The 72089-nt window shown below is 36.1% G+C and overlaps 2 protein-coding genes and 2 long non-coding RNA genes across 4 annotated transcripts in view; 3 read left to right on the forward strand and 1 right to left on the reverse strand.

The window, feature by feature from the left end:
• Positions 1-6990: 6990 nt before the first annotated feature.
• Positions 6991-9624, forward strand: LOC140145038 (uncharacterized). Its single transcript, XR_011857972.1, has 3 exons — positions 6991-7071; positions 8561-8647; positions 9535-9624. It is a non-coding gene; the product is annotated as an uncharacterized lncRNA (long non-coding RNA).
• A 314-nt stretch (positions 9625-9938) lies between these two features.
• Positions 9939-11342, forward strand: LOC140145039 (uncharacterized). The gene is made up of 3 exons (XR_011857973.1): positions 9939-10024; positions 10304-10390; positions 11255-11342. It is a non-coding gene; the product is annotated as an uncharacterized lncRNA (long non-coding RNA).
• A 1875-nt stretch (positions 11343-13217) lies between these two features.
• LOC140145036 (uncharacterized) lies at positions 13218-23539 on the forward strand. The gene is made up of 9 exons (XM_072166827.1): positions 13218-13320; positions 14006-14119; positions 14799-14912; positions 15393-15399; positions 17030-17143; positions 17787-17855; positions 18394-18483; positions 20086-20157; positions 21086-23539. The coding sequence occupies exons 1-9, from the start codon at positions 13270-13272 to the stop codon at positions 21166-21168; spliced, it is 714 nt and encodes a 237-aa protein (XP_072022928.1). The 5' UTR covers positions 13218-13269; the 3' UTR covers positions 21169-23539.
• Positions 23540-41245: 17706 nt separating this feature from the next.
• Positions 41246-72089, reverse strand: part of LOC140145035 (uncharacterized) — a 63521-nt gene continuing 32677 nt past the window's right edge. Inside the window, exons 5-11 of the mRNA XM_072166826.1 lie at positions 70312-70497; positions 67860-67930; positions 64368-64545; positions 61635-61760; positions 61087-61288; positions 58789-58930; positions 41246-47362 (exon numbers count right to left, since the gene is read on the reverse strand). Of these exons, the coding sequence (XP_072022927.1) occupies positions 46994-47362; positions 58789-58930; positions 61087-61288; positions 61635-61760; positions 64368-64545; positions 67860-67930; positions 70312-70497 (1274 nt within the window). The 3' untranslated portion in view covers positions 41246-46993. The remainder of the gene's footprint in view (positions 47363-58788; positions 58931-61086; positions 61289-61634; positions 61761-64367; positions 64546-67859; positions 67931-70311; positions 70498-72089) is intronic.

Below are 72089 nucleotides of genomic sequence, written 5' to 3' on the forward strand. Positions count from 1 at the left end.
ATAACTACTGTTTGTTCAATTAGCTTAGATTATTGTTTTAATTCAATATTTGACAAAGAAGCTATCAATGTGAAAAAAATCATAAAATGTTGCTAAATATGTTCAGACCCAACAAGTTTTTAAGTTCCACTACACAAATTTGATGATAAACACTCAATTCTTTACAAATGTGGGTGTTTCCCGCCAAAATATCTGAAGAACGTCGGGTACCATAAACTGTTCCGATGAACCCTGGGTTGAACCTTTAGATCAATAGACATGATAATCATTGTTCCACTTTATCATCGGATATAATGCGCTGTGGCGATGTTAATATTATTCAGCCAACCATATAGGGGCAAAATAATAATTTAGGTGCAAGTGATGTGAGACATGATATAATTATTTATTCATGTATTTATTTATTTTATTTGATAAATGTATCAATTAATTAATTAATTAATTTTAATGTATTTATTTATTCAGTTTAACAGAGCAAACAACTTGTTTTCTTTGTTTTCTCTCTTTATTCCTTCCTTCTTTCTTTCCCGTCGCCAAAAAACCCGTTGCTAGGTTGGGGTTAGGTGGCCACTTTCGAAACTCAATATAGGCTAAATTAAGCCTAACACTCCTGAGTACTACAAAATACTATATGTGCTGTTTAATGTGTGTGCATCCCATGTGGTGTGATGACGTAATTAATCGCCCTAAGCGATATAGGGACAGTTTCCAAGGCCATTGAATCCCAAGACACATGGAAAAGTGTTACCGACCCAGTGCTTGGCATGCGCGGGGTCTTGAATCCCACCATAGCAAACAACTTCTTTCTTTGTTTTCTCTCTTTTTCCTTCCTTCTTTCCCTTTCCGTCGTTAACATGAGTTAATAGAAAAAACAGTAATACATTGAACTATTTTTACCTCTTTTGAAATCACCAAAAGTATTGTATCGATCCCTGCAACTGAAAAGTTTCATGTGATTGTCATTCTAAAACTTGCATGCCTAATAAAACATATTCAAACTTGTTTTCCTATACAGGACCTCAATGCCATGGGCCATCAATGACGCCGCCACCCCAGGAGAGATCGAGAACATAATAATGATGGGGTATGAAGGAGCGAAGGAGGCAAATTGTAATGCTGTGTTTTCAGCCAGGTCTTTGCCAATTATCACGTTCAACAACGGTGTCCTTGAAAAAATGTTGGACACAAGCAGGTAAAGAGACATTAAGAGTGATTCATACAAGTAACTTTAAGGATGTCAGGAGGTTGGATTGCTATTTAATACTTGATTTTAAATGACTAAAGGGGGATGGCCCAATATGCCGCCTATACAGTTCATGTTTGTATTGCAATCAGCTTTGATATTTGAGCTGAAAGTGTGGCTGTGACTTTTGAATCCTTATATACAATCATTGACAGTAATGTAACGCCTACGTCCGTTGCTACAGCCCCACAGATGTAGATGACATGAAATATTAGTCGACCAAATGTGTCACTTTTGTAAATTTAGTCATATGCCTGGTGCATGGTGACTATTTTTATTGGACATGTCCAATAAAAATAGTCACCATGGACCAGGCATATGACTAAATTTACAATTTTTATGTACCGCTATAGTTGTCAAATTTCAATTACTTCTAGCTGAAAAAGTATGAACCATAGATAATCACTTTATGCTTTCAGTAACACATGCCTTACTACAACTGTATGGGTCGCCTCCTATCATAATGAGCAGTTTTCAGTTCTTCACTAAGTTTGCTATTTTTTTTTACTTGTTTTGACAAAATTAATGATCCTGCTGTCTTCATTAAATAGCAAGAATTGTTATGCAAGTGATGCATAGTAGACATGTCATTGTATCAATTTTATTTTTATAAATTCTAGTGGACTTTTAGCTTGTTAAATTGTGGATTTGAATATAATGCAAAAATAACAAATGACCCAGGCTTTTGAAGTTATTCTAAGATTTGACATTCACTTGTTGTACAAATACAAAATATCTTTTTCAACTAATTTCAGTGCTCAAGCACTTAACAAATACTTACAAGTGAGCTTTATAACTAACACAAAATGCAAGTTAATAATTAAGCCTTTTAAGTTTTAACATGGATAACATAGTTAATAAAGACAATTTGGCTCACTGTCTGTTTATAAATTATGATATCAAGCTTTCCATTGTTTACATCAATACTGCTAGTGATATGTTCTTTAACTCATATATTGCATGTACGTCTTGAATTGCTTTTGTTTTGTTTTGTTAATAGTTGTTTATCTATGGTTGCTAAAACATTTGAATTTTAGGCAGATGACCAGACTGGTGTTGGTGCCCATGGTGGACGACCTGGGGTCCATGTCGACGGTGGACGAGGGCGAGCTCCGTCAACTACAAGTTCAGGCTTCGTCCAGTGTTGCGGAAATGATCAGACTGGGTGACCATCTTACCAGCGATGCATTTCGGGATGAGGTTCAAGCTAACAGAGAGTCCATCGTGAAAATGTTGCCAGCTCACACCCATCACACCAACGATAGAGTGGCATTGAGTTATGCAATTGACTTGGCATGCTCAAATTTGGTATGTATCAAGGTTCCATCTAATTTGTATACAAAATTTGATGAATGATATATAGCGCAAATCACACCAGTAATATTCATTACACTTCATTTTTAAGATTTTGTCAATGAACAAATGAAGAAGCAATTACATGCATCATAATTACCACTATTGTTATACTATATACATGTACATGGGAGAAGTCTCCCTTATAATTCACCCAATGTTTATTTTTCATTGACTCTGGGAATTTTTAACTGATGGTCAAACAACTTTTAAAGTGAATTGTTCCTAAATGTAGTTTTGCAATCATCTTATGATGTATTGTTCATACGATGGAAGGTGGATGTTAGTTTTAAAAATGGTAATATTTTACATCATAATTTTCACAATAAATTACAGCATGCCGCATGTTAATTTCTTTACCTTTCTCAGTTTCTGAAATATTTGTGCATGGAGGACGTGGACATCCACGCACACATGCATCAAAGCGTCCTGCCGAAGGTGATAGAATACCAGTGCCATCAAAGTGACGCATCACCAGGAGCTGCCATCTTTGATGCCGTTGCATGCCTAACGGAATGGGCCAGAGAGGCCACAAATACGATACCCGAGAAGGTGAGGATATAATACACTGCTAATTTTAGAGAATGTATGGCCATAAACATCTATGAAATGTCTAACTCTAGTATTATAATATATGCACAATGACATTTCTATGCTGTTTGGGACCCTGCTTATGGTGGTGCTGTGACACGTTTTCTTAAACAGATGAAATTACCTAACTTTTTCATAATGAAAATGACTAAATATACAATATTTTCTTATATAGTCAGGTCTACCCTTCAATTTGATGGATACCAAAATGAACTCTAATAAGTTTTATGATCAATTAAGCTATAATTAAAGACAGATAAAAAGAATTTATTGCGTCTAATGTCACTGTCAATTGATCCTTGATTTGTTTACACAGGTTAATAGCGCGTAAAAGAAGACCGATCTATCTGGTGCTGATCGGAGAAAAGGAATAGCAGCAAATGGCAAAAAATTGCGTACTTTTACAAGGCAAAAAGCAGCTTTTCTAGTCATTGTTGACATGGTGTCTTCGCGAAAGAAAGTTTCCTACTATAAAGACCTAATTTTTGAGATGGTTTACATGTTTGAAGATGCAAAATTAACATAAGGCGCCGACAGATGACATCAGACGCGATAAATTCTTTTTATCTCTGTCTTTAATTATAAGTATCAAACTGCAGGAGCTGGCGACATGGAGCCATTTCTTTTTGCTTTCCAGACATGTGTACTTAAAACATACATATAATAACTGGTACATTAAAAGTTATTACAATTTTCTCAAAATTGATGTTTTCATAAATGAAAACAGTATGTCACAGAAGAGGGTCCGAACTTGTGATGCATGGAATACATGAGAATGGTTATTTTTTCTAACAGTTTTTCACCTTCTCAATATTGTATCAAACCTATAAAAACTTTTAATGATTAAATACCATCTCTATTTAATTGTGGGTCTAGGAAATGCACCACATGTCCTCCCACATTTTGCAAACATTTGAAGGTAATATAGTCTCAATCAAGTGCAGATTACTAAATGATCCTCATCATGAAATGTTCAACTTGAGTTGCGCATTAACTTTCTTAAAAAAAAAAAATCCTGTGAGCAATTGCCCAACTCACTCTGCTTCGGGAATATAACACCAATCTATGGCTCCTCCATATCCCCCAAAACCAAAAATGCAGAAAATAAATAAATGTATAGATAAATAAATATCATGATATTAACACATCCAAACTAGTGTTTTAATATAAGATGGTTTAAATATCAAAGACCTTAAAAATCATGTAGAATGTCTATATTAACAAAACCATCATACTGTGTTATAACATCTGTGTTTTCAGAGATATGTCACACATGACAATGTGTGCCTCCATGAGAAGCAGGGGTGCCTAGTGTTTATGATCAATAGCATCCTAACTGAAAAAGGACTGAAAAACAACAGAAACCTGAAGCGAGCACTAAATCAGCAGATACCTTTTGGTCATAAATACCAAACGAAACGAATTGACCAAAAGGTATCGTGGACGCTGTGCGTCAGTGAGGAATTCTTTCCCGAGGATCTAATAGACTCAGTGAAAAAAGGTAAACAACATTCAAAAAGTTCTGTTTCATCACTTAAATTATATCACATACTAGTTCAAAGTTTTATTATGATATAAATGGATGGAATTAAACCAACATCACATAACAAATCCTTGCAAAACATTAAATGCTCAGGAAAAAATAAGTATTCTTCTTGTCTTGATCAAGTTGTACTTCCCAGCACAGCTGATCTGAAACTGAATTTATATTAAGCAAACTAGTGATTCAGTATTGTCTCTAGATTGAACACAAGTCCTCAAGATAATTATTTATATTTGAATGTAAACTTAACTTCCCGAAAAAAGTAGAATGGGTTCATTTGCTTAGTGTGACAGCATGATAATATCAAATAAAACCAATGTCATCAAAAAACATAACGAGACAAAAAACTACCAAGTGTGACGATAAATGTGATTTGGTTGAATCTGTTGACCATTTGGGGGGCAATATGTTACAGCATTTCAGTCATTTTACCATAGGCTACTTAATATGGTTGCTTTGGCAATGTCAATGTAAATTTATCCAATATAAAAGGATATATCATTCTTGTATTTCAGCTCAAGAGGATCGCAACAAAGGTGGAAATGGAACAGCAATACTCAACAAAGGTATAATTGATAAAAACAATAATTATTGAAGTGATTTAAGTGATTATTTTTGTATAAATGAACATTTTTTAATTGTGTTCTTATGTTTCATTTAGGGTAACCATTTTACAATAAAAACGAATGTTTAATTTTATGACAATTTTGTATGTGACAGGTATGCAATCCAAAGATGCCCAAAGGATACCTACAAGTGCTCAGTTGACCAATACTTCTTCTTCAACAACAACAACTGTATTGGCATCAGGTAAATAAAATATAATTTACAAATAAACCCCAGATATTCTTGATGTTTTCATTTCAGGTAAATTCTGCATGATATTGCTGCACAGTGCATGTTGTATACGTGACTTAATGTGTTCTAGAGATATGTTACATAGAATATTGTTCAAAACTACCCTCACAAAGAAAAGTACTTTAAATTGTGATAATATCTGTTTATTTTATACTAGATGACGAAATAGAGACTGAGAATTGTGGAAATGATGATGCAGATATTGTAGAGGGCATATGTGATGATAATAGTGGAGAAATGTCAAAACTTAAAGGTACTTAAAAGGGCATTTTGTGATCCGCAGCCTCATCCCCCCACTTTTTCCAAAAATAGTTGGGATTTTTATACCACTGGAAACTGGAGATGTAAACTATATAAATAGTATATTATACTGAAAAAATGAGGATGCCGACAACAATAAATGCTGACATGATAACAAAATATGATAGAGACCCAATGAATAGTAGCAAATTGTGAAACATGATGGGAAATTACAAATCACTCGGCATATATTTAAGATGTTTTTTCGTATGCTGTTTGTAAGCAGTAACCGAGTGTGCATTTTTCAGAGTTGATGGCAAATTATTCCAAAGTATAATGCACTTTGGATTCTAATGGTGTTATACGCGAGGCACATGTTGGTATGATCAATATGGATATCACCTGCATGATGAGTGTTATAATTATGCACATCACTGTTAATAATAAAGTAATTATGATCAAAAAGGTCGTTGGGAAGGAGACCATATTAAAATTGATACATAAAAATCACAATTTGGAGAATGTACAAATGATGTATTTTTAATGTTTTAAGTGATGGAAAAAAAGTGGGAAAATGTGCTAACCAGAGCAAGTTAGCATGGTTAGTGCAGGTTCTGACAAACTTCTTTTGCAACAGGAGAACAGATTCATGGTGCGAATTGTTGTTATCAGCACAGATATACAGGGTTTGTAATGACTCAGTTGGGAGAAATTGCCCAACTTTCTGATGATGCCATTATATTTAGAGATGATGTTATAAACGTGAGTGGTGTGGGACTTCCAACTTAAATTATCATCAATAATGATCCCCAGAAATTTAGTAGTATTTACTTGACCTAATTGTTTGTTATCAATATTAACTTTGATGTCAATGTTATGATTTTGATTATATTTATTTTAAAATATCATGTAATTAGTTTTACTTACATTTAGAGACTATACTGTTGAGAGTATTGGTACATTTTGAACAACAATTCGATCATGGATTACACATGTTTTATATGGTCAAATTTTAGCTTCAAGCTAGTGAAATTGGATCTTATTACAATTTCCCATTCATTTGTACATGACTTTTTTTTTGTTCAGGCTAACATTAGAAAAGGTTTCTTGACAATAATGTTTTATGTGATACTTTTTGCATCAGGTACCCAATCAACATGTGCTCAAGATGAACCAAGACACATTGAAGCTGAATGTATCAAAGTAAGCGACGATTCCCCAAATGCAACTGTCGTATCTGCAGGTAAATATATTTGGAGATTGTGGAGCTACATTATTTGATCTAGCACATTACATATGTGTGGGATATTTATTATTATTATTCTCTCTTTGAGGAAATCAAAATTGGTATTCTGTTGGAATACATTTTTGGGTGGGTGCGGCGTGCCGCACCCACCCTGTATGCTCTGACTATTGACCTACTTTTTCACATGCCGCAGTGTTGAGAAAATATTCGTGCCGGTTATATCCCAAACACCCACAGAGGTGATAGTTTACGGCGAGTTTTTTAATTATTACTTGATTTTGATATGTAAGTAATACGATAAAGTCGTCATAGGCAGTAATGTGTTTGTATTAAAAGAAATAACAAAAATAATTATTTAAGTAATAGAAATACTATTTGGAAATTGCAGCAAGATTTGAAGATGTTTTTATTTGAACAGTACCAGTTCACCAGTTTTGCTAGTTTTCCTAATCTTTGGGCTAACTTAATAGCATCGTGAAGGTCATATATATCATTTTATACTGACAGCTTCGGCATGTAGAAATACAGCTTGTATGTGCATTGTGTGCAGTGTGTACATAGGCTATTTACTTTTCAAATCTTTGATGCTTGTGTAAGGTATTATAGACAAATTATTAGAATGCATGTGTACCAGTAGAAATGGCCCAGGTTGAATAAAATAAATAAACATATGAATGAATATTTTATTCCCTGGATTATTTTTGTTGGGACAATATAATGATATAGTTTGACGCTTTGAAATACAGTTATGTTAATCATAATAAAGTTACAAAGTTAAAAAATAATATCGAAATATTGTAAAATCAAACATTTCCCTCATAAGTTGCAATACAACATATTGAGGAAATTGATATGACAGATTTTTAAACTTTGATATGGAAAGATACCCCAGCCCTGTTGTCTCACCAGAGAAGAGCAGAAGTCTTTCTATCTGATGATAAAAACCCTCTAGGTATGATTACGAAAATGTTTTAAATAACTATTATCTACAAAAGTTTTATAACCATGTTTTATATAAAATGTTAACATAAAACGTCTTGTGTTATGATGTGAAGGGTTAATATAAAAACAGGGAAAATCTGTTCCAACTGACCAGCAGAGAACAAAGGATAAGCAATAGATCAGATTAAAATCAGGGAAAATATGACACAACCTCCAATGGGGAATAACAAACGTATAAACGTATAAAGTTAAAAACTCTTTTAACTTTGTTTATACGTTTTGTGTTATTCCCCTATTGGAAATCGATGTTGTGTCATATTTTCCTGTTTTAATTGTGAACTTGACTTACTCATTCTTTCATTTCTCTTGACAATTTTTCATTTGCCCACCCTATTCCTTTTAAAGGAATTTTTATTGTATACATGTACATGTTTCATTTTGTTTCAGATTTGGAAATTTTTAATACACAGTCCAATAAATGGGTGGAATAAACATTTGGAATTAAAAATTAATTATCCTTTTCATCTTTTATCTTTTGTTTCAGCTAAACCAAAGAAGACATCAAAAGGAACATCTGTTGACCCTAATTCAGCACTTGACATCTCAGCCAAGATCAAGAACTCAGAGAAAGGTATGAATTTAGATCTAGCACTATATTCAATATTTGCTTGATAGTGCAGGGCAGCAAGTTTCACTGCTTTTGCAGGAATTCCAACTTTTGTTACTCCTAATTTACACACTTTTATTCATTTTCAGCCTGTTTTGTGGCTTTATAGCACTAATTTACACGCTTTTTTAAGCTTTTCCTGCAAAGTAACTTCAGGACACTTGCATCCCTGATAGTGACTGGCGATTGAAATGTCACTTAAACAATCTGAACAAATATTGTTCATATATAGATAAAACATATGATGGAAGTTGTTAATTTTGTCAGGTCTGATTTCAATATCAAATTCACACACTAAGTAGAGCTACCTTGGTTCATTTAAATATGGTTACTTTGGCCTGATGAAAAGTTCTGCAGACTTTTTTTTTTTTTTTTTAAGCCAACGATGTTTAAAGACCGTGTGAATACGATGGAACTTCACAACTATTTGTAACCACTAGCAGCAGGTATAGGCTATGCCAAATCAGTCAATAGTGAAACACCTAATGCACAGCTGTATCAAAGAAATCAAAACCAGTGTCAGATTCAGAGTCCTGCTTCTCCGCCACGTTAACAAGTTTGAAAGAAGGTATGCTTTATTACATGTGATTATTGGCAGTTATGTTATTTGTAGATTATACAAAACTAAGTTTTAAATTTAAATTCAAAGGTACTTTATTGATAGATATTTCTTGACAAGTGGATTGCATGCATGAATAAAATTCTTGCAATGTTCTCCCTCTCCTCTCAGTTCCTCCTTCATTTTGTTTCAGATTTGGAAATTTTTAATACACAGTCCAATAAATGTGGGTGGAATAAACATTTGGAATTAAAAATTAATTATCCTTTTCATCTTTTATCTTTTGTTTCAGCTAAACCAAAGAAGACATCAAAAGGAACATCTGTTGACCCTAATTCAGCACTTGACATCTCAGCCAAGATCAAGAACCCAGAGAAAGGTATGAATACATTATGTATGGCACTTATTGGCTTGATATAGTGGCACACCCCACCCACCCCCACACACAAAAGTCAATCTAAAAGTGAATGCAGTGATATGCATTGCCACTTCTCAGGAAATGTTACTCTCAGGCAATGTGCCGTGATGGTGGCGATAGAAATGTCATTCTGTTGGAATACTTTTTTGTATACATGTACATGTCTCATTTTGTTTCAGATTGGAAATATTTGATACACAGTCCAATAAATGTGGGTGGAATAAACATTTGGCATTAAAAATGAATTATCCTTTTCATCTTTTATCTTTTGTTTCAGATAAACCAAAGAAGACATCAAAAGGAACATCTGTTGACCCTAATTCAGCACTTGGCATCTCAGCCAAGATCAAGAACCCAGAGAAAGGTATGAATACATTATGTATGGCACTTATTGGCTTGATATAGTGGCACACCCCACCCACCCCCACACACAAAAGTCAATCTAAAAGTGAATGCAGTGATATGCATTGCCACTTCTCAGGAAATGTTACTCTCAGGCAATGTGCCGTGATGGTGGCGATAGAAATGTCATTCTGTTGGAATACTTTTTTGTATACATGTACACAGTCCAATAAATGTGGGTGGAATAAACATTTGGAATTAAAAATTAATTATGCTTTTCATCTTTTATATTTTGTTTCAGCTAAACCAAAGAAGACATCAAAAGGAACATCTGTTGACCCTAATTCAGCACTTGACATCTCAGCCAAGATCAAGAACTCAGAGAAAGGTATGAATTTAGATCTAGCACTATATTCAATATTTGCTTGATAGTGCAGGGATGCAAGTTTCCCTGCTTTTGCAGGAATTCCAACTTTTTGTTACTCCTAATTTACACACTTTTATTCATTTTCAGCCTGTTTTGTGGCTTTATAGCACTAATTTACACGCTTTTTTAACCTTTTCCTGCAAAATCACTTCAGGACACTTGCATCCCTGATAGTGACTGGCGATTGAAATGTCACTTAAACAATCTGAACAAATATTGTTCATATATAGATGAAACATATGATGGAAGTTGTTAATTTTGTCAGGTCTGATTTCAATATCAAATTCACACACTAAGTAGAGCTACCTTGGTTCATTTATATATGGTTACTTTGGCCTGATGAAAAGTTCTGCAGACATTTTTTTTGAGTTGCCAAAGCCAACGATGTTTAAAGACCGTGTGAATACGATGGAACTTCACAACTATTTGTAACCACTAGCAGCAGGTATAGGCTATGCCAAATCAGTCAATAGTGAAACACCTAATGCACAGCTGTATCAAAGAAATCAAAACCAGTGTCAGATTCAGAGTCCTGCTTCTCCGCCACGTTAACAAGTTTGAAAGAAGGTATGCTTTATTACATGTGATTATTGGCAGTTATGTTATTTGTAGATTATACACTACTAAGTTTTAAATTTAAATTCAAAGGAACTTTATTGATAGATATTTCTTGACAAGTGGATTGCATGCATGAATAAAATTCTTGCAATGTTCACCCTCTCCTCTCAGTTCCTCCCTGTTCTTTTATCTCCACAGCTTTAGTAACATATTCTTAATATTATATAAAGTGGTAATAAATGATTACTTCTCCATATTATATACTAGATGAAGAAATCGTGGAAGTAGATTGCTGTGATGATGAAGGTGCTGAGTATAATGAAGGTTATAGTGGTGGTGAGGCCTCGCATGATAACCACACATCACTGAATGAAGGTAACATAATTTACTAGAACATACATGTAGGTGCTTTGGTTGTACAATGAGGAGTAAGCAGGCTTATACTGAGTTAGTGCATTTTCAAATAAGTGGTAATAATGACCTTAAAAATCATTGTGATCTGGTTATATGATACAACTTCAGCCCATTTTCATATCAAATGCTTATAGGCATGGCATTAATTGCTAGATGTGCATTGCATGCAAGAGTAAATTTTTACAATGTCTTCCCTTACTTTACAGTTTATGTGTTCTTGTATCTCCACATTATCTCAATTAATTCTCTCTCATTTTTATCTGCAGGATCATGTGCTAGGTTTATCCCTTGGACAGGAAAAGGTATGTACTTAAATAAAATATATTTAGTTGGACAATTTTTTAATTAATTTTTTAATTAATTTTTTAATTAATATTACACAGAGTAATGTTAAACATCAAGCGTGTGGATCGGATTCCAAATGAAACCATCTACAATCTGACCAACACCACTCCACTGGTTGCCAGAGTCAAGATTCATCAACTCAAATTTCTCGGCCATATATTGCGTCTTGAAGACGATGAGCCTGTGAAAGAATATGCCCTTTATATACCACCACATGGGAAGAGGAAACCGGGACAGCCGCGCACACTGTACTTACAGTATGTCCAGCACCTCCTGGGAGATACTGAAGGGATGTTGCAGCCATACAAAATTGTTTCGCTTGCCCAAGATCGCAATAGTTGGAGAAAGCTTGTAGTCGCCTGCTCCGCAGCCGACTGATGATGATGATGATGATGAATATTACACATTACATTTGAAACCAGTTTGTATGTCCATTATCCAGACCAAGTTATTTTAATTTTATTCAAAACAAGTTATTTTAATTTGTCAAAAACAGGAATGTGTTTGTCCATTCAAAAAGTTGAACATGAAATACAGAAAAATGAAGATAGGAATGAGGCAACATCATGATAAAAGTAGACACAGTGAGATTGTATAAGCCAATCTCTCATTTAATTTGAGTGGATTGCTCTGATATTTGGACACATTGATCTTATATAACTTCCTGATTGTAACTAAACAAAACTTGTAGGATTTAATTTTGTAATCAGCGTCAAATACTTTTTTACATCTCAAAAAATGCAGTCTCTGAGAATCAGCAGGAATACATTTTTTTGTTGTGTACGTAGGAATTGCTAGTTGTGTGCATTAATATTGCATGCAAGAGTAACATTCTTTATAATGTCCTCCCTCACCTCATATGTCAGTTCTTGTATCGCCACATTTTCTCAATTAATTCTCTTCCATTTGTATCCGTAGGGTCATGTGCTAGGTTTATTCCTTGGACAGGAAAAGGTATGTACTTTGTACTTGTATCAGTTGAAAAATATTTATTTGAACAACATGTAAATATATTTGTTTAACAAAAAAGTACTGTAATAAATAATGTCGACATGTAATTGAAATTCCATAATTATTTCTTACAATATGATAACAAATTTGTGATGTCCTACATCCAGAGCATGTAGCTTAAATTTGTTGTATTAACCACATAGACCAAGGAGTGTGTTTGCTATAAACACTAGAACCTGAAATACGGGAAATCACAAATAATGCATGGCTGATGAGGCATGTCATGTAGACATGTTTAACATTACATGTTTCTGTCGAGGGGTACACCCCTGCAAACTTGATATATTTCTGCATTAAAACAGTGTTTCGTACACATTACCAATATTTGTATCCATTTTGGTTCTTTTAGAAGGCAAGGTTGGCCACGAATTGTTTTACAATTTTTGTTTTGTTTTTGATTGAGAAAGTAAATGGTAATAAATAGATATTTCTTTAAACATATTACATTGTAGATAGTGAAATCATAGAAGCAGATTATTCTGACGAAGATGGTGCTGAGAATGGTATAAACAATGGAGAAAGTGGTGAGACTTCACATAAGTGTGCATCATGGAATGAAAAAGGTAAATCCTTTCATACATGCATTTTACACATAGATGCGTTTATATTACAATGAGTAAAAAGACCTGATAATAACTGAGCTGGCATGCCATATCAGTGAATGCAATTATTGTCTTCATTTGCATGTAGAAAGGCGATTCAAAACTTGTTTGGGGAATGAATGTTTATAAGTACTAGCATTTGTGTTATTGTGTTATCCTGGTCTGTACAGACATCATCATGCAATAAATAGTAGATGAGTGCTACATGGCAATGTGTGCTATGAGTGAATAACTGTAGAGATGAGATATCTTCAGTAAACAACATAGCATGGATATGTGCTATCTACTGTAGATAGCATTTTCTGTAACTCTGCATTGGTCTATTACATACTTGAACACATGTGCATAACATTGCACATACACACAGAGACAGAATTGAGAGAATCTTTGTTCTAATTCCATGACCGTGAATCTATACTGACTACAGTTACATGTTGGTGTTTATAGTTACTGTGTAATTATTTATAATTATAAAGAAATTTTTCTTTGTTGGAATAAACATGCAATGACTGAACATTATTAACAATCACCAAACTTTTCTACTTAAAACATCTAAATTTATCATACACATCATTGTTTTGTTTGTTTGGTTTTTTTTTCGAGAAATTAAATGTTAATAAATAGATATTTCTCTATTGCACATTAGATAATGAAATCACAGACGCAGATTATGCTGACGAAGATGGTGCTGAGAATGGTATCAGCAATGGAGGAAATGGCGAGACTTCGCATGTTAAGTGTGCATCATGGAATGAACAAGGTAAACTCTCTCATTCATGTATTTTACACATAGACGTGGTAAAGGAGTAAAAAGGCCTGATAATATTTGAGCTGGCATGCCATATCAGTGAATGCAATTATTGTCTTCATTTGCATGTAGAAAGGCGATTCAAAACTTGTTTGGGGAATGAATGTTTATAAGTACTAGCATTTGTGTTATTGTGTTATCCTGGTCTGTACAGACATCATCATGCAATAAATAGTAGATGAGTGCTACATGGCAATGTGTGCTATGAGTGAATAACTGTAGAGATGAGATATCTTCAGTAAACAACATAGCATGGATATGTGCTATCTACTGTAGATAGCATTTTCTGTAACTCTGCATTGGTCTATTACATACTTGAACACATGTGCATAACATTGCACATACACACAGAGACAGAATTGAGAGAATCTTTGTTCTAATTCCATGACCGTGAATATATACTGACTACAGTTACATGTTGGTGTTTATAGTTACTGTGTAATTATTTATAATTATAAAGAAATTTTTCTTTGTTGGAATAAACATGCAATGACTGAACATTATTAACAATCACCAAACTTTTCTACTTAAAACATCTAACTTTATCATACACATCATTGTTTTGTTTGTTTGGTTTTTTTTTTCGAGAAATTAAATGTTAATAAATAGATATTTCTCTATTGCATATTAGATAATGAAATCACAGACGCAGATTATGCTGACGAAGATGGTGCTGAGAATGGTATCAGCAATGGAGGAAATGGCGAGACTTCGCATGTTAAGTGTGCATCATGGAATGAACAAGGTAAACTCTCTCATTCATGTATTTTACACATAGACGTGGTAAAGGAGTAAAAAGGCCTGATAATATTTGTGCTGGCATGCCATATCAGTGAATGCAATTATTGTCTTCATTTGCATGTAGAAAGGCGATTCAAAACTCGTTTGGGGAATGAATGTTTATAAGTACTAGCATTTGTGTTATTGTGGTATCCTGGTCTGTACAGACATCATCATGCAATAAATAGTAGATGAGTGCTACATGGCAATGTGTGCTATGAGTGAATAACTGTAGAGATGAGATATCTTCAGTAAACAACATAGCATGGATATGTGCTATCTACTGTAGATAGCATTTTTCTGTAACTCTGCATTGGTCTATTACATACTTGAACACATGTGCATAACATTGCACATACACACAGAGACAGAATTGAGAGAATCTTTGTTCTAATTCCATGACCGTGAATCTATACTGACTACAGTTACATGTTGGTGTTTATAGTTACTGTGTAATTATTTATAATTATAAAGAAATTCTTCTTTGTTGGAATAAACATGCGATTCTGTCATTAATGCTACGTAAACATTACTTGCTTGCAGACAACAATCACTATACGTTATTAACAATCACCAAACTTTACTATTTAAAACATGTAACTTGATCAAACCCATCATTACACAGCTGTGACATTAGTCATGGCTGTGTCTTTTTTCTTACAGGTTCTTTCTTTCTTCTTCTTTCTTCTGTCGACCATTTCATTTGTTCTAGCATTGACATGCTTACACCGATTTTGACCTAACTTGGTCACAACTATCACTGACCATGCCCCTACATGTCACATGAAACTCATGGTGTCAAATGTCATGTAGGGTCACAGAGGTCAAAAACGTGATTTCAACTCAAAATGCTACTTCTCCCACAAATTTCGCAGGACAGTAACGCTACTTGCACACATGCATTGTTATTACCCAGTGTCTATACACAGATTTGATGTCAAAGGTCATTAAGGGGTCACTTCCGGTAAAAAAACCAAATTCCTTCAAAATGCTACTTCTCCCACAAATTACATAGGACGGTGACGCAACTTGCACACATGCATTGCTATGAATTATGTTAACCTATTGTATATGTGGTATTTTTTTGTTTGAGGTCAAAGGTTATTAAGGGGTCACTTCCGGTATAAAACGAAATACCTTCAAAATGCTACTTCTCCCACAAATTACATAGGACGGTGACGCAACTTGCACACATGCATTGCTATTACCCAGTGTCTATGAATCATACACAAGATTTGAGGTCAAAGGTCATTAAGGGGTCACTTCCGGTGTAAAACCAAATTCCTTCAAAAAAAATTATAAGCTAAGAAAAACATAGGAGAGTGACGGTATGTGCACACATGAATTATGTTTACCTTATGTATATGTGGTATATTTTGTTTGAGGTCAAAGGTCATTAAGGGGTCACTTCTGGTCGGCCCTAATTTGGTAAAACAACCTAACTCGAAGATAGAAGTTTTACCTAATTAAGGCTCTGCTGAAAAATATTTAGACCTGCTTTGGTGAAAACCCCGAATTTTAGGAACACAATAATAAGTTGGACACTTGAAAAAAAGAAATGACATGAAGGCTTTTAAACTTGTTTCAATACAGTCCTAATTAGGCATAAAAGTCTATATCGAGTTAGGTCGTTTTACCAAATTAGGGCCGTGGTATAAAACGAAAAACCTTCAAAAAATTGTATTTGATAAGAAAAACATAGGACAGTAACAATATGTTCACACATGAATTGTGGTTACCCAATTCATATGTGGTATTTTTTTATTTGGGGTCAAATGTCGTTAAGGGGTCACTTCCGATCTGAGACATAAAACCTTCAAAATGCCCCTTAGCTGCCACAAGTAACATAGCAAAGTGCCACGTGCACCCATGCATTGACATTGGCCAATGTCTATGGGCGTTTTCATATATTTTGGGGTCAAAGGTCATTAGGGGTCACAACACGGCTGTGTTCGTGGGTTAGACCATAGCTAAGTCTAGTTGGTGTTTTGGTTTGTTTTTTTTCTGTTTTTTTTTTCTTTCTTTTTTTTTTGAATTTGCAATTAAATGTTAATAAATTGATATTTCTCTATTGTATATTAGATAAAGAAATCACAGACGCAGATTATGCTGACGAAGATGGTGCTGAGAATGGTATCAGCAATGGAGGAAATGGCGAGACTTCGCATGTTAAATGTGCATCATGGAATGAACAAGGTAAATTCTCTCATCCATGTACTTTACCCATAGATGTGTTGATAGTACAAGGTTGAGTAAAAATGCCTGATAGTAACTGTGAGCTGGCATGCCATTTCAGTGAAGGCAAGTGTGTATGGGTGTGTAAATACATCACAGTCTCAGAGGTTTAGTATTGTGTGGCTGGTGCTGCTGAAAATGGAGGTGGCGGTGCAACGGTAGACCTTAACAAAGGTACTCAATGCAAATTGTTTTATGACTAAATGTACATTAGATAAAATAAATTGGTGGAAGCTGTATTTTGTGTATAATTGAGAAAAAATCAAGCTAGTTACGCTTGTATGAAGTCCATTCCTTGGGCTGTATCCCCTGTTAAAGGAGTACTTTGTGATCCTAGCATCATCTTTTTATGACATTTTCTGTAGATATCCACGAAAAATGCTAATACCCAAAATTTCAGTTCACTCCGCTTGTGCGTTTGTGAGTTATGCATGATTATTTGATGATATTTTTGCCAAAAAAATAAAATTAAAACCTATTTGGTGAAAAGTGGGGGGAAGAGGATGTCAATCACAAAATGTCCCTGTTAACAGCTGATATATTGTTTGAATATTACACAATAAAGGGTGCTAATAACTGATCATTTTTGTATATTTTAAAATAGGTGACGAAATCTTACAGTCTGAAGAGGACATGTGCAGTGAAGTTGTTGCTGAAACGCCTATCCTTAAAGGTAGTTATTTATGCATAACACATGCAGAAAGAAAACTTACATGAATGATAAGATTTATTTTGTGCATTGAGCGGGTAATGATCAGACAGAGTCGATGTGTAATTTTGCAGGGTTGAGCAGAGAGTCCACCTTTTTCTCATGTTTGGCGTATTGCAGATGGGTTGAATTTATGTGAGTGTGGTGCAATTTGTTACATATATTTTCTGGTGATTTTTGTCAATCTTGCTACATTTGGTTTCATATGTGGGTGACTGAGGGGTGATAGATGTTTTTGACGAAAAAAATCTTGTTGTCTATGATACTAATCGAAACGTGGAAAGGTCTTAGAAGCGAGCTTGCACTGCTTCTGGTTTTTAATTCATTTTCTTTTTTACATGAACATAAATATTGTGTCCTGTGAATAAATATTATGTTATAATAATCACCACCACATACCGTAGTTCAATTCCCCTTCGAATTCGGAGGGTATTACACCTCATCCAAAAGTAAGAGTGACATTTACGTATATGGCTCATGATTCCCATTTTTACACCTTCAGATCCAAAGAGAGGAGTCAAGAGAAGTTTGGAGATGCCATTTGATGTTTCTGTTGGCCCAAGTAAAATTGATGAAACACTTATGCAGAAGAGTGAGTACTACCAGTTTTGCAATACAGTCACACGCTTAACCCTATTCTATTACCCCACAAAAGTGGTATATTTGAGTGGTGTGGAGGTATCATATTAATAATAATAATAATATGCACATATTTATTAAGCGCTTACAAAATTAATCTCGAAGCGCTGTACAAAGCATTAAAAACATAAAAACAAAGGCAAATATTATAGGCAAAAATATATAGATTAAAAACCTACACAAGAAACATAATAAAAGTATGCAACAAAATATAATAAAGGGCACGACAAGTGGGTGGCTGTGGCAAAACGCACGATGGAAAATTGATATTAACTACTGCATTGCAGTGTTATTGGTTGGGTAAAAACCAATAAGTGGCATACCATTGGCAAGCTTGGACTTTGAGCTTTTAGAAAAACAAGTTTGATATTTAATTATGTAAATATTATGCAAATTAGCTCATGAATAATTAATGAGCTCATAGCCAAATATGATCAAAAAATTATTTTCATTTACAAGTTTGAAGTGTACGAGTACACCAATGTGGCATTTTTATGCAGTTTTAAATACACTGCCGTGTTTCTACATATAATAAAAAGAAATCCGAGTTACTTTGGACCATATTTAAAAAGTTTATGGACATTTTGGGCTATTTTAGGGCAAAATTTGGCCTAAAATGGTCAAAATATGCAGGTTTCCAACATGATGTGTTAATGGTAGTTATATTAGGAAAAAAGGTGTTTTGTTAATAGAGAAGTGATAAATTATCAAAACTTTTCCAAAGATAAGACCTTATGTGTGTAAATATTTTTTTACATGCATATTAAGCCATTTTGTGCCATATGGCACCAAATTGATAGGGGGTAATAGAATAGGTTAATATGCCTAAGGTGATACTACACCCGTGATCAATTTTGTGACTAATTTTGCATTTTTCTCAAAAAATAACAAAACACTGGTAACAAAAGTTATGCCTACTATATGGGCAACGAATGTTAAGAAATGAGGTTCATTCTAACGGCACATATTTACTTATCATAAATAAATAACGGACCACTTGTCTTGAGTGACTGAAAGTCCAGTGAAGTCAATGGATTCCTTGCACCTATAATATACATCACTTTTGTTAGCAGCATGTTATTATTCTTTGAGGAAATTTCAAAAATAGTCACAAATTTATCAAGGGGTGTAGTACCACCTTAAATACTCAAACAGCAATTCACACTGATTCACCTGGTTATTCTTTTCTTGTAACTGACACCTGAAGTTGTGAAATGAATAAAAAGAATATACCATAGTAAGTGACTAACAATATGTATAACTTGAAGATAAATTTGATCATTTCAATTTGTTTGCCTTTTGTTTTCATGTGATATTTTAAAAATGAAAAGTGATTAGTATCAGGTTTGTTGAATGAAAACAAAACTAGACATTTTTAAGATATTAATATGACATCTTAAGTTAAGGCTACAAGAAAGTTCATTACATCTAAACATTCATGAAAAAGCAGAATACTGATTTATATTTTCAGCATGAAGCTCTTGATTCTGATTCTTCAAAGGAACAGCCAAACTGATTATAATTTTAATTTGTTAATTAATTATCTTCTTCCCAGAATCTAAGACAAGAGCCAAGACTACATCATTCACATCAGGACCAGTTCCCATCCCAAATATCAAAGAAATCGGTAAGATATTATCAGTTAACGACAAATGCGTAACTACCATAGAAAATGTGAACAGCAAAAGGAAAACTATCTCTCTGCCTTATATGCGTTTGCACCAGTTAAATATATCAAGAAACATCTAAAACATGCTTGAGATTCATTTATAATAGTCTCACATATGTGACCTGCTCCAACAAAGTGAGTGTAAAGTCCCATTGGTATAAAAGTCCATTATACCCGACTAAAAAAGAAATGTATATTTTAATCAAGACAGTTGTGACATGTTACATATAATTTTAAAGCTTGTGAAAGGGGAGTTCAAATCTAGAATATCTCAGAAAGTGAAATGTGCAGCATCATGCTCATTTTGTAGGAGCTGGTCACATATTTGATAAACAGTGCATGACTTGATCGAAAAAACAAAACAAAACTTGATCTGCACCACAGAACAGTTGCCCTTTTCAATTGAATTCTGCAAAATAGTTCAGGAATTTTGATCAAGTTTCCCAATTCAAAGGCATTCTTTAATTTAATATGTCCAAAATAGAGGTATGGAGAATCAGATGGCATCTCACAAAGGGTCTTAGCTAGAAATTCAGGTTTGCCCTTCATTTGAATAACTTTGCCTGTCATAATTTGACCTTTAACATTTTTAATCAATTTTTACAGCCAATTGGGTGTTCAAAGAGTTCAAATATATGCTGCCATAGCTTTGTTTTGCAAATCTAGTCTGCTAAAAAGGTCAATAGACTTTCTAAACACCTAGAATTATAATATAGCATCTGTCAAAGACATTAGTTTTGCTTGTCCCAGGAGCAAACTCCCCTTCTCAAATGACAGACAGACGGGTGGCTAGATAAGACACTGATCTCACATTTAATAAATTAATATTAGTTATATGTCGACCACTTTTAACTCTAGATAAAATTCATTCATTTCTATGTTTCAGATGATACACCAAGGAGAAGTTACAACCTCCGCCCTTGCGTGATACGACTCCGTGATTTAAACAATAGTTCTGTTAAAAAATGAAAAGCTCAATGTAAGTGATTGAAAGTGTAATTCAACACCTTCTTTGGTTGTAAACATACAGATTCTTAGAAGCAGCTGGTATAGCCGACATATTGAGTATGTTAAACTTGTACAAAATGTAGTACTCAATCTGAATTATGTATTTAACCAAATATTAGTATTTAGGGGTGTGTGGGCCAAGAGAATAAAGAGAATATTTCTATATTGATCTAAATTATGTAAAAGCATGATGAGAAAGTTTTTAGGTGATTCTCAAACCAAGGTTTCATCAATGATGATGGTAGATTTGGCTTGGAGGTGGCAGACATTATACATGTAAAGGCACTTAGTAGAATTGGTTGTGATGATGCATGCCGATGAGATTGATTGTAGGCGTGCATGGATGGTAGTGGTTGCGCATGTTGACAACAGCTCTGCATCACAGGTTCCGGGCTAATTGATGGCTGCATATTATTGCCTAGGCTATGCCATGGTACTGTGCTCTTGAGAAAGCACTGTATCTTATACGCTATGTATTAATGGGTTCCTGCATGTATTGATCCTTAAATGCTGGAAAGGTAAACAGATGCCACTGTGAGTAGTGTCATGCAGGCATGACAATTTTCAGTTTTAAAACTGAATTCAATTCAGTTTTCTTTTTAATCCAAATTTCCACAACTTAATTTAATTTCAGCCTATTTTTGGTAATTGTTGCCAAATTTCACACACATTTTCTGTTTTTTTAGGAACATGCCTGGGTCATGGTGATCGATCGCTGTCATAACATAGAGGACACATAACACTGCAAAATAGATGATCACTAAACCCTGTTATAACAGGTTTGCCCACGTTACAATGTGGATAAAAGTGGGATAAGTTTTTGTGATGGTCCCGAAGAGGTTGATGGTTATGTTGGTAGCATGGAAGGGCCTGGCCCAATCATTAAACTATAGAGATATGTAACTCTCGCCTGTGATTACGGTTTCATCCCCTTTAAAAATGTTCATGATTGTGAAATGTAAAGAAGTTGGCGTGCAAGTTTGTGGGTTTGGTTGTCATTGTGAAGATGAGATTGGTAGTGGCCATGTGGTGTTGGTGGTTGTGGCGATGATGCTGTGCTGATAAATACTAATTCTATGATTGCATATAGAATGAAAGTGCTATATGATGTTGATTATAAATGGACATGTAGAGGTTGATGATGCTGACTGTACAATGACCGTGATGATTTGTTGTGCATTGTTGATGAGATCAGTGCTTGTGATGCATTAGCATTATTCATGATTGTCGCTATGCTGATGACGATGGCAATTAATGGAGACTCTGATGTTGGTGAGAGTTTATAAGTGAACTCTGTTGTAGAGTTGTTGATGATGGAGTGGTGATGATGATGCTGTGGTGATGATATTGAATCTGTTTGCGTAGAATGAAAGTACCGGCTGTAAATGGACATCCCCGGTATGTAGAGGTTGGTGATGATGATGCTGGCTGTACAATGACCATGATGACTTGTTGTGCATGATGAGACCAGTGGTTGTGATGCGTCATTCATGATTGTTGCTATGCTGATGACGATGGCAATTAATGGAGACTGATGTTGGTGAGAGTTTAGAAGTGAGCTCTGTTGTAGAGTTGTTGATGGAGTGGTGATGATGATGCTGTGGTGATGATATCGAATCTGTTTGCATAGAATGAAAGTACCAGCTGTAAATGGACATCCCCGATATGTAGAGGTTGGTGATGATGATGCTGGCTGTACAATGACCGTGATGATTTGTTGTGCATTGTTGATGAGACCAGTGGTTGTGATGCGTCATTCATGATTGTCGCTATGCTGATGATGATGGCAATTAATGGAGACTCTGATGTTGGTGAGAGTTTATAAGTGAACTCTGTTGTAGAGTTGTTGATGGAGTGGTGATGATGATGCTGTGGTGATGATATCGAATCTGTTTGCATAGAATGAAAGTACCAGCTGTAAATGGACATCCCCGATATGTAGAGGTTGGTGATGATGATGCTGGCTGTACAATGACCGTGATGATTTGTTGTGCATTGTTGATGAGATCAGTGGTTGTGATGCGTCATTCATGATTGTCGCTATGCTGATGATGATGGCAATTAATGGAGACTCTGATGTTGGTGAGAGTTTATAAGTGAACTCTGTTGTAGAGTTGTTGATGGAGTGGTGATGATGATGCTGTGGTGATGATATTGAATCTGTTTGCATAGAATGAAAGTGTCGGCTGTAAATTGACATTCCAGATATGTAGAGGTTGGTGACGATGATGCTGGCTGTACAATGACCGTGATGATTTGTTGTGCATTGTTGATTAGACCAGTGGTTGTGATGCATTATTCATGATTGTTGCTATGCTGATGACGATGGCAATTAATGGAGACTCTGATGTTGGTGAGAATTTAGAAGTGAACTCTGTTGTAGAGTTGTTGATGATGGAGTGGTGATGATGATGCTGTGGTGATGATATTGAATCTGTTTGCATAGAATGAAAGTACCGGCTGTAAATGGACATCCCCGATATGTAGAGGTTGGTGATGATGATGCTGGCTGTACAATGACCGTGATGATTTGTTGTGCATTGTTGATTAGACCAGTGGTTGTGATGCATTATTCATGATTGTTGCTATGCTGATGACGATGGCAATTAATGGAGACTCTGATGTTGGTGAGAATTTAGAAGTGAACTCTGTTGTAGAGTTGTTGATGATGGAGTGGTGATGATGATGCTGTGGTGATGATATTGAATCTGTTTGCATAGAATGAAAGTACCGGCTGTAAATGGACATCCCCTATATGTAGAGGTTGGTGATGATGATGCTGGCTGTACAATGACCATGATGACTTGTTGTGCATGATGAGACCAGTGGTTGTGATGCGTCATTCATGATTGTCGCTATGCTGATGACGATGGCAATTAATAGAGACTCTGATGTTGGTGAGAGTTTATAAGTGAACTCTGTTGTAGAGTTGTTGATGGAGTGGTGATGATGATGCTGTGGTGATGATATTGAATCTGTTTGAATAGAATGAAAGTGTCGGCTGTAAATGGACATCCCCGGTATGTAGAGGTTGGTGATGATGATGCTGGCTGTACAATGACCGTGATGATTTGTTGTGCATTGTTGATGAGACCAGTGGTTGTGATGCTTTAATCATGATTGTCGCTATGCTGATGACGATGGCAATTAATGGAGACTCTGATGTTGGTGAGAGTTTATAAGTGAACTCTGTTGTAGAGTTGTTGATGGAAGGTGATGATGATGCTGTGGTGATGATATTGAATCTGTTTGAATAGAATGAAAGTGTCGGCTGTAAATGGACATCCCCGGTATGTAGAGGTTGGTGATGATGATGCTGGCTGTACAATGACCGTGATGATTTGTTGTGCATTGTTGATGAGATCAGTGATTGTGATGCGTCATTCATGATTGTGGCTATGCTGATGATGATGGCAATTAATGGAGACTCTGATGTTGGTGAGAGTTTATAAGTGAACTCTGTTGTAGAGTTGTTGATGGAGTGGTGATGATGATGCTGTGATGATGATATTGAATCTGTTTGCATAGAATGAAAGTGTCGGCTGTAAATGGACATCCCCGATATGTAGAGGTTGGTGATGATGATGCTGGCTGTACAATGACCGTGATGATTTGTTGTGCATTGTTGATTAGACCAGTGATTGTGATGCGTCATTCATGATTGTTGCTATGCTGATGATGATGGCAATTAATGGAGACTCTGATGTTGGTGAGAGTTTATAAGTGAACTCTGTTGTAGAGTTGTTGATGGAGTGGTGATGATGATGCTGTGATGATGATATTGAATCTGTTTGCATAGAATGAAAGTGTCGGCTGTAAATGGACATCCCCGATATGTAGAGGTTGGTGATGATGATGCTGGCTGTACAATGACCATGATGACTTGTTGTGCATGATGAGACCAGTGGTTGTGATGCGTCATTCATGATTGTCGCTATGCTGATGATGATGGCAATTAATAGAGACTCTGATGTTGGTGAGAGTTTATAAGTGAACTCTGTTGTAGAGGTGTTGATGGAGTGGTGATGATGATGCTGTGGTGATGATATTGAATCTGTTTGAATAGAATGAAAGTGTCGGCTGTAAATGGACATCCCCGATATGTAGAGGTTGGTGATGATGATGCTGGCTGTACAATGACCGTGATGATTTGTTGTGCATTGTTGATGAGACCAGTGGTTGTGATGCGTCATTCATGATTGTCGCTATGCTGATGACGATGGCAATTAATGGAGACTCTGATGTTGGTGAGAATTTAGAAGTGAACTCTGTTGTAGAGTTGTTGATGGAGTGGTGATGATGATGCTGTGGTGATGATATTGAATCTGTTTGCATAGAATGAAAGTACCGGCTGTAAATGGACATCCCCGATATGTAGAGGTTGGTGATGATGATGCTGGCTGTACAATGACCGTGATGATTTGTTGTGCATTGTTGATGAGATCAGTGGTTGTGATGCGTCATTCATGATTGTCGCTATGCTGATGATGATGGCAATTAATGGAGACTCTGATGTTGGTGAGAGTTTATAAGTGAACTCTGTTGTAGAGTTGTTGATGGAGTGGTGATGATGATGCTGTGGTGATGATATCGAATCTGTTTGAATAGAGTGAAAGTGTCGGCTGTAAATGGACATCCCCGATATGTAGAGGTTGGTGATGATGATGCTGGCTGTACAATGACCGTGATGACTTGTTGTGCATGATGAGATCAGTGATTGTGATGCGTCATTCATGATTGTCGCTATGCTGATGACGATGGCAATTAATGGAGACTCTGATGTTGGTGAGAGTTTATAAGTGAACTCTGTTGTAGAGTTGTTGATGGAGTGGTGATGATGATGCTGTGGTGATGATATCGAATCTGTTTGAATAGAGTGAAAGTGTCGGCTGTAAATGGACATCCCCGATATGTAGAGGTTGGTGATGATGATGCTGGCTGTACAATGACGTGATGATTTGTTGTGCATTGTTGATGAGATCAGTGGTTGTGATGCGTCATTCATGATTGTCGCTATGCTGATGACGATGGCAATTAATGGAGACTCTGATGTTGGTGAGAATTTAGAAGTGAACTCTGTTGTAGAGTTGTTGATGGAGTGGTGATGATGATGCTGTGGTGATGATATCGAATCTGTTTGCATAGAATGAAAGTACCAGCTGTAAATGGACATCCCCGATATGTAGAGGTTGGTGATGATGATGCTGGCTGTACAATGACCGTGATGATTTGTTGTGCATTGTTGATGAGATCAGTGATTGTGATGCGTCATTCATGATTGTCGCTATGCTGATGATGATGGCAATTAATGGAGACTCTGATGTTGGTGAGAGTTTAGAAGTGAACTCTGTTGTAGAGTTGTTGATGGAGTGGTGATGATGATGCTGTGATGATGCTATTGAATCTGTTTGAATAGAGTGAAAGTACCGGCTGTAAATGGACATCCCCGGTATGTAGAGGTTGGTGATGATGATGCTGGCTGTACAATGACCGTGATGATTTGTTGTGCATTGTTGATGAGACCAGTGGTTGTGATGCGTCATTCATGATTGTCGCTATGCTGATGACGATGGCAATTAATAGAGACTCTGATGTTGGTGAGAGTTTATAAGTGAACTCTGTTGTAGAGTTGTTGATGGAGTGGTGATGATGATGCTGTGGTGATGATATTGAATCTGTTTGCATAGAATGAAAGTACCGGCTGTAAATGGACATCCCCGATATGTAGAGGTTGGTGATGATGATGCTGGCTGTACAATGACCGTGATGATTTGTTGTGCATTGTTGATGAGATCAGTGATTGTGATGCGTCATTCATGATTGTTGCTATGCTGATGACGATGGCAATTAATGGAGACTCTGATGTTGGTGAGAGTTTATAAGTGAACTCTGTTGTAGAGTTGTTGATGGAGTGGTGATGATGATGCTGTGATGATGCTATTGAATCTGTTTGAATAGAGTGAAAGTACCGGCTGTAAATGGACATCCCCGGTATGTAGAGGTTGGTGATGATGATGCTGGCTGTACAATGACCGTGATGATTTGTTGTGCATTGTTGATGAGACCAGTGGTTGTGATGCGTCATTCATGATTGTCGCTATGCTGATGACGATGGCAATTAATGGAGACTCTGATGTTGGTGAGAATTTAGAAGTGAACTCTGTTGTAGAGTTGTTGATGGAGTGGTGATGATGATGCTGTGGTGATGATATTGAATCTGTTTGAATAGAATGAAAGTGTCGGCTGTAAATGGACATCCCCGGTATGTAGAGGTTGGTGATGATGATGCTGGCTGTACAATGACCGTGATGATTTGTTGTGCATTGTTGATGAGATCAGTGATTGTGATGCGTCATTCATGATTGTCGCTATGCTGATGATGATGGCAATTAATGGAGACTCTGATGTTGGTGAGAATTTAGAAGTGAGCTCTGTTGTAGAGTTGTTGATGGAGTGGTGATGATGATGCTGTGGTGATGATATCGAATCTGTTTGCATAGAATGAAAGTACCGGCTGTAAATGGACATCCCCGGTATGTAGAGGTTGGTGATGATGATGCTGGCTGTACAATGACCATGATGACTTGTTGTGCATGATGAGACCAGTGGTTGTGATGCGTCATTCATGATTGTCGCTATGCTGATGACGATGGCAATTAATGGAGACTCTGATGTTGGTGAGAATTTAGAAGTGAACTCTGTTGTAGAGTTGTTGATGGAGTGGTGATGATGATGCTGTGGTGATGATATCGAATCTGTTTGCATAGAATGAAAGTACCGGCTGTAAATGGACATCCCCGGTATGTAGAGGTTGGTGATGATGATGCTGGCTGTACAATGACCATGATGACTTGTTGTGCATGATGAGATCAGTGATTGTGATGCGTCATTCATGATTGTCGCTATGCTGATGACGATGGCAATTAATGGAGACTCTGATGTTGGTGAGAATTTAGAAGTGAACTCTGTTGTAGAGTTGTTGATGGAGTGGTGATGATGATGCTGTGGTGATGATATCGAATCTGTTTGCATAGAATGAAAGTACCGGCTGTAAATGGACATCCCCGGTATGTAGAGGTTGGTGATGATGATGCTGGCTGTACAATGACCATGATGACTTGTTGTGCATGATGAGACCAGTGGTTGTGATGCGTCATTCATGATTGTCGCTATGCTGATGATGATGGCAATTAATAGAGACTCTGATGTTGGTGAGAGTTTATAAGTGAACTCTGTTGTAGAGTTGTTGATGGAGTGGTGATGATGATGCTGTGGTGATGATATTGAATCTGTTTGAATAGAATGAAAGTGTCGGCTGTAAATGGACATCCCCGATATGTAGAGGTTGGTGATGATGATGCTGGCTGTACAATGACCGTGATGATTTGTTTTGCATTGTTGATGAGACCAGTGGTTGTGATGCTTTATTCATGATTGTGGCTATGCTGATGATGATGGCAATTAATAGAGACTCTGATGTTGGTGAGAGTTTATAAGTGAACTCTGTTGTAGAGTTGTTGATGGAGTGGTGATGATGATGCTGTGGTGATGATATTGAATCTGTTTGAATAGAATGAAAGTGTCGGCTGTAAATGGACATCCCCGATATGTAGAGGTTGGTGATGATGATGCTGGCTGTACAATGACCGTGATGATTTGTTGTGCATTGTTGATGAGACCAGTGGTTGTGATGCGTCATTCATGATTGTCGCTATGCTGATGACGATGGCAATTAATAGAGACTCTGATGTTGGTGAGAGTTTATAAGTGAACTCTGTTGTAGAGTTGTTGATGATGGAGTGGTGATGATGATGCTGTGATGATGATATTGAATCTGTTTGCATAGAATGAAAGTACCGGCTGTAAATGGACATCCCCGATATGTAGAGGTTGGTGATGATGATGCTGGCTGTACAATGACCGTGATGATTTGTTGTGCATGATGAGATCAGTGATTGTGATGCGTCATTCATGATTGTGGCTATGCTGATGACGATGGCAATTAATGGAGACTCTGATGTTGGTGAGAATTTATAAGTGAACTCTGTTGTAGAGTTGTTGATGGAGTGGTGATGATGATGCTGTGGTGATGATATCGAATCTGTTTGCATAGAATGAAAGTACCAGCTGTAAATGGACATCCCCGATAAGTAGAGGTTGGTGATGATGATGCTGGCTGTACAATGACCGTGATGATTTGTTGTGCATTGTTGATGAGATCAGTGATTGTGATGCGTCATTCATGATTGTGGCTATGCTGATGATGATGGCAATTAATGGAGACTCTGATGTTGGTGAGAGTTTACTTATTTGTATTGGACTGCATGATGATAAGCCTAGTATATACAGTGGCAATAGCATTCAAAGAGTTTGAAAAAAAAAATGCAGAATTAGAGGAGAAACAGGACGTGACGCCATCTTGAAACAGGCATTGAGCAAACATTGGGGGTATTTGGTTTCCCTCGGAATGCACTCGAGGCATTTGTTGTCATACAAGCGCGACATGGATGATGGGCACATTGATAAGATGCACTTGATGCGACATGCTCGCGTGTACCAAGGTGCTTCCGATGGGACGCATAATTGGTTTTGGTCGTCTCCGCGCACGGTCGGCAAGGACCCGAATACCCAACAGTTTTATCCCCATAGCTTACAGCTTAATTGTATGTGGTGGTATAGGGAGTTATGGTTCTCTTTCTTTATTTCTTTGGATATGGACTTGAAACCTGAGATACATGCACATCATGGTTTATTTAATAAAGCACGCCATTGCATATTTATGCTGCCATAGTTGTTCATTTTAAACAATTGCAAGAGAATGTACTAATATGTGAGAAGATGACCAATGCTGAAATTTATTTTTCAAATTGAAATAATCACTCATGCTTTCAAACATTTGGTTGATTATTTACCGGCAACTATAATTTCTAACTGGTACTGTATTCTTAAACATGCTGTGATTTTTGTCCAAACTTATCTTTTGCCCTTCGTTACAATCACATACATTGTAATAATATGATTTGTTTTACTGATTTGTGCATGTCAATCTAATGAAGTCCCCACTTCTTCTTTCACTATAATCTAGTTGCAGTTTGATACCGCATTTGTGTAGAACAAATTTATATTCATACATGTCAAACATTAAATTACACTAAATCAGGATGATTTGAAAAGTCATGATTGAATTGAATACTTAACTTGGTAAAATTATTCAACCTGGTTATGTATTGTGAAATTATACGTATGAAATGAAACACTGACACTATTAGGTTAAATGGTTGCAAACTCTGATCACAATTTAGTTAATGTGGAGAATGATTTGTGAAAATAATGTATCTCTTTCAACAGTAAAAGTTACCATATTGTATCACATTCCAAGCTGTCAATTTCTTGATTGTGCCACATAAATTATTTGTATGTGGTCAAGTGTTGTAGTGCTATGCTGGATTCACCACATGTTATATACTATATTATGTACATTTTAAATAATGAATTATTATTCAGAAGACAGCTAGGAAGCAGTAAGAATCAAATACTTTGTTTTATGATGATAGGCAGTATACTCATACATAAAACTATAAGTAGATCGCTAGTATATCATCAAGAAATACATAGTATACTCATTACTCTCTTTGGTAAAGTGAAATTGGAACGTGTTGTTATCATGCTTACATATCAGTGTGCTGATTTAAGGGCATCAAACCTTATGTGTGTCACATGAACATCATAAATTTCTGGTTTCAGCCATTCCACGAGTGGTCTGATTTCAACAGCAGGTTAAGAAAGATGTGGATCATTAAAATTGTACTTTAATTCTTTCCAGGTTAAATTCACTTTTGATGTCATACATGCATATACATGCAGACAAGGATTTTGAGTTGAATTTCACTATGATTTTAAATTTAGAAGAAAGCACTATTTTTTCAAGTAACTACTTATAACAGTGGAGATCAATGTACCTAATCAGAATAATGTTAGTTGCTATTTCCATTATATTTAAGTTCACCTACTATATAAGTAATAAAGAATTGTAAAAACAATTGCTCTATACTTATCTGATGTATAGATACTTGTCATGTTAGGAACAGGTTCTACATGTAACTACATGTACTGGCATGATATGAAACAAGTACTGGTAATACTGGTAAATGGTAATGTTTGGCAACAGACATGCATCCGATAGTACTATTTTGTATTTAAGTAACACAGATAGTACTATTTTGTATTTAAGTAACACAGATATAGTACTATTTTGTATTTAAGTAACACAGATAGTACTATTTTGTATTTAAGTAACACAGATAGTACTATTTTGTATTTAAGTAACACAGATAGTACTATTTTGCATTTAAGTAACACAGATAGTACTATTTTGTATTTAAAACACAGATAGTACTATTTTGTATTTAAGTAACACAGATAGTACTATTTTGCAAAGGGGCATGAAAGGTGACACCAACAGTATACAAATATACTGTGTACTGCTTTGTGAGGCTCTGTTTAAAACTATTGGCCCAGAGTGACATCAAATAGTATTATTAAAATATATAATCATTGATGCCACCTGGGCCAATAGGTTAGACCCATAGCCTTGAAAGAAGCAATATTGTATATTTCATTTAAATATCCTTCATTTATAGATTGTGTGTTCAGTGATTGGTTAAATACTTAATTCATGTACATAATTGAATGTTGCATGTGGAGATGAGGCTAAAAGGTTATTGTTATTTTGCGGTGCTGTGTTCTTTTGTGGATAAGGCCCTGTATCCATATGCTGTTCCCTTGTGTCGTGTGCCCTTGTTCCGTGTTCACTTGTTCCCATGTGACCTGCCACACAGACAACCTTGTTCCCTTGTGTCGTGTGCCCTTGTTCCGTGTTCACTTGTTCCCATGTGACCTGTCACACAGACAACCTATGGATACGGCCACTAAGCAAAACAAAGGTTCGTTGTCTGTGTGGCAGGTCACATGGGAACAAGTGAACACGGAACAAGGGCACACGCCACAAGGGAACAGCCTATGGATACGGGGCCTTAAGGCCAGAGGAGGCAATGGTTCAACTATTTGTGGACATGTGTTAAGCTTTTTACCAGTCAATGAACACGAGTCTATTATACGGTAGTATTATAAATGATTACTACAATGCATGTCATTATGAACACTGCAAAATAATGAATGACAAACTTTGAGCAAATTGAGTTAATGTTATGCTTCTGATTATGTTCCATTGTTCAATTCCATGAGATTCTCCAATGTAGATACTGAAGATTCAATTTAGACTAATCTCATATAGATGTACAAAATATATTTAGATTTAATTGTCAGTCAATTTGAAATGTATATTACATAATGGTGTATGCATGTGCACTTTTTCCAATACTAATAAATAAACAGTATAAAAGTCAAAAATTATCTGAACTACTGCACATAGCAAATATAAATGGGCCCTAGGCAATGAACTATACAAACAATAATAACTGCATTGATACGTGGCAATTGTTTGTTTATAGGTGTTTATCTACTGTTAACAGTGCACATTCCCTTTCATACACATTTAAATGCTGGAAATATTTGATAATATACTTTCACATATTTAAGGATTGTTCAGTAATGAAATGTTAAAATTTTAAAATGCTGTTTACTCAAAAGTGCTATTTTTTACATTTGTCTTGCAGTGTTCAAAGCGTTAAGTGGATTAATGTTGAGAATGCATACTATGTAATGGTGCGTTGTTAGGACTGTTTGAATTTAAATGCAACAGTGCGAAGTCACAAAGTGCATATTCATGAGGGCCAATTGTTCTGCTGTCCAGCATGTCTAATAACTCATGTGCATCATATTGCATGCATTTTTGTGCACGCTAAAGTCCTCACTCTGTGCCATGAAAAGTATACAGTATTTCAGCTATAGGTGCAATACAGCCATAGTAATTTTGTCTTATGCTGCGGCCAAAGAACAATCAGCCCTTATAGTAAAGGATAATATTGGACTTTGTCAATTGGTCCCCCTCTGTAGTGATTATTACTCTTGTTAAGATAAAGATTGTACTAATTTTTACCCAAAAAAACCAATGCAATGGAGGCAAAAATAATAAACAATTTTCAGCCATGACAAATTGCTAATTTCTGAAAGTGATTTTGTTTGAAGTACTATTTACTACTTGCCACTTGGGATGCTGATTGCAACTCTTTTTAAAAACCAATTAATGCAACAGGCTATATATATCTTGGATACATTATTACTATTTAAACTTTGTCTAGATATTTCCACAGATTTGAATGTGAGGTGCTTGATTTCATTTGTTTGAATATATGTGTACACAATTAACATTAATCAAATCTTGTATAGTTCGTCGATTTCTCAAAGAGTGTAAAGTGTGCATCTGTCTTAATACAGAAAATGCACTTTCATGGATATTCATTCTACAAAAGTTGACTTGAAACTTACTGTCTTTGATTTGTTAGCATTTTGATGTGTACACACATAATGGCATAGTGAAATTATTTAACTTCACCAAAACAAAACAGACAATATGTATTTTTACAGAAAAGAATCCAAAGAGTGTATAACAAATTAGAATTACTATTTTGTACACAAAACCTACTGTTATATTTAATTTTCATTGCATATTTTGTGTTATACTTTGTATTAAATGGTCAATGCTGAATTGAAATAGAGTCATGTCTTTTTTATTTAAATGTTGCTTTTTCCTAGAAGGTACGATGGATCGATCAGATGTTTTAGTTGAATTAACAAACAAAATAATTGACTGAAACCATAGTTACAAATTTTTTGCTGTTATTGATTTCCTGACATGCCCTGAAAAGAAATCCGACTGCCACTTTGCCATCATAGAACATTTCGAAATAAATGACTCTCGAACTGAAGCCATATGGTAATGAAAAGGGTCAAAAATCAAAAGTTCTTAAAAGTCACTTTCAATATGTTGAATTATTTGGCTTGGTTCAAGGATTTTTTTAAAATAATATCCCCTATGGTTGTATGATTTGAGAACTTTTGATTTTTATCATTTTGTTAAATATGGGGCCAGTTTGGGGTACATGTAGTTTAATTTTTAAATGCTCAATGGTGCCAAAGTGGCATAATCCGCATCATCTGGATTCCTCCTGCTCATGAAATGTCAGGTAATCAAGAACAACAAAGGAATTGCAATATATAGGGGAGACCGGGGCAAGTCCGCCCACCCCATGTTTCTGATCTCATGACTGCTGGAAAAGTACAATGATGATGTAATTAGCTGGCACACGTCATAGCTAAGTACCCAAGAAAACAAGACAGTCCGAAACATCTCGCCACAGAAATTATCGTCAAAAAACGTTTTTGAGTCAAGGAAGTTTACATTTTAAAAATTAGTAATATTGTAATAATCTCAGCTCAAGACCTTGCAGAGACGGTTTTTGTTCTTATATTTATTTGGAAGGTGAACGTTTTGCCCAACATATTATGCAATTAAAAGATCAACATATTGTGTTTAGTAGGCATAACACGAGGTTAAGAAAAAAAGTAGCTTTCCATCGGCGTATTATGCAAAATATTGATAATAATACCTTTAAGAAGAGAAAACTACATGCAAACATATTTTCTAAAGTTAAGTGGTATCAGTATTACTCATACCACCATACACCGTTTATGCCCTAAAACCATAAATGCCGAAGTTGTAAATAGGCCTAAAGGTTTTGCTCATTTTGGACACCTTACATTATACCCTTCAAATAAACTTAGTAGACTCTTTGGAAGAGAGTGAGTGCCTAATATACCCTAGATACTAAACGTTTGCATTAAATTTATAATTGTTTTCAATAGTATAACCTTTTCTTTAATCAGGGCGAACTTACCCCACCAGAGGAACGACTTGCCCCAGCACGGGGCAAATCCGCCCTGTCATTGTTATTTTCCTTCTCCTGCCGTTACTGAAAGCTCAATGTCCTTACAAATATGGTAGTATTTAGCTATGGTATACAGCTTAAAAATGTAAAAACTATAGCCTTCTAACATGAGAATTGCCCTCTCTAGACGAGATTGAAGAAAATAGGGCGGACACGCCCCGGTCTCCCCTACCTGGAAACATGCTTTGGCACACATTTTCTCCGCTAGGGAATAACCCAAATGATTGATAAATAAATCCCTAAATGAAGCTATAGTGCGTTTACACGAAAGGTTGATAAAAATGACCTGCATTGAGAGACAGTCACTCAGTGTGGTGGAGGACAAACACACTATTATCATCCTCTGTGAATCTTTGGTGCGTTATTCAAATCCATGCTTTGTAAGGAATATTAGCACTCTGTAGGTGATATTTCATTTTCATGTGCTCCATTATCGTTGTTGTGCTTCCAGGGCTAGTGAACCGTGGCGTACATGAAACCTCCCTAAAGACGAATCCAACGAGCCAAGTGATGGTCAGAATTCAGTCGGCCATTACTGGGCCCCGTCTGCACCAAACTGGTGTTGTTACTGCACAATTTGGTGGATTAAATCCGCTTAAACATTGATGTTGAATTGTATTGTGTTGTAAACTTTCATCATTCTTTGTCTACTTGTAACATGGGTGATGGAATGCAGTTATATATTTCCGCCAATGCCATTTTAGGTGGAATAGACCTAAGGGGGACACAGCAATGGCTGTCATTGAGGTGTAGGAATGCATGAAATTGGATATGTGTAGTTATTTATGGATATTCTTATTATACGTTCCATCTGCTGTGACATCACGCTAAAAGACAAATTCCATTCGCTGTTAGAGGTATTACTCATACCACCATACACCGTTTATGCCCTAAAACCATAAATGCCGAAGTTGTAAATAGGCCTAAAGGTTTTGCTCATTTTGGACACCTTACATTATACCCTTCAAATAAACTTAGTAGACTCTTTGGAAGAGAGTGAGTGCCTAATATACCCTAGATACTAAACGTTTGCATTAAATTTATAATTGTTTTCAATAGTATAACCTTTTCTTTAATCAGGGCGAACTTACCCCACCAGAGGAACGACTTGCCCCAGCACGGGGCAAATCCGCCCTGTCATTGTTATTTTCCCTTCTCCTGCCGTTACTGAAAGCTCAATGTCCTTACAAATATGGTAGTATTTAGCTATGGTATACAGCTTAAAAATGTAAAAACTATAGCCTTCTAACATGAGAATTGCCCTCTCTAGACGAGATTGAAGAAAATAGGGCGGACACGCCCCGGTCTCCCCTACCTGGAAACATGCTTTGGCACACATTTTCTCCGCTAGGGAATAACCCAAATGATTGATAAATAAATCCCTAAATGAAGCTATAGTGCGTTTACACGAAAGGTTGATAAAAATGACCTGCATTGAGAGACAGTCACTCAGTGTGGTGGAGGACAAACACACTATTATCATCCTCTGTGAATCTTTGGTGCGTTATTCAAATCCATGCTTTGTAAGGAATATTAGCACTCTGTAGGTGATATTTCATTTTCATGTGCTCCATTATCGTTGTTGTGCTTCCAGGGCTAGTGAACCGTGGCGTACATGAAACCTCCCTAAAGACGAATCCAACGAGCCAAGTGATGGTCAGAATTCAGTCGGCCATTACTGGGCCCCGTCTGCACCAAACTGGTGTTGTTACTGCACAATTTGGTGGATTAAATCCGCTTAAACATTGATGTTGAATTGTATTGTGTTGTAAACTTTCATCATTCTTTTGTCTACTTGTAACATGGGTGATGGAATGCAGTTATATATTTCCGCCAATGCCATTTTAGGTGGAATAGACCTAAGGGGGACACAGCAATGGCTGTCATTGAGGTGTAGGAATGCATGAAATTGGATATGTGTAGTTATTTATGGATATTCTTATTATACGTTCCATCTGCTGTGACATCACGCTAAAAGACAAATTCCATTCGCTGTTAGAGGAGACTGAGGCTGCTTATGATGTACATAAATGGGCCACATATTAAAATCAATACAGCTTGATTGGTTTCTGAATTGAACTGGGCACTGATCTCCTCCAACTACTCTAAAAATTGACTGGTGTCATATCAAAACCGGAACAGGTAATAATGCATTTACAATTCATAGCATGAAGTCATTCATACCTTTAAAATGCAATGCTTAAAACCCTACACTTTTGTAAGTGGAAAGTGCAAATCCCTGGCAAGCTGAAATCAGTTAGAAATCCTGTGTTAACCCTCTGAGCACTACATGCCAATCTAACATTCCCTTTGATTCATTAATTACATACAGTCGATAAATGAAAACTTTTGACAACAGACACATAGTTTGCATGGTGTTAAAACAGAATGGACCTATTTTATCAGGAAATTAAAGATGTAATATCTGATATCGATCTATTGGAAGATATCGCATAATCTACATGCACACACATACTGTACATGTATACTGGGACTTAACATAGAGAACAAATGGAATCACAATTAAAGTACACCATTGCGATCTCATTCCATGTTGTGTGCAAAGTGAGTGTCAATATCAAATGATTCTGGTACTTATAATATTTTCATTATGTTTTATATAACTTTTTATTATTCTCTTTATTACATTTTTGTCATACATTTCTAAAAGTTGTATATCCAGCCTAATAAACAAATACGGAGATCCTAACTCCATCCTCCTTATGCCTACCCACACCTATTTATCATGTTTATAGGGATTTGCAGCAATTGGTTGTGGACCAATATTAATAATACATTGCTTGGCAACATACACTCAAATGGGTGATACAGTGACCAAATGCACCTTGAAAATTTTCTTTGACAAAATAGCTCCAAGATATGGGGGGGGAAGCCCTGACATTGAACTGATGCCATGCACATACTGATGATACTGTACGGGCGCTTTGCGTCATGCTCTCCTTGGATAACAACCAGTGGTGGCAAAGAGAAGTGGATGCAAGAGAAGAAGGGACATTAAGAAAGGAAAGTTCTCCTATTTTCAACTATAATAAAGGTTGCAACATTTTTGAGCTGATGGAGTGGGGCTACTTCCTACCAATCTTACCTCCACTCCCCATGTAGGAGGGTCTGGGTAAGCAACTGGATATCCTCTAGGCTCTATTGTTCACCTTATGTGTTTGCACAAGTCAGAATTCCAGCAGCAGACAAAATGACTTATTTTGTCTTTAATGCAGCCCACACACGATCAATTCGATTGGTCAATTTTGGGGACCCTAGATGCCCGATTGGATACAAAATAATATTTCTCTTCAATATTATTGAAGAGATCTAATATTTTACTGCCTGTTCACTATTGATGTTTGTGTGTACAGTCATAGATTTTAAATCTATGGTGCACAATGGCAGATTTTGTATCCACCCTTTGATATTGACCAATCAAATTGATCGTGCATAGGCTACATAATACACGGTTTCAGAGCTATGTGAGAAAAATACATACTATTAGCCCGTCCGACCAACCCTGAAAGGTCCGTCCGCCCGAAGAACGGGTTTTATTTCGTCGTCATGCTAACAAAGTTACCAAAATGCCCTGGATGAGCAAATTGCTTGCCTCTTGCATGCATAGCCACATTACTTGTTGCTGATGTCCACCCTTACCTGATATTATCATGTAGTTTCTGTATTACTACCCATGGTAATTAACCTTTTATGCATTTTTGGAAATGGTTTGCCACTTGTTTGACAACCCATCAAGGCCATCAACGCCAGATTGCAACAATCGTTAAATATGCACCAAATTTAAACAAGACCTTGTGCAAAAGTTATGGGCTAAACGAAATAATCATACATGAATATTGTGGCCATTTCATGGCACCCCTTTTTTATTCCATTTTATTGTACTTGCCATTAAAGTTCCTTGTTGTGCTGGAGTAGACAAAGATTAATTGATTAATGAATTGATGATGCTGACACTAAAAGGGATCAGGAGTCAATTGGCTACCTTGTGTCAATAATGAGTACAAGTGTGGACCCATTCAAATGCATTACTAATTTTGGGAATAACCCCATAATTCTAGCATCCTCGATGTAATTGAGAATTGACACAAGGCAGCCAAATGAAATTGACCACTTATAGTTCCCCGTATAGTTCTGGCATTCTCAACTGCTCAGCCAAATTTGGGAAGAATGCAAGGCCATGCTAGAGGTTAATGGAAAACAAAATATGTCAAAATGAGTCACATTTATACATAGTATTACTTGGATACGTGCTATTTTCAGTAGGCAGCATGTGTATCCATACAACAAAGATACCAGCTATTGTTGTTGCGTGGATATACATGCTGTCTACTGGAGATATATCGCACTTATCCAAGTAATACATGATCGAAATTCAAAATGACAAATCTGCTGGTCCAATGAAAATTGATGCAGTTTTATGAGTCTGTATGAACAATCTTATGAAAACATAAATAGTTTTTGGTCACTGGTTGCAGGCAATTAAAATTTTGATGTAGACAGATTTGGTGAGATAGTTCATGTCCACATTGTCCAGCGTGACTTAAAATGTGACAGAGTTGTTGCACATCTGGTGGTGTCAGGATCGAAGCATGTTCCACTCTGACTTATTGACTGCAAATTCATTTTTGTGGCTCTTGCGTGGGTGTAGGTAAGATCACCTGATGAGGACAGCCTAGTATGTAGTTTTCTTAATCTTGGTTTGGATGAGATGTGATATGTTACTGGGTATGATATCATAAGTCTCCTTGTAGATGGACATAACATAGATGGCTTTGGTGCATCTTGATTCCCATTCAAAGCATCTCAACATGTCAGAAACACTTTTCAACTTGTCTTGAATATAGTTATGGACAAACTGGGCTCAGTGGCTGCATGTCTCTAAATCTTGTTAAGGGTGTCAATATTGTTTCTCTGGTGAGGATCCCATATTGTCTGACAATATGACTACAACACATTTATCCCAATTCGTTGCACATGATCATTGGCTTGATTGGTGGAGAGATGCAGGGAAATGGAGGAGGCCATTACCTGTGCAAATTATGCATGCACTAGTAAGAAGAAACTGTAAATACAATGTACACTGTGTAAAATATGTTGATAAAAATCCTTTATTCTATGTGTATAGGCCCTATCCATCATTTGCCCTATATTTTAAATATATTTTTCCCAAAATATTCCTATATTATCCCTATATTTTTTCCCAAAATGGTCCTATATTATCCCTATACTTTTTCCCAAAGTGGTCCTATATTATCCCTATATTTTTGCAAGAGTTGGGTTGAAGCCCTGCATTCAACATAACAATTGGAGATCATCCAAAATAGTGGTTGGATCATGATCAACACCACAGCATTAAAAACGCATCATGGTTTGCATGTTTTGCACATTAGTAAACCATCTTCTTCTTCCTTATAGGTGCCTCCCTCATATCGTTATGAATTCGGCAGACAGCCAAATCCGGATTCGTCTTTTGGTAAATTCATTTTACGCATGCATTACTTTTGAATTTGAGAACAAGGGATCAATAAGAGGGTGGTATACATGGTTAGCTAACGGGGCATCGCAGTACCGTCAACGACGATAACCGTTAAAAAGTCAATAATGCTGCCCTCTATGGGTTAAGTATTGATCCCTTGTTCTCAAATTCAAAAGTAATGCATGCATAAAATGAATTTACCAAAAGCCGAATCCGGATTCGGCCGTCTGCCGAATTCATAACGATATGTATGAGTATTATCGCACTGCGTACAGACAAGCTGTACTTAATTTGTTACTCTGGAACCTAGAGTAGATGAGTGAATTTTTGTAGTACAGTCAACAGTACCGGGATGATCCCCTGCTCTTTTCGAATAGCATGTGACGTTCTTTAACATGCACACTACATTAATGTGAGAAAATATGCATGTACACGGGACCGACAGCTTAAAGTGCCCTCCGAAGCACTAAGCAAGTGAAGTGACTTGCTCAAGGACACAAAGAGACGGACCTGGGATTCGAACCCTTGACCCTCTGATTCACAGTCCAACACCTTAACCGCTAGGCCACGCTCTTCTCTACATCCTCTTGGTTATCAGTACAAACTAGACACACACACAATGATATAGATCTGTTTAAGTTTCATATTTTATTGACTCACATAAGTTATCATTCAGAAAATCTTATGATATGCAAAAGACAAACGCATTCAAATTATTTGAATTCCAAACATAACATAAACATGTACAACATTGTACATAGAAGTTGTTAAATTACAGATATTCAGTTAAACATGGCTTTGCCATGATTACACAACAAAGTCATAATTGATCTCACAAAGTGTGTTGATCACAAAGTGTGTTTGTGATTTTACTTGCAAATATTTATCATTTTAATCAATGTATCCTTGGTTACTTTAATAAATTACAAATACTTTAAAATAGGTTGACATAAATAGTAATAATCAAATTGAAACCATTCGATCAATCAACTAAAAGAGGAGAAAGAAGCATGAAGATTTCGCCAAATGCGGACACATTAAGGATAGATTTCGCTAAATACACATGCTCTTTGAGTTGCAGTGATGGACTCTAGCATCAAATATTACGGGTGGGCTGGTGGACTCCCATCACCCACACTGCTGCGCACTGTTGCTAAAACTGTGATGGTGGTCATTTAAATTAAAATAACACAGTTTTTGAAGTAGCAGTGAAACTCTTGATGGGAATATAAAACTGCTATCTCCATGACTAGTCCCGTAGTTACAGACTCACAGATGAAAAGGCATTTTATTGTATGCTGTTTTGGAACAAAACAATATTTTTCAATAGGGTTCCAATGCGTTCTTACAAGTGTATCTTTTTCACTGAGATTGTCACCACAATCACTGTTTACTTATTGAGCCAAGTGAGGTATCAAAATTTGCAGAACCATTCTTTAAGGAGGCTGTGTACTCTCAGACATGCATGTAGTAAAAGTGCAATAACTTTGTAATTATTCACGCAAGACATATAAAAGTATACATTTTTTGTAAAGGCAAGACATCAATAAATCTTAATATAAATACAGATTTGGGGTAAAAACAACAATTATGAAGAAAACCACAAAAAAGTGAGTTTTTGGCAATATTTGTTAGGTACATCCAGGGGCTGTCTTTTGGAATTTGTAGGAGAGCATTAAATAGCTCTTCTGGCGCCTTCAAGGAGAGCTGTTTATAGCATTTACAATAGAATGTTCAAGGAGAGATAAGGGTCAACTAAGGAGAGCTAAAAATCACTCTCCTGTATTAGATTTAAGGAGAGCAGGAGAGAACGATTGCTCTCGCTCTCCTCAAAAGAAAGTCCCTGTACATCATAACAAAAAAACACTCTTTCCAAAATATTTTATTTTGTTTTTAGCTCAATCTTGAGGCTCCATTCCAATATTGTTTTTTTCTTCCCTTTTTTTTTTTTTTTTTGATATTGGCCTTTTTTTTGAGATATTGACCATATATGGCATCAAATTGGACTTTTTAAAAACAAACAAACGCCTATTTGCACAAAATGATGCATAAAATCGGAAATAGACCCCCAAAAAAATGAGAAAACCGTTTCTTGAGTCGATCATGCTTTTTACGATGATCATATTTGCTTACCTATAGATGCTGTATTTATTGAGTTATACAACCTAAATTGTCAGTTTACCGAGAAAATGTACATTTAAATAATGGCCGTTGAAGTTTAAAGTGATCACATTTTGCACTTTCATCAAATCTCACAGGAGAATGCGGCAGTTTTTGTTTTTCTACCTTATATTACGTGAACATCGGGTACATCCACAGTCCCTTGAGAAGTTTGAGCGAAATCAATTCATAGCTTGATATTTAAATTGGGGGAAAGAACTTCAAAAAACCCACATTTTATCAGCTAAAACGGAGCCATTTGACCACTAGGATTTTGTGAAATCAGTGCTTCCGTGGTGTTTCCATAAGATGCGCTGTGCATGCAAATAGGCGCCGTGTATGCGTAGCGTATCTGTGTGTAAACAAATTGCGCATTGCGCGCATGTACCCTGCTGGTACAACAAAGATTTTCTTTCCTTTTAAATTTCAAACACGAGTGGAATGGTGAAAGAAAATCCGTAAAATATTGCAGTTGGAGTTTACAAATTTGGATTTTCATTCCTTGTATTTATAACAAACATAACAAAGTACATACATATAAAAAGAAGTCAATTTCGCGAAAGAAACAACGTCTAGAGTACACAGCTGCGTTAAAGGATGAGCGTAATTAAAATGATAAATATTTATAGTCAGATTACTTTCTGATATTTCAGCATTAAAAATGTGTCCAGTGTGTTCTGTGTTTATACAAATTCTACATGGTTTATATCGGGAATTTTTTTTCTCTTTTCCACTAAGCACACGCTTCTGTGCCAATGCTTTTATTTTTTTATAAACAAAAGAACAATAACAAGAATCACAAAAATCATTAAAAATCACAAAGAATTACAAACGCAGCATCAATAACAAAGTGTTACTACATTTTAAACTTAAACAAAATACAAGAGTAGTACTTAAAGAATCATGTTATCTGAAAACCAGTCTTTAAAAATCAAATAAGATATCAGGAATTAAATAATAGCATAAACTATTTTACTTAGGTAGTAGCTGTGAGCCTACCACCCTGAACCCAGAGAATGGGGGGTGATATCATAGCCAGTACATAGGAGAAATAGGTTGTCCTATTTTCCATTATAAACCAAATGCAAAATTACAGAATAATGTAATTACAGACTTACTGACCCATGTCACTTCTTATTCTTCACAAGCCTGGAATATCATGCTCTCACCCATTAGAACTGTTCAGTTTGATGAAAAACTTATTCTGTAAAATTTTCAGAAAGATTAGACAATATTTACTGGTAGCCCAAAAGAGCCTCCAATATGGTGACCCATGTTGTGATTATCGGTCGTCAAACATTTTTGAGCAATTTTAGGAGTACATGCAGCACGAAGTGCCATATCTGGTTGAGTTTAAAACAACGATGTAAGTAAATACAAGACATCTTTTGTTATACATGTATGTTTAACTAGTTACTTTTAATACAATTGCAAAGATTCAGTATCAATAGACACTCTATTTTGAAAATATGCTTGAAAATGACTGACGACCGGCCTGTATTTTAGGTCCTCGCGGCACAAACTGCTATATTAGGTTGAGTTTCAAACAACAATGCAAGTGATTACAAGACATCTTTTGTTATATGTAAGTGAAACAAGTTTCAGTATCAAGAGACATTCCATTTTGAAAATAGACCCCTTGTAAAAATTGCTCACAAATGGCTGTTGAGCGGTATTTGGATCAATTGAGCCCATATTTAGTGCTATGAGTTTTCAAATATATTAACGAGGGGTAGTCGAGTCCAATATTTGAAAACTCATAGCGAGACCAATAAATATTGGGCATAAAGCATCCAATTTAATCATTATTTAATAATGGATCCAATATTTTCACACACTTGGATTCATTAACACATATTAACACGTATGAAAATTACTTAATATACAAGGTTAGTGTGTCCCTTCAATAGCAACATTACTTATACAATTCCATTATTCTTAAAAGTCTCATTCAGTGATCCCAGCGCAAGTGTTAAAAATATTGTTTCATTCATTCAAATTGTCATTTGGTATTTTTGGAATTAAAAATTTAGCAAAGAACAAGGAGTCAGTATTGACGAAGTTGAAGCCCTGTGCATCCGCAGGTATTCATGCTTGTTGAAAATTTCGCGAAATTAGAGGTGTTTTCAGATGAAGAGACGCGATTCGCGAAATACAAGAAAAAGGGATGTTTTTTCAAACCATGTGTTCGCGAAATTGAAAAAAAAAGGTATTTTCATCGAAATATCGTTTCTCTTGCTTTTACCAGAGAAGCGGCATATATCTTCTGTGGTTTTTAAAGTTCACCGACAAGCATGAATACCTGTGGATGCACGGACTGCGGGGGCTGGAGTTGAAGCCCCATTCAAATACATGTAGCAAATTTATATACTGACAGTATGCACTAAATAAAATTACAGATTCATGTGAATGAATTATTTTGTTTTAATACACTGCTTTCAACTGAACCACCAGCAGGCTATGTTAGCATATTTATGACAATGACAAAGGTACCAAAATCTAAATTTTGATCAATTTTACGATCATCCGAATAAGCAAATCACTGAATGGGCCTTTGTTATGAATTAGCTTTCTAGTTTACAAAACACAATCATTTAATCTAACAGCCAAGCTGAACATGGGAGTTCCATTATATTCCATTAATTTTCATGTAACTTCAGCTTACTAAATTCAAAAATGCAACACACGTTTCAGAATTCATAAACCCTAGAACTACATGTACTGAGCCATTTTGTAACACAGACTTTGAGGGGTGGAATTGTTGCAACTCCCGTCCCCACTAATTTTCAATTATAAACATCATATACCGTTATATTTGGTACCAATGTATAGCTGTGGGACTCCTCTATCCATTGATACCAATATAAGTACAAACATTTCCCATTGAATGTTGCTATGACGTCATAATGTGATGACACGCTTGCAAATTTGGGAAATCCTGGCTGTGTACAAAAGTATATGCAAAATAGATTTTTGGTTAACAATTCTAGAAAAAATGTGATTTCACCGAATTTTATCCGAAATATAAAAGGAAATTATTATTTTCACCTAACTAACAATTTAAAAATCAGTAGCTCTTAATGGTTCTACAAGAGCCTCACCCCCATGTTCATCTTTGATGGCCGGTCCTACCCACAGGTAATATGCTGGGGTAAATATTCTATCACTAAAATGACTGAGCGCAACGGATGTAGACTTAGCCTACAATATACTAAAGAATACGGCAACAATCTTTTCATTATGAGACTCGAGTGATTTTTGTAAAAAAATCCAAATCCAGGCCTTTAAAATCATGCGGAACTGAAACAGAGTGTTAACTTAGAATGTCCCTTAAAATGGAAGAATATCAGTTGATTGTCACGCTACATTAGGATTAAAAGTGTGACAGCTGCCTTATGTCACATTGTTGTTGTTTTTTAACTGATGAAAGTTGAGTCTTTAATTACAGAGAATAAATGTTCAGTTTTTGGTGGTCCACTATATTATTTACTAATGAGATGAGCAAGTGTGATGTTTTACAGGCACGTATACAGAACTTCAGCAACAGGGGGGGGGGGCAAATTTCTTGGTGAGTTAAGAAATGATCATGAAACACATAAATATAATATATTAAAGATGAAATGGAACAAATTTACGCAAAGTGTGCCTAAATAGGTTTTTTAGGTGTTTTATTTCTCCTTTTCACTAATTTCACGTTTAAAAAGGGCTGTATACGCTACTATTTTAGGTAGTGGATACTGTGAGTGGATGTCAGACAATGAATCATTTAACATAGCTAACATATTTGACATTTACTTAGAACAATTTCATAGTGAAAAACACAAGCAGCTGGATAAAACTAATTTAATGGCTAATGAGCATACATTTTTTTGTGAAATCACTTAAAATCATCGCATATGAAGATGTATGATCTAATACTTTTTTTTCAATTCTACACCTTGATAGGCGCCTGATGGAAGTTCCATAAGAAACACAAAATAGCATACATGTAGCATTTCACAATTCCATGTTTTGGCATGGATAGCATAGAACTTCTAACTGAAATAACCAGGAATGAAAAAAAGATAAAGATAACACAAGAGTGGATCACAAAAACCGATTTTGAATTTGATCTTGTTTCAAAATGCAACAAGTACGGATTGATATAGATCATTTTGACGTATCCTAGTATTAAATTAACGAGAGAAATATATTCAGGGTCTTATGATAGACTCGATCATGTTTATGAACTGGATGTTTGATCATCCCAGTCATACCTGATTTTTTTGTGCGCTTTTGGATCTTTTTGTTGTTGGTGGCATCGGGAGGTGTACTCATTGCGTCTAATTGATAAGCGATGCAAGACAAATACCTGTTGTTGCTTAGGTAGAGAGCACACCTGCTTGTTGTACCTAGAAAGCCAACTGAATGTCTGCTCAGCAGCCATTGAATTTGTTTTATCCAGATCCTTGTGTTTTTCACGAAATAATCTTGGATGGAGGTTTTGGTGACATGATTTGTTTTTGTGATTTGATATGTGTAACCCATCAATAATCTTGTTTATAGATGCCCACATCTTCCCAAAGTTGCCTGGCAGTGGTAATGTCGGCATCTGAAATAAACGAAAATGAAATTAAATATGGATTTTCAATTATTGTATACAACAACGATGCGTGATTTAGATATGAGTGAAGTTCAAAAGATTAATAACAGTGATTTAGAAGTATGGTAACTACCAAAGAGAACAGCAATTTACATGCTGCTACTAAAGATGCAAATGTAAATGCTATTAAAAACATAACAAAATTAAACACATTGAATTCTGCAACTAACCTAAGATAGCAATATTAAATTTTGCTACCTACCTAAGATAGCTGCTATCTACTGAAGATATGAGAATTTAAATTAAATCAGCGTAATAATTTCAGGCTTCCCATGCTAATTTAGTCCCCTATGGAAAGAATATAATGCCCAACATTGCATCTGGGCTGTGTTTGGCTATAGGCAGGCATGGGTTTTTCGGTGGGCTAGCCAACCAGAGTCACTTCTGGCAAATGCTGGGTTATGTTGGCCATGGGTTTTTGGTTGCAAGCCCTGTTGGGCAAGAAATTGTGGGAAGAATGTACACAGCTGGGCCATGTGTTAAAGCCATATTATAACATTTCCATATAAAATAGTATTTCTTTACCATGAAATTATAGCTTTTATTATCAGCCTTTATAAGTGTTATAGGTATTATGCATGCAAATAGCAATGCATGTTTTTTATTCTGTTTTTGTTAGTTTTTCATGTCCGATTTTAATGACAAAACATTATTCCATACAGAAAAATGAAGTAGCAAAAAATACAACAGTGAGTAACATTCTCATGAACTTGACCATCTATGTTTGGATTGTAATGTACATGTAATTAATGTGTGTAATGAGATTCTTTCTTTCCGAATCTGACTTGTAAAATATTATTTTTCATCACAATCTCTCATTACATTAATACATTTCTGGGTCAAAAGTCAGATAAAACACTTTGTGGTTTTGAAATTTGGTTTAGAAATAAATTAATTTTGGGTTGATTAATGGCTTCAATTGATCTTTATTTTGCCAAATTTTCCAACTTTGGAGGGGGAACATCCCCCTCAGACAACCCCTTGTGTAGTGGACAAACAAATGGCCATTTTTTAGGGCCTATGTTTAGTAACACAATTGATAGGCTTACAGGGAAAACTTGTCCATGAAAGGCTTCATGGACCATCATTGCACACATTTTTGTTTTTCAAACTTAAATTTTCGTGCCAAAATGGTGCCCCCAAATCACTTCAATTCGGCCTTCATTTTGCCAAATTTTTCAACTTCACACCACCCATGTAATCGATATACAAGTGGCCATTTTCGCTTCTGCTTTCGACATTTGCCAATTTGTTTAACACAATAGGCCTACAATAATAGGGGAAACTTGTCCACAAAAGGCTTCATGGACAGCTCATTTCACAAATTTTTCAAACGTTCAAATTTTCAAAACTTTACACAGTAATAGTGCCAAAATGTGCCAAAAAGTTTCTTAGACGATGGCAGCTTGGCGGCCATTTCTTACAGTTTATTCTATTTTTTTCTAAAATTGGGTCACATTCCCATATATCTGCCAATGTATGCAAGGTTTTAAAATACTATTACCACCAAGAAATACATCTTAATTTAGGCAAGAAGTACTATTAAGTGTCTACATTGACCCATAATAAAGTTTTCTAACGCAAAGCAGTTGGACAACCCTTTTAACCTCAAGCAGAGACACCCCCGGGTCATGCTTTGTCAGATCGTTTTTTCCCGGGAGTTGCCAGGCCAGCGCGATTGGCATCGTGTCTCGGCCAATGGGAGCGGTCCTTTCTGAGGGCCAGGTCACGGAGGTCGCAGATTTTATCATTGCATTTGTTGACCAGCATTGGGATGGACGTAAAAATTTATTTCCCACCCACCTCTCTCACTTTAAGGGAGATTTTGTGTTACTAAATGCCTGAAAGCAAATACACTTAGACAAGGCATGTATGCTGTCATGTATCACAGGCTGAAATGGAATCGGAAAGTTGAGCCGACCTTTTAGTGATTTTTGTATGACTATAGCATGCTTTGAGGCATGCTTTTTGCTGTCATGGTCACTATGACAAGGACAATATCGTGGAAAACACATGGGGTTTAACAGACATTAATAAATTATGAGTGCGTTTTGTTTAGGGTATTCTCCTGCAATGGCGTTAAATAACGTGGAACAAGTCTAATCATTGGTTGATTATCACATCTACTGCACACAGGTGCCAGATAGCCATTGTGTCTACGAGTAATTCATACAAAACAACAAAAGCGAAAAGGACAATATGGCAGTGTTAAGCCTTGTCCCTAGAATTGGTGTGGAGCAAAGTTTAATTAATTTTAAGAAATCAATCTAGAAATTGGAAATTGCAGGTAAGAGGTGAAGTGGAGCGAAGTTTAATTAATTTTAAGAAATCAATCTAGAAATTGGAAATTGCAGGTAAGAGGTGAAGTGGAAGGACCAATTCAGTGCTATACCATTCAGGTATCCACCAGTAGAGCGGTGCCCTTATTTTTTGGCACATGCAGTGAAGAAGTCCTTAGGACAGCGTTCAAGATTTGACTTACGTTTGGCGGACACGCGTGTGAAAAAAGGATTTAGGGGTGAAAAGAACCAAAATTCTTGAATGTTTATATGTTTCCAAGGGTAAAATGTCATCTAGTTTCAGATTTTGGCACTTAAAACTCCCTATCTTTTATAGATTTTGAGAAAAAATCATTTTTTGGTCCGATTTTGGCCGAAAATGGCCATTTTGGGGTGACAAAATTTTGACTTGCAGATTTCCTGTGAGTATATGAACATGAAAACTATCAAATAGTGCCTAATTTTCTATTCTAATTGTGTAACAAGGGTACAATTGTGATATTAAAAGCATTGAATGGGATCCATATATTTCTTTATATTTGTAGCAGGGGTAGAAACTTGAAGGTTCGGGTGACAATTGATTTAGAAAAATATACAATATTCGCATCATTTTCAATTTGAAAACGCCATATCTCCACAATGGTATGAGCTATAGGGATGCTTTAAGTGTTTATTTGCTCAGTATTCCATTAGCTAAATGGTGATATAACAAACAAGTAAGCTAGATATACAGAAAATAAAATAACTTGCAAAATGCTACCCCCACCCCTAAGGATTTTGAGGGCGTGAAAAAAGTCACAGATTTTGCAAAAAAAATAAGTCCTTCAAAATTGGGAGGTTTGAGGCTAAACAAAAGACATGTTGCCCTTACCAATGCCTCCCTCTAGAGCAACATGTTTTTTGTTTAGCCCTGAGTATCCCCATTTTGAAGGACTTATTTTTTTGCTCCAATTTTTGCTCCAATTTGGGGACTTCGGGCAGAAATATGCCTGTACAGTGCTATGGGGAAAATTTTCAAGTTGATAATTATGCATTTTTTATGTCAGATTCAGTTTCTACACAAAATTTCACCCTAGAAAATGTTCCTTTAAGTAGGATATCTTTCACTTTAAGTTTCCACCATTCTGTCCGCCAAACGCAAGTCAAAGCTTGAACGCTGTCTTAGACACTTCATGTTGTACTACTTAAGAATATATAAACTTCCTTGCTGTGTCCTGTTCTTTTTGTTATTTACTTGTTGCAGAAAAGATACACACACGGATAATCATGAATCAGGGATAGTATGGTTAACTACGTCAAGAAAAGCTCAGACTCAAACCCATGGTGGAGGCAAGGTAGTGGAATGGTTTACTGAAAGGACGGTGTGCAGATTCAGTTGGTCGATTAGATATGACTGATTAGTCCAACTTGATTTCGTCAGTACAGACTTTGACTGTTAACATTCTGACAAATTTGTTAACGAAATACTACTTCTCACTAAGTTGGACAATAAGCAGTTGTGGAAAACTGAGCAAAAGATTGCGATGATCACACAGTTACCAACAAACATTTTTTTTTCCAATTGGGGAAATACATCAAAGAGTTAATGGAAGTTCCTAAATTGACTTTACTTCGTTTAGAAGCAGGCTTGCTTCAGAAGCATTAATGAAAAATTAATTCCACATTTGTGGTTTTAAATCACGTCTATTTAGGGAGAAAGGAATTAGCACCAGGTTGGCATGGGATAGCTAGACTGGGGCCAAGAACTATGCCCTCAAACTTTTCTTGTTCAGCAAAATATGAAGAAAAATAAAAGGCGTTCAAGTTTTTTCTGAGGTTGCGCAGCCGGCTAGTTATCGCGTTGATTTCTGTTTTTCAAATATATGTCTTTAGTTATGTAAAAGTCATATTTATAGCATGGCACATTCCTTGCGTGTCGCCTATCGGCAATAAACCGAAACCAATTGACATAGAAGGTCACATTGTCAGTTGTCGGCAATTTAAAGCGATTTAGAAAGGTGCGCTAAGTTCACGGCAATGAGTAATAATTATCATTCATAATTACTTAGAGCAGTCACCTTTGATGGGGGGAGGGAGGGGGCGGGGTTTTGGCAAGTTTCTCAATCATGACATGATTAAGAAACTTGTGTGGAGATGTTTGTCTCTTTTAGCCGGCATTTCCAGTTATATGCACATGTATATCCATATTTCATATTAATATTCTATCACATTCGTTCAGTCAGTGTAACTTCCAGGTCCATCTCCTCGAGGATTCATCCTGGGCCGTAGCCCTCGAAGTAACTGATTGTATGCACTAAATCATAGAATGAAAAATTTGATAGTGAAAGTTTCCAGCCATTATAAAGATTCCCTTTTTGGGGTTGTAGTGAATATCATTTTCACTCTGGATTCTGCGTTTTACAGTCGGCTGCACGCTGTAGAATTTAAATTGGGTTCAGTATTCTCACTTGCGCTCTGGAATCCTCCTTTTTTATTGTTTTTGGGATTGGGATTCACGTTCCTCAGTCGGGTGGTCGCTGAAGAATAGAAATTGGGTCGAGCCTTTTCGCTCTCACTTTTGAATCTCCCCTTTTTGTCCGTTTTTTCTGGGTTGTGCGCAAACCCTGTGCTTTTATACTTAATGGCTGGAATCTTTATTTGAAGAATGAAATAAAATTATTGTCTATCCTGATGGTCAATAAGTGGTCCCAAAAAAATTTGCATTCAGTGTGTTTCCTTGTCTCTGTCTGGGGTTAATAGACCATTTTACAGTATGAATTGTAAAGTAAAAATCATATTTATGCAGTGGACTTCGGGTATATATATAAATGCGCTTTCATAAATGCGCATGTGACATCTACAAGTCGCCATACCGTGTTCAACGATGTAAGGTACCCGGATGTACACAAATTCCACACGCAAAAGTATAGGCGAAAATGACAGGTTACAAGGAAAATAATTTTTGCAAAATAGTGGCATTGATTGCAAAGGGCAAAATAATTTGAGCAAAAGATACACTCTTTATTTAGATTTTCCATTACGGACAAAAAAAATTGATGACGGAAATGCTAGATATAGCTGATTTAAAAACTTGTATTTCAGTATTTCCGTGCTAAATGGGCGTGGCAATTGGCCATATTGATGACGAAATGTGATTCTTACTGGCATTAAGGTCAGAACTGAGTAGCTGCTGAGGATATTATTTGATAATTCTTTATATACTGTTTTCATTCACTGTAAAAATTTTGTGAACATGGCCAAAGCTTGTATTTGGCCAATGTTGAAATCAAAGTTTTTAATAGTTTTTAATATGTTCAAAATCTTTGTGAAATGTGTTTATTTATTTCAAATACTAAATGGACACTAAAAAGATTTTATTGTTATTTAAAGACTATGCTGTCTCAAATCTTTTAACTGTTTGATTATTTTGTATCAAAAACATGCCTTTTATGCAGTATTTTGGAAATCTGAAATCTTTTCTTTTGTTGAAAAATTCCCCCTAGTTTTGTTTGGGGTTTTTGCGTGCAATTTCTGAAATTTGATGAAATTTCTTGCAATATCAAGTTTTAGTATGTTCAAAATCAAAATTGTTTTATAATTTGTGAAATGTGTTTATTTATTTCAAATACTAAATGATGAATTTTCTTGTTATACAGTTTGTCCACTCTGAAGTACAAAGTGACAATGCGCGCGTATACAGCGCGTTAACAATGCGTAGTGCTGCGTCTCTGCTGCAGGTATGCGTGCCTTCAAAGTCGGCACAATGTGTGTGTCCGCGTCTGTACTTTGTACTTCAGAGTGGACTGACTGTAAATACTATGCTGTCTCAAATCTTTTAACTGTTTGATTATTTTGTTTAAAAAACATTCCTTTTATGCAGTATTTTGGAAATCTGAAATCTTTTCTTTTGTTGAAAAATTCCCCCAGTTTTGTTTGGGTTTTTGCGTGCAATTTCTGAATTTTGAATTTTATAATTTTGATAAAAGTGCTTTGTATTTCAATTTGATGAGCTGTGTTGGTTACATTTTAAAATTGTAAATATGGGTTAGTTTGCCCATTTTAAGTTCATGATTGCATATGCCTATATATATTTATGGATCCTATGTATTTAAATATTTTGTTAAATTATTTTGATGTATTTTGATGTATACTTTAATGTGCATTTTAATGTATATTTTAATGAGACCCCTGGGCCTCATGGAAGAACAGAGGATACCTTAAAACATCCACTGAATGAGTAACCCATGCAAAAGAAGAAATAAAACAAACAAACACATTGTCAATCATACTTGTTTATCAATCAAATCTAACCACAAGACTAAGCATGGTGGCACAATACGTGCCGGATGCGTACGTTTATCCACCAACTTTCACCAATCACAAGCCAGATTCATTTAAAGATGCATTACATCATGAACAATTTCAGTTAGGCCAGAAAAATTGGCCTAACTCCCCATAGAGTCCCGTGTTAAAAATGTCAACCGCAAGTCAAAGTCAGTAGTCCACTTGGGAAGCTAACAAACAGGGAGTACGGTGACTGAAAAGATCAGATGTGAAAATCTATCAATTGTGCACAAATAATTGAATCAGAATTTTAAGCTTAAATGTAATAGCCAGAGTATGCACAATTGGCAAGTGGTCTACGAAGAAGTCTAAGTTCACCATGGAGATTGAAGAGGCTGGTGGCATACCTTTCCTTGATGTCAAAGTACAGAGATCTGACACTAGCTAGAGTTTCGCCATATACCGAAAACCTACTCATAGTGATCAATATGTCACCATATGTCTGCCAACAACAGTGTTGTCAATACACTGGTTCACAGAGCACTGCCTCTGTGTGATGAAGAACATCGAAAAGACTAACTCAAACACATTGAAAAAGCGTTGAAAAAGAATGGCTATCCCTCAAACCTCATACACAAGGCAATCAAGAAACAGACAGGAGAACAATCAGAAGAATTGATGGACGATGTACACAAAGGCGTTACCTTCATGCCATATGTGACCCCTCGGCACAACTGAGCCCGGATGTTGCCAGTGCCACTATTGAGATATGCTCCATCGAACTTAACAATAAACAATAGGAAACAAAGGATTTATTGACTGTTTTATTGATTTTTCACTACTTAAATGTCAAGTACTATAGACATGATATACTTCATTTTAAAGCTAATTTCAAGCAAAATATTTTGGTTGAATATCTCAAAAATAATGATTGGCGACTTCCGGGCTCATTTGTGCCAAGGGGTCACATATATCAAAGGTGTATCAGACAAAATCTGTCGGTTTCTAAACCGTGCAGGGGTCAAAACATTCTACTCTAGGTCGGCCAAATTAAGAGACATCCTAAGCCACCCAAAAGATCCTCTGCGCAAGGATCGTGTACCATGTGCGTACTCTATACCTTGCAGTTGTGATGAGAAATACATATGCCAAACCAAACAACCACTAAAGGTCAGAATATCTGTACACCGAAGAGCCACAAGACAAAAGAAAGAAGAGGGCTCGGCATTAGCTGAACATGCTTGCAAAGAAGGCCATGAACCTCTGTGGACCAAACATCAAAACTGGCACAAGTTTCTCACTTGGGGATGAGGTTGACCCGTGAAGCGTTGGAAATCAGAGTTAATGAAACTTCTACTATCAATAGAAATGACGGCAAAGACATCAGTCGTATGTGGCGCTCTCTATTTTCAAACAACCAATCACAGAGCCGCTAATCTTTACCATGTCGTATGTGGCGCTCTCTATTTTTAAACAACCAATCACAGAGCCGCTAATCTGTACCACATCCGCAATTAAGTGATATAAACGCTCATTGTGCATACAATCAATCAATCGGTCCACGAGTGGCCAAACGGTTCCTGGTAAGCCGTATACTTCTATTACAGTATATGCAGTCTACCTGTTCTCTGTTGACAAGTGGCAGTCTTTATTGAACAGCTCTTTTCAGAGGTAACGAACCTTTCAATTTAGCAGATAGGCGAGGTCTGCTTGCTTTCTGATGACAAGGGGCAGTCTTCGGTTAACGGCTATTTTCAGAGCCACCAAACCTTTAATATATTTAGCAGATAGGCGAGGTCTGCTTGTTTCTGTAGACAAGAGGCAGTCTTCAGTGAATGGCTCTTTTCAGAGCCACCAAACCTTTAAAATCAGCAGATAGGCGAGGTCTGCTTCTTTCTGTAGACAAGGGGCAGTCTTCAGTGAACGGCTCTTTTCAGAGTCATCAAGATCTTTATATTAGCAGATAGGCGAGATCTGCCTGTTCTCTGTTGACAAGGGGCAGTCTTCAGTGAACGGCTCTTTTCAGAGTCATCAGTAGGCAAGGGGCGGTCTACATGTCTCATTCTTATGTATTTTGTCCTGAAGAAGTCAGAGCTACTCCTGACGAAAGCTTGACAGTTCCAAACTTGTCCGACAGTGAACCCACTAAAAACCAACTAATTCTTATGTGGAGTATGTGTGTAAATAAACAACTAGATGTGAAGCATGCATGAAAGGCTACATCTTTACACATCTGCTTATAGGTGCTAGTATGAACTTTCATTTGATATTCTAAATACCATTCTGAACCAAGCACATGCACCTCAAATAAAACTTAGCTTCTAGCTCTTGTCAGGCAAACATAGTCCAAACGTCCCTTAAACGTACTATGAAAACCAATAAAATCCTGAATTGTTTGAGAATAAATGCGTTGGATGCATAACATACATGCATTTCTAGACAATCGCAATTGAAAATATTTGTGCTGAGCTTACCTTTCTAAAATTTAATTAGACTATGTATTTAAATTAAAGTGGTTTTAAATTAGAGCATATAAACTGGCCTCACAAACAAATATAATTTTTCACAAGGTCATATCTTAAAATCCTCTCCATAAAAATGAACAAAAATTGCACACAGTATTATTTCAATACTCTACTCTAAAAACTGGTCAGTAACCAAACAGTTGTCTAACTAACACAACAGCAAAATGCACTGACATGGAACACCTTCCTGGACCACATTCACAACGCACACCGACATCGCCTGGCTAATAATTACTTGGTACACCAGAGATACTAAAATCAATACCGGGATCGATACATGTGAATGTGCTATGCACGATTTTGATATTCAGACGAAAATCGTTGGATACCGGGGTAGAAAATGATAAATATCTCCCGTAAATGATTTCGTCTAAATAAACCAGATGGGGTTCCTTGCACATAAATATATGTGTTGAACATATATGATAGTCGCATAGCTTGCGTCTTGAGAAAGAAGCTTGCGTCTTGAACTCAAAAACTGACAATAATTTTGATTTTATATGTGCCGAATTCTATAGCGCAGTATTAGACCAATCGTTGAGGTATAGTCTAAAAGCATATGACATATGGCGTACCAATCATGCTCGACTCACACACAGCGAGGTCAGTCACCGGGCTTGGCGGGCTATTGTCAGTAGCCTTAGTCAGATGTTCTTCATCTTCAGCCCATTATGCGTCTCAAAACTATTAAACAGGTCGGAACAAAATGGCCATGCGTGGCGGTGGATTCAACCTACCATGGCGATTTCTGCCATTAAGATAGAGGCGATGTCGCACGATGACACTGTGCAGCGCAACATATTTCTTTTGTTGGGTTCTAATTATTTGCCTGCACATCATGAACAAAAATTACACACAGGGTTACTTCAATACTTTACTCTAAACACATGTCAGTAACCAAACAGTTGTCCACCTGACACAATAGTAAAATGCACTGACATGGAACAGCTTCCGGGATCACATTCACAGGCCAATAATTGGAACCCAGCAAAGGAAATCTGTTGCGCTGTGAATGTGTTCCAGGAAGGTGTTCCATGTCAGTGAATTTTGCTGTTGTGTCAGTTGGACAACTGTTTGGTTACTGACCAGTTTTTAGAGCAGATTATTGAACTGAGTAATCCTGTGTGCATTTTTTGTTCATTTTTATTTAGAGGATTTTAAGATATGCCATTGTGAAAAATTTTCTTTTTGAGGTCATGCATTTACTTAACAGATTTATGTAAGTAGAATCCTGAATTGTATTTATGTATGCATTATTGCTTAAAACTACACTAACAACACTCAAAGCTTGATTTCGCGGATGGTGACATGAATTTAGACGTATCACAAGACCAGTATGAAATGCACTCTAAATATGACATCGGGAAATTAGGTATTTCACGTACAGAAATACAACTTAAGTATAGTTTTAAGTAATATTGCATACATAAATATAATTCCACTTAGATTCCACTTAAATAAATCTGTTAAGTATATGCTTTAATTTTAAAAACACTTTCTTGAAAATCCATAGTCTAATTTTAAAATTATTATAGAAAGGTAAGCTTATAATACAAAGATTTTCAATTGTGATTTTCTAGAAATGCATGTGTTTTCGAGATAGATCAGTATGTGAAATACATATTTTGAAAAAGGAAAAATTGAGGTCTGTAAATTGTTGAATTGGAAGAGCTTCATAAAAGAAACTATAATACCAATTTTCATCAAGAAAAGTAAAAAATTCAACATAGACCAATAGGCCCTATGTGATGCATCTGACGAATAGTAACATGTATGAGATTGCAAGAATGTCATTTTGCCCGGGAGGATACTGAAAAGAAATCACCTGACATTGAACGAAAATATGACGAAAAAGAGACTGGACCCCAAATTATACAAATTTTGAACATTGGCAAGTATTTATAACATTAAAAAAAAGACCCTTTTGAAACAAATTTTCATGAAATTGAGGGCTATCAATAAATCAAAATGGATGAAAATGCACCTCAAATCTAAACTAAATGGTTAAAAATGCAACCCGATATTTAGTTAATAAAACTCCACCCACAAATATGCAGTACATTAGGGGCTGTGCAATTATAATTATGAGCCCTGGGGGAGAATAAAATTTCCAAACGCCTTGCCCAAAAACCCCCCCCCCCGACCTGCCCAAAATCATTCCCCCCCCCCTTCTCAGCCTTCCGCAAAATTCTTTGCCCCTCTCCCCATGTACATGCCAAATTTTTGGGCTCATAATTATTGCACAGCCTCTTTCCATACCCTCGTTTTCACTAAGAACACCCAGCCCAGCCAGAATATCCTTATTTACCTTGCTAGCTCTTAGACGAGTGATGTTGCACATGTTATCATAGGCAAGGAAGAATTTGCTCCATTCTTCAAATGGGACATCTTGGAGAAGTGTATACAAAAACGTAAGCATGAACAGAAATGCTTGTGAAGGAGACTCCGATCTGGAAATAATGTGACACATAAAAACATGTCAATTAAGACATTGAATTAAAAAAGAAAAAAAAAACGATAAGTGAAGTGTAGACTGTAACCTTGGACCCCATATGACCCCTATATGACCTTTGACCCACCTCTGTTTGGATCACATGTATCAGGACATAATGAATAATTGTAAAATTTTAACCAATTAGGGTCAATTAATAATATGTCTCTACCAAAAGATTAATAAATCCAAGTCATATGGAAAACAAGCAACGTATCTGGATTTAATGGCCAATTTTCTATTTTTTACCATTGGATCAATGACTTCTAATGACCCTAGATCATGACTTTGACCCCACACTTCATGGAAGCACAAGTGTGACTATATTGTGTGCAAGAAGCATACATATCCATTGAAGTATCTGGATATATAGTGACCAATAGATCAAGGGTTAACATACCACAGATACACAAACGGACGGACAGATACCAAATTAATACCTATCGGTTTTTGTTACTGCACGAGTCAACAAAGTCACAACTTATGCTTGCGTAAATTCAGAAATGTGCAGGTCAGTCACCCCTTACGCAAAGCGTAGTTCACGTTGGTGCTATGCCCAGATGTGTGGATGCAATTCTATATCAATCCACGATGTTATGAGTTCTGTTATAAGCTTGTGGAAAAATGAGTCAATGCGACCATTTGGTGTCCTAAACCAACAATGACCTCATTTGACCTATACATGAACTTTGAGTCAAAATTCCATACTACCATACACATAGATATATAATCGCTGATCACAGGATCTTACAAGCATTCATTTTTTTAATTATTGAAAAAGGTGGTCTCCATATTAAAGCTTCTTATTGACCCGGTGGGTTCAGTTTGTATTTAAAGGTAGGACGTATGACCGTTCCAGGATTTGCAAATGACCCCTATTTCACAGGGAATTGAGGACATTTGCAGCAATTTTACCCCTATTTTGCGCGAAATCAAGGAAAATTGCCCCCAAAAACCTCCCCTATTTTTATCATTTTGAGAACGCATTTTCATTTCACCCCCTTATCACGAGGAATCAAGGACATTTTTCCGAAATAAATACCCCTATTTTTACCATTTCAAGGACGCTTTTGAATTTTCCCCCTATATCACGGGGAAATGAGCAGTAAAACACGGACGAAAGTCCTAGAAATACACCCTATTTTTCATTTCAAGGACAATTTTGCTCCAAAACACCCCTAATTTGGACAATCGCGAACAATTTTGTCCTCGAAAATTCCGCGGACATTTCTTGAAAAGTATCCCTAATTGGAACCATCATGCGTACACATTGTCAATGAAGACTGAACCCACCGGGCTTATTGACACCATGTATTCTTGTGGTTTTACTCTAGTGCTCAACGATCCCACTTGTGTCACTTATAATGGTAATGAGCATTTCCTTGATCTTGTTTTTGTATCTGATCGTTCTTATGTTAAGTCATGTGAAAGTTCTTATAATTTAGATAATATTGTGATCATAGTGCTGTAGTACTTACACTCGATTTGTATAAATTGAAAGCAAAGTACTATTGATAAACCAGTGTATTGAAGAGGGCAAATTTTGCGAGGTTTTATATAAACGCTTTAAGAAAACTGGTTCCCATATTGCTGAACAGTAATTTAAGGATTGCAGTAAAAATCTTAAAAGTGCAATTCGTAGAAGTTAAAAACTATTCTCTTGGTATTCTAAAACTGCTGGCTCTAATCCTAGGAGATTTGGAATTACGTTAGGTCTTGTACCAAAGAGTCTTCTCAACTTTCTTACAAAACTGAAAATGGAGATTTGACTATAATCCTGTTGACATTGCTGATGCTTTCAATAGTCATTTGTCAAGTATCTTTGGGAAGGCATCTGTTCCAATTGATATGTCATCTTTCTCAGATGCTCCTCCCTCTCATTGTGCTGCTTGTTTTTCTTTGGAATTATTTTCTGTTGAGGAGGTTGCTGGTATTCTAAATGAATTGGGACTCTAGTAAATCTCCTGGTCCTGATGTAATTCTTCCAGTTTTCTTAAAATCATGTGACATTAATTCTGTGTAAAACGATTGAGAGATAACATGCATTATAATGCCACGTGCCTCTCAAATTCTAAACAGTTGGACCTTCCCATAATAGCAGTTAACAATTCTTACCGGTATATAGGACTGAAGGTTTCTATAAAACCACCAGCGCTTACTGCAAACAGGTACCCCCGGGATTTGGCATGCAGTCCTTCCTTTCCTCCGGTGTCTTTGTTACACGGAGCTGGGGTGTCAGAACCATGACCTTCCACCTCACAGTCTCTCATTATAGATGTAACTGCTTGTGCCTGGTCATCAAGCATTCTCCTGGCTCCTATGTAATTAACACACAAGATGCCAATGATACATGAACACTAACACTAAAAGGATATTCAGAGATTTTGTGTGCAGGATCCTCAATTTTTGGAATTTTTGCATGTACACAAAGAGCACCTCAAAATAAACAGATTCAACTTCCAAGTATTTTATTTTTATGAGCACAACTAAAATGGCCAAACTGCATATCTCTGGAACCATATACAGTTATGTTCGTGTTTTCTGAAAAATAAAGCTCCAAGATCGATTCATGTAATATGAAAAACTAAATTTTGATTTTGGCCAACATCATACTCATTTAGCTTGTTTACATCACAATCTTATTTGTAAGAATTTACACACACCTTGATTTGAAATTACAGATTGACCAACTTCCAAGATTGAAGGGTGTTTTTTCATCGTGTCTGACACTTTCTTACTCAACTGCTCATCAGTCTCACTTGGCTCATAAACGCTGTCATCAGTGGTATCTATTAAAAAGAAAAGATAAGCAAACAGATCCAGTTGAAAAGATGACATGTGCAGAAGGCATAAATGCAGGGTGGCTATACAGATTACTTTAAGTTTACATTCAATCACAATTGATCAAAAACATATTTTGTGCATGTATGCCTATAGAGAGAGGGTATGCAATACAACGTCACTCATGAAACTCATACGAGTCCGAGTCCTTGGTGTCCGAGTCCAAGTCTGAGTCCGAGTCCTTATGTATCAAATTCAAGCCCTGGGGTTTTCACCAATACTTTATCAACGTAGGTCTATACTTAACCAGAATTTTAGTTCTATATTATATTCTTGTAAGTACATAATTTGCTAGTCATACCTAGCATGCCAGGTATTGTTTTGGGGCTGTGCAATAATTATGCAGAGCCCGGAGAGGGGTGAAATTACAAAAAGTGCTTATCCCCTCTTGGCCTGCCAAAAATCGCTTGCCCCACCCACCCCCCCGGCCTGCCAAAAATCTTTGCACCCCCTTTGCACATGCCATTTTGGGGGTCCCAATTTACAAACCTTAAGGGCTGGGGTATGAACGTTTGGACAATATTTTATAGTGGGACATTAGAGCACATCAGACCTATCGAATTGCATTCTGAATACGCTATGTAATACACATTTTATGGCAAATCATTAAAAATTGATATTTTTGATATTTAAAACAGTACTCAAAGTAAACTTTATAAATCTGATGATTTATATTTGAAGTGTATGTAGGTGGGATGAAAAGCCGACGTTCAATTGAAAATTTTGACCTTGCGTATTGAAGCTATTGATTTTTTTTCCCCAAAACACCAAAAAAAATTAGGTCCTTTTGGGAAAAAAATCCATATCTTCAATATGAAATGTCAAAATTTTCAATTGATCGTCGGCTTTTCCTCCCAGCTACGTACACTTTAAGAATATATCATTAAATTTATCAAATTCACTTCGAGGACTGTTATATTTCAAAAATGTGAAAAATATCAAATTTTATTAATTTGCCATCAAATTTGTATTATATCGTGATTTTCATAAAATGAAAATTATTTGATATCAGAAAGACATTCTTCGTATTCAGAATGCAATTCAAATCTGATGTGCTCTCATGTCCCACTAAAAAATACTGTCGAAACGCTCTAAACGCTCATTCCAGTTCCCTTAAGGGTTCCAAAATGAGCGTTCATTGCGTTTCGACAGTATTTTTGTGGGACATGAGCACCTCAGACCTATCGAATTGCATTCTGAATACGAAGCATGTCTTTCTGATATCAAATAATTTTCATTTTTGAAAATCACAATATAATACAAATTTTATGACAAATTATAAAATTTGATATTTTTCAAATTTATGATATATAACAGTCCTCGAAGTAAATTATATAAATCTAATGATATATTCTTAAAGTGTATGTAGCAGGGAGGAAAAGCCGATGGTCAATTGAAAATTTTGACCTTTCATATTGAAGATATGGATTTTTTTCCCAAAAAGACCTAATTTTTTTTGGTGTTATGGGAAAAAAATCCATATCTTTAATACGAAAGGTCAAAATTTTCAATTGATCGTCGGCTTTTCATCCCACCTACATACACTTTAAGTATAAATCATCAGATTTATAAAGTTTACTTCAAGTACTGTTAAATATCAAAAATATCAATTTTAATGATTTGCCATAAAATGTGTATTAAATTGCGAATTTCAAAAATCAAAATTATTTGATATCAGAATGACATTCTTCGTATTCAGAATGCAATTGATATGTCTGATGTGCTGTCATGTCCCAAAATAAATACTGTCCAAACGTTCATACCCCAGCCCTTAAATCAGGCATGAGAATCTTCCTGCTTTTTTGAGGTCCAAATTTCTGTTTTTGGCCTTTTTACGTACTTCAGGCTTTTTCAAACTTTTCAGGTGATGTGATCATTGATAGAGCATAAGAAGTTTACAATGATCGAAAATAAAAGACCTAAAAAGACCCTATTTTGCCGGACTCGAGGAGGACTCAAAGCCGCGTCCCCGAGTCCTTGGGGTCCGAGTCCGAGTCCTTAGCTTCCGAGTCCGAGTCCTTGAAAAAGGACTCGAGTCCGAGTCCCGAGTCCTCCAACACTGATATTCAAACAAAGAACTAGCTAACCTTCAGATCCATTCAAAGACCAGTATCAATAACTATTTTTCTGTATAGGGAACAAAATTGTTTTGAGCAAATGAGTTACAATATGGATCTGATTTGAAAGCTTATTTATGCAATTTTCTATGATGAGCAGGTGAACAAGATTTATTTAAAGGGGCATTTCGTGATCCACAGCCTCATCCCCCCACTTTTCTCAAAAAAGGTTGAGATTTTTTTATCACTGGAAACCTCTGGCTACACAATGTTTATGTACAAAATATTTCTTGCAGATTAATTCGTTTTGCAAAGATATCGTGAAATTTGAATTTCGTTCTGGTGATCCAGAACGAAATTACAACGTATTGTCTATGGAGCATTTTGAAATTTTGGGAATAGGCTTTTTTCGTGGATATGTACTGAAAAATATCATAAAAAGAGGATGCTAGGATCACGAAATCCTCCTTTAAATATTGTAATCAAGATTATAAATACCTTTCTTTTTAATTTCTTTCACTTTCACCCCACAATGTTGCAAGAATTCCTTTGGAGTTGTTGGAATATTAAGTTTTTCCATTTCCTTTTTGTGTTCTGTGCAGAAAGCTGATCCACTTGCTGGTTGATTTGTACAAGTATCAGGCAGTTTAATAAGCGGCAAAGAGCTGACAGAGTTCTGTAAAGTATCAATTGTTTGAAGTAAAAATCAATTTAAGTTAAGCAGAAGACCAAAACTAAAAAAATGCAGTATATGGGCATGATGGACCTATACAATATTCATCAATATTTATATATTTCAGTCAATTATATACATTTTGGAATTAAGATTTCACACCACCAAATAGTATATATGGTTGTGCGCCCTTGAATTTCACTTCTCAGAAAAACCCATTGATAAACCCATTGATTCTGAATTTAAGCATTAAAATGAGCATAAATTTGCATAATTTTAGCCAAATTTAGATTGGTCATGATTAGTAATATTAATTCCTGCAAGTGTACCACAGATGGGAGAGATCGAATAACTTTTAATGATTTTAAGCAGCCTTTTCTTCACAGAAACACCGGCATGGTTTTGACTGAAAAATAGGAAATTCTCAGACATCGTAGACTTTGAGGGCCAGTCGTAAAAAATAATGACTGTCAACATATATTTTTTCCCAGCCAGAGAGATCAGGCAAGGGCTGATTTGAACCATCATAGCTGTCGCTTAAAACTGTGAAGGAAAAATGATGTTTTCTTAAGGCAAATTTAGCACATATCTCTATGGGACTCTGATTTGGTGGTGTGAGATCTGAATGGAGCTGTGTGTGTGAGTCTCAACTTTTGATTGAGCAAGTTAGGCCTGTGCCTAATTCGTGTTTGGATTCACCGAAGAAGTGCATTGACTGAATTTATGTAATAAAAGGCTAAAATTGAAGAGAACTGCAACATTTGCTACCAGTGCTAAGGTGAGTTTAGGACCCAAAATGTGTGTTTGAGTGAAAGATTCCATTTCGTAGAGTGACTTAGGCCCATGCAATGTAATCGTAATATTTTGTAAGCTTACATCATCAATGGCATTGCAATGACTCAGTGCCAGATAGAGAAGACATTGCAGTATGGTGCTAAGGTACTGGTCGGAACTCATGAAATAGGCGCCTCGATCAGGTAAGCTAACGGTTTGTGTGTTGGTGGGGGGGGGGGGTAGGCTAAGCTTATGATTCCACTACTGGAAACCCAGGTAATGTTGACAATCATGATGGTATGCAATGACTCAGTGCCACATGTAGAAGACATCAGTATTTGGTGGCACGTGGGCTATGGCACTGGTTGGAGCTCATAAAATGTGACCATGGATCAGGTAAGCTTATGGGGGGGGTAGACTTAAGATTTCACTAATAGGCCATATAATTCAACACTTAAAATTCAGACATTGTGGTCATGTTCTTCTTTGTTTTTGTGTGTCTGCCTGGTTACTTGTCCCTCTTGACTGTAAATTGCTGAAAGCCTAAGTCTTGGTGAATTTTTAACATGGTAATCACAATGCTTATCTTCAGTAGATAGCAGATGTCACACAATGATTCTGCTTGAAAAAAATTAACCAGCTCCTTGCTCAAATTATGCTAAAAATAAGTTAATTAGATTAAAATAGTCTGAAATTAAGGATAATCAGAAACATGTTGCATCATTCATGGAGCTGTGTGTGTGAGTCTCAACTTTTGATTGAGCAAGTTAGCCCTGTGCCTAATTCGTGTTTGGATTCACCAAAGAAGTGCATTGACTGAATTTATGTAATAAAAGGCTAAAATTGAAGAGAATTAACTGCAACATTTGCTACTAATATACCAGTGCTAAGGTGAGTTTAGGACCCAAAATGTGTGTTTGAGTGAAAGATTCCATTTCGTAGAGTAGGCCCATGCAATGTAATCATAATATTTTGTAAGCTTACATCATCAATGGCATGCAATGACTCAGTGCCAGATAGAGAAGACATTGCAGTATGGTGCTAGGGTACTGGTCGGAACTCATGAAATAGGCGCCTGGATCAGGTAAACTTACGGTTTGTGTGTTGGTCGGGGGGGTAGGCTAAGCTTATGATTCCACTACTGGTAACCCAGGTAATGTTTACAATCATGATGGTATGCAATGACTCAGTGCCAGATGTAGGCCTAGAAGACATCAGTATATAGTGGCACGTGGGCTAGGGCACTGGTTGGAGCTAATAAAATGTGTCCATGGATCAGGTAAGCTTATGGGGGGGGGGGGGGTAGACTTAAGATTTCACTAATAGGCCATATAATTCAACACTTATAATTCAGACATTTTGGTCATGTTCTTCTTTGTTTTTGTGTGTCTGCCTGGTTACTTGTTCCTCTTGACTGTAAATTGCTGAAAGCCTAAGTCTTGGTGAATTTTTAACATGGTAATCACAATGTTATCTTCAGTAGATAGCAGATGTCACAGACACAATGATTCTGCTTGAAAAAAAAATTAACCAGCTTCTGGCTCAAATTATGCTAAAAATAAGTTAATTAGATTAAAATAGTCTGAAATTAAGGATAATCAGAAACATGCTGCATCATTCAGATTTTACACCACCAAATAGTATATATGGTTGTGCGCCTTCACTTCTCAGAAAAACCCATTGAGTCGCTCCTATGAAGAAAAAACGATGTTTTCTTAAGGCAAATTTAGCACATATCTCTATGGGACTCTGATTTGGTGGTGTGAGATCTTAAGGCTGCAACTGTGACAAATGTGGAAATGAGAACAGAAGACTGAACTTAGATATTCAATCAAATAATAATGACATCAGAAATTATCCAAATAGAAAACAATACTAACAGTTGTTTGACATAATCACTATGTTTGAACTGTCAAGTTTACAATTAGGAATAGGATTAGAGTGAATGAAATATCATTTATACAATATTTGTTGCCATAGCTTGATGACATATAATAGAGCCTATAGGCCTTGCAAGTTGCCAGTCGTACAGTTTCTTTTAAGAATATTGTACACAGTGACTGACGGATAGCGAGAAAAAACTGTTCAAGTCAAAAGTTGTTATATCTGAGTTGATAACGATGCTGTCATTAACATGATGCCCTGCGCTATTTTTCTATTGGATAGTTTTCCAAGTGTACATGTACCAAAATAATTATTCACTTTGATAAAATTGTGTTGAATTGGATGTGTATTAATTGACTTCATTCCACCATTTTTTTAACTGTCGGATGAAATTGGGTGATTATCCACTGACTGTTCACACACAAAATCAGCTTTCATTTGATAGGTACAAACATTCAAAAATATGCTTCATGATTTAAAGGCAATATATTAACCCTAAAATAAAAATTCATTTCATTCAGTTTTGTGAATGATGATCTGCAGTAAAATCAGGTATATATCAAAAAATTATTGTGTATTGTGAGATGACCCTGGGAGATGAACCAAATCCTATGTATGTGCTTGTTTATTACCGTGCAGCTAGTGTGATGTATACTTACAGTAGTTCGCATTGAGCACACATTGAATGTTATTTTCCATATTCCATCAACAACATGAAGATACCGGCAGCCTAAACAAAATATAATAAAATATAATACTAATAAAATTATCATAACTGCATACTTGTCTTGCAACATATTCACTGTATACATTTTGCAATAGTTACTAGTATATTCAACTGGTTTGTGACAGCAAACGGCATATAGATAACCTTTTAAATATTGTGTACAATGCAAGAGGTGCAGCAGTCATGAAACAGTTAACAGGTCTATGAAAAGAGTAGCTATTGATAAAAAAATTATAGGCCAAAAAGTCTGCTTTCTGCCATTTAATCCAGAACAGAATCAAAAGAATACTGGAGGAAAACCCACACAGAGAGCAGGCGAGCGCTTCAGGTTGGTCTGAACCCTGGATTCATGGAAACTTTCGGGCCTCATAACTACTAAATTGTTGGTGTAAAGTTTATAAAAGTAAGTTCATCTGTGAGGTCAACTTTGAGCCAAAATGCCATTTTTGGCCCCAAATCCCAAAAAAATAACGGTTTTTGGCCCACTTCTTTTTCGTGCAACGTAACAAAAAAATTCTTGGGCCCAATTTTTTTTTTTTATTAATTTTTAAAAACTAGATAAAAAATCTAGGAGAGGTTTTTTTTAGTTTTTTTTAATTTTGACCAACTTCCCCAAAAATATTTGAAATTTGGGCGAAAATCTGGTTTTTTAAACCATTTTTGGCAAGCACCCATAAAGCGATAAACCTCCATGCTGAAGCTGGCCCTTGATCTAATGGTTGGAATTTGGGCAGGAAGAAAATTCCATAATTGGGCTGTAGATGGGAGAAATGATCTTTCACAGCTGACAAGGTTTGATTTTGGAACTTCCAACGCTAGGTTATAGGATTTCACAGACTGTTGCAACCTGGAGTCATGGACATGGATGTCAGGCATCAGCTAACATAATAACTTAGGGGCATCCTTGTAGAAATAGGATAGAAGATTAAGGTGGCTGCTCCAACTGAACTGCAGTGGCTCAATGGCTGAATACGACGATCTTCATAATCAGTCATTGGCAGATCAATGACACTCAAATATGCAAGCAAAAATTAATTAGTTCAAGGTTAAGCCACATAGATGTTCTTAGATGCGCAAATATAGACCACTTAACTTTTCTGAAATTATTATAGGTCATTATAATGTCAAATTAACCAATGGTCCACAGGTGACCCTCTCAGATTTTGATGACTCTTGCTCATTCCCATTGAAAACACACAGCAAATGTTAAACTTGGCAGTGGCACTTTAAGATTTTGGGTATTAGAGTGCAAAGTGTTTGGTATTTTCAATGGGAATGAAGCAAGTCCTGCCTAACCGCGATGGAGTTGAGAACCAAAGCTACATAGTTAGCTCTAATATACATGTTTATATCTGGTGTGACTTTCAATTCCATTATCGGGGTGGAACATGAAGGTGCATTTGTCATCCCTATTCATATACACATCAGTAAGCCCGTTTACAAGCAAAAGTAAGGTCAAAGTCCAAAATTTGAACGGGCCAATCGCGAAACAACAGAGCATAATTTTATTTGTATGTATGTGTTAATTTTTGGAACAATTCATTACTCGGATGAAGTTTCATAGAAATCTAAGAGGATCAATTGGAAACTTTTCTTAAAAATGGTTGATTTTACACAGAATGACCCTATAGCATTAGGGGTGGTGCAATAATTATGTGTACCCCCGGGGTGGTGAATTATAGGGGGGGCAAAGATTTTTTGGCACGGCCAAATGGGGGGGCAAGAGATTTTTGGCAGACCATTTTGAGAATTCACCACCCGGGGGTAAACATAATTATTGCACCACCCCTTAGTTTTCTTTACTGTCTATGCCTATAGTAACCTGTCTATGCCTATAGTAACCTGTATTGTGTGCCTTAATTTTGTTTGTTGATTTATTTGATCGTTATGCTTCTAATTTTGATATTTTCACAATTAATGATAAGAAGATAGGATAAACCACTTCTATTTAATTTTATGTTCCTTGCATTCATGTAGAATATAATAAAACTAAAATCTCAATTTTTGTCTCTGTTGACATAGCCTGATTTACTAATATGTTGGGTTAGAAATTATTCCTACCTTTGTAAATATTAAAAGCATACTTAGTTGAACATATATCCAAATAAATCTTCAGTGATCGGCCTCTCGTATATGTTATGCTGTTAGTATATTAGAAGTAACGGGTATGTGCCTACCAGCATCACGAAGTAGGTGCTTATCAGTATAAAAAAGGTCATTGGGTACAAAAAAAATCAAATCGGGCAGTGAAAAAACTTGCATACCATAATAAATTGACCATGTACTTCCATTTGTTATTTATAAGCAAATATGATTTGTTTGTTACAGGTATAATTCAACCAGGATTAAACACACAAAAAAGTGAACAAAAATTGACAATTTACCTTTTGCTTCACAATATGCAGTGCATTCATGTGCATATATTGCTTTTTGCCTTTCCTTGTTGATGAATTCAAAAGCTTCTTCCAAGCTGTTGCTCTTAAATTTGAAATTCGCCTTGCCAAGTCTCCTCAATTCTTCTTCAACCTCCCCATTAAAGTACAAACTGCTGACTAGCTTTCTGTCAATCCCTGTCAACACAACATATAATATGCTAAATATGGCAATCAAAATACACATGCTCACTTCAAAAAGTTACCCTTGTGATAAACCGTAAAGATTTGTCTAATGGCGCACTTGGACTCCTTTTCCTTGTGGTAAATTTCATGTGCAAATAGAAAACTCCTCAAATCCTACAAAATCCCAACATATTAAGAAAAATGCCCTTATTTGCTCGAGCAATTTATACAGGGCATCCCAATAAAAACAGAACGCTCATTGCGCTCTCTTTTTTCTCCTATTTCTGAAAAATTGATCAAATGTATTTTGGTATGTAAAGAAACCTTTATAAATCGTTAGCTTTAATAAACCAAAACAATTATTTTAATCGGCTCACAATTTTTGAAGATATGCCCTCTTTAAGAAATGTACCCGTTTTATACTTTGTCCACAGATGAGGTTTGGCTACTACATCAAAGATTAAAATGAAACACACGGTTAAAGATATGGATAGATAAAAGCATTAGGATTTGGGACACATTCACTATGACAAGGATGACCAGCTAGCCTCCAACATCTTCGCAACCGTATTACTATTATGATTCGCAAGTATACGGCGCTCAAAGAGTACGCGATGCAATTGATGCAATGAGGACTAGGTCTGAAACCTGTATTCGTCAAGGAGGCAACCAGATACCGGGCTAAGCAGCACAGTAAACCCACTTCAGAAGAACCAAGGACATACCAAACAGCCCTTTTCAGACTTTTTTTTAAAAAACAAAAAGAGTAAATGACAGGTTGTAAATATAAAAAAAAAAAGCAAGAAAAAACAAAATAAGAAAGTTAGAAACATAATAAAACAAATAGGCATAAATAACCAAGAAAAAAATTAAATGCAAGTATGGCAAGATAAGTCCCATCCTATACATGTACATCCATTTTGCCCATAAGTTAAAGACACTTAACACAATCCATAGCCCATAAGCCCACCGGTAAAGCACATTCCCTAATAAAGTTAGTTATTTTATAAAGGGGTGCTTGATATGCATGGTACATGTACTCCTTTTCAATCTTTGAATAGCCAAACCTCCTCCGTGGACAGAGTGAAAAACTGGTACATTTCTTCAAAAGAGCATATATCTTCAAAAGTTGTGAGACGTTTGAAATATTTCTTTTGGTTCATTAAAGCTAAAGAAAAAAGGTTTCTTTACATGTACATACCAAAATATATTTGATTACCTTTTCAGAAATAGGAGAAAAAGAGGGCGCAATGAGGGTTCTTTTTTTATTGGGACACACTGCATATTGAGATTTAAGTTGTAATCTTATTTGATTGAATATTGATACCTATTGTGAGATTGAAATTGAATAAAAATTTAATGTAAATATTAAATTATTGGTGGGGTCCATGAGCATTGTCCCTGTGGGAGTGTCCCCGGAAACGCCTGAATTTTAAGGTTTACAATTCAAGGAAACTGATATTTTGTGGTTTTTGTTTTGTTTTTCTTTGTTTTGTTTTTGCTTACTTCGATAATTAGGGCCTAGAGTTATTTGCAGCCGTATCAGTACACCTGTGGACTTGACAGGCAAGCAGGGGTCAAGGGAGAAGAGAAGAGAAAGAGGA

The sequence above is a fragment of the Amphiura filiformis genome, unplaced genomic scaffold (genome assembly GCF_039555335.1).
Source record: "Amphiura filiformis unplaced genomic scaffold, Afil_fr2py scaffold_119, whole genome shotgun sequence".
Taxonomy (NCBI): Eukaryota; Metazoa; Echinodermata; class Ophiuroidea; order Amphilepidida; family Amphiuridae; genus Amphiura; species Amphiura filiformis.

What these genes read in the sequence shown, in the direction of transcription:
- LOC140145036 (XM_072166827.1), top strand. Translation starts at nt 13,270, where the DNA reads ATGGAGAAAGTGGTGAGACTTCACATAAGTGTGCATCATGGAATGAAA. An exon ending in TGCATCATGGAATGAACAAG is followed by an intron (nt 17,144 to 17,786) that starts GTAAATTCTCTC and finishes ATTTTAAAATAG; the next exon opens with GTGACGAAATCTTACAGTCT. An exon ending in CCCAAATATCAAAGAAATCG is followed by an intron (nt 20,158 to 21,085) that starts GTAAGATATTAT and finishes TCTATGTTTCAG; the next exon opens with ATGATACACCAAGGAGAAGT.